At 42.1% G+C, this 72,089-nt stretch overlaps 1 protein-coding gene across 1 annotated transcript; it reads left to right on the plus strand.

Moving 5' to 3' along the window:
- Nucleotides 1-14,120: 14,120 nt before the first annotated feature.
- On the plus strand, nt 14,121-44,528 carry LOC311140836 (NLR family CARD domain-containing protein 3-like; the record flags this gene model as incomplete). The annotated part of the gene is made up of 7 exons (XM_084176094.1): nt 14,121-14,157; nt 25,527-25,625; nt 41,093-41,209; nt 41,465-41,549; nt 41,679-41,907; nt 42,324-44,115; nt 44,381-44,528. Coding segments are annotated over exons 2-7 (2,454 nt in total), but the record flags the coding sequence as incomplete, so codon positions are not given.
- Nucleotides 44,529-72,089: the final 27,561 nt, after the last annotated feature.

Below are 72,089 nucleotides of genomic sequence, written 5' to 3' on the forward strand. Positions count from 1 at the left end.
CACACACACTCACAGACACACACATCCCCCCCCCCCCCCCCCCCCCCCACACACACACACTCACTGTGCAGTAATTAGAATATATAGACCAGCTTTAAGTGATACAGTCTATTGTCTGATCTCCCCTCCTCTGCCTCTCTCCATTACTTTCTCTGTCTTCTGTTGCTGTCTCTCTTGTCTCCCCTCTTCTGTTGCTGTCTCTCTTGTCTCCCCTCTTCTGTTGCTGTCTCTGTTGTCTGCCCTCTTCTGTTGCTGTCTCTCTTGTCTCCCCCCTTCTGTTGCTGTCTCTCTTGTCTCCCCTCTTCTGTTGCTGTCTCTCTTGTCTGCCCTCTTCTGTTGCTATCTCTCTTGTCTCCCCCTTCTGTTGCTGTCTCTCTTGTCTCCCCTCTTCTGTTGCTGTCTCTCTTGTCTGCCCTCTTCTGTTGCTGTCTCTCTTGTCTCCCCTCTTCTGTTGCTGTCTCTCTTGTCTGCCCTCTTCTGTTGCTGTCTCTCTTGTCTCTCCCCTTCTGTTGCTGTCTCTCTTGTCTCCCCCCTTCTGTTGCTGTCTCTCTTGTCTCCCCCCTTCTGTTGCTGTCTCTCTTGTCTCCCCTCTTCTGTTGCTGTCTCTCTTGTCTCCCCTCTTCTGTTGCTGTCTCTCTTGTCTCCCCTCTTCTGTTGCTGTCTCTCTTGTCTGCCCTCTTCTGTTGCTGTCTCTCTTGTCTCCCCTCTTCTGTTGCTGTCTCTCTTGTCTCCCCTCTTCTGTTGCTGTCTCTCTTGTCTCCCCTCTTCTGTTGCTGTCTCTCTTGTCTCCCCTCTTCTGTTGCTGTCTCTCTTGTCTGCCCTCTTCTGTTGCTGTCTCGCTTGTCTCCCCTCTTCTGTTGCTGTCTCTCTTGTCTCCCCTCTTCTGTTGTTGTCTCTCTTGTCTCCCCGCTTCTGTTGCTGTCTCTCTTGTCTGCCCTCTTCTGTTGCTGTCTCTCTTGTCTCCCCTCTTCTGTTGCTGTCTCTCTTGTCTGCCCTCTTCTGTTACTGTCTCTCTTGTCTCCCCTCTTTTGTTGCTGTCTCTCTTGTCTCCCCTCTTCTGTTGCTGTCTCTCTTATCTCCCCTCTTCTGTTGCTGTCTCTCATGTCTGCCCTCTTCTGTTACTGTATCTCTTGTCTCCCCTCTTCTGTTGCTGTCTCTCTTGTCTGCCCTCTTCTGTTGCTGTCTCGCTTGTCTCCCCTCTTCTGTTGCTGTCTCTCTTGTCTCCCCTCTTCTGTTGTTGTCTCTCTTGTCTCCCCGCTTCTGTTGCTGTCTCTCTTGTCTGCCCTCTTCTGTTGCTGTCTCTCTTGTCTCCCCTCTTCTGTTGCTGTCTCTCTTGTCTCCCCTCTTCTGTTGCTGTCTCTTTGTCTCCCCTCTTCTGTTGCTGTCTCTCTTGTCTGCCCTCTTCTGTTGCTGTCTCTTTGTCTCCCCTCTTCTGTTGCTGTCTCTCTTGTCTCCCCCCTTCTGTTGCTGTCTCTCTTGTCTGCCCTCTTCTGTTGCTGTCTCTCTTGTCTCCCCTCTTCTGTTGCTGTCTCTGTTGTCTGCCCTCTTCTGTTGCTGTCTCTCTTGTCTCCCCTCTTCTGTTGCTGTCTCTCTTTTCTCCCCTCTTCTGTTGCTGTCTCTTTTGTCTGCCCTCTTCTGTTGCTGTCTCTCTTGTCTCCCCTCTTCTGTTGCTGTCTCTCTTGTCTCCCCTCTTCTGTTGCTGTCGCTCTTGTCTCCCCTCTTCTGTTGCTGTCTCTCTTGTCTCCCCCCTTCTGTTGCTGTCTCTCTTGTCTCCCCTCTTCTGTTGCTGTCTCTCTTGTCTCCCTCTTCTGTTGCTGTCGCTCTTGTCTCCCCTCTTCTGTTGCTGTCGCTCTTGTCTCCCCTCTTCTGTTGCTGTCTCTCTTGTTGACCCTCTTCTGTTGCTGTCTCTCTTGTCTGCCGTCTTCTGTTGTTGTCTCTCTTGTCTCCCCTCTTCTGTTGCTGTCTCTCTTGTCTGCCCTCTTCTGTTGCTGTCTCACTTGTCTCCCCTCTTCTGTTGCTGTCTCTCTTGTCTCCCCTCTTCTGTTGTTGTCTCTCTTGTTGACCCTCTTCTGTTGCTGTCTCTCTTGTCTGCCGTCTTCTGTTGTTGTCTCTCTTGTCTCCCCGCTTCTGTTGCTGTCTCTCTTGTCTGCCCTCTTCTGTTGCTGTCTCTCTTGTCTCCCCTCTTCTGTTGCTGTCTCTCTTGTCTCCTCTCTTCTGTTGCTGTCTCTCTTGTCTCCCCTCTTCTGTTGCTGTCTCTCTTGTCTGCCCTCTTCTGTTGCTGTCTCTCTTGTCTCCCCTCTTCTGTTGCTGTCTCTCTTGTCTCCCCTCTTCTGTTGCTGTCTCTCTTGTCTGCCCTCTTCTGTTGCTGTCTCTCTTGTCTCCCCTCTTCTGTTGCTGTCTCTCTTGTCTGCCCTCTTCTGTTGCTGTCTCTCTTGTCTCCCCCCTTCTGTTGCTGTCTCTCTTGTCTGCCCTCTTCTGTTGCTGTCTCTCTTGTCTTCCCTCTTCTGTTGTTGTCTCTCTTGTCTCCCCTCTTCTGTTGCTGTCTCTCTTGTCTCCAGTCACAACCACAAGTCTCACTAAACTCAGTTTTGGACAAGACTGAATATATGACCAAAATTATCCAATATTTTTCCACGGAATTGTGCCATGTTTATTCTGGTGATAACTGGATCACTGGCTGTCTCATGGAGTGTGTGAGGGTGAGTGTCATGGTCGGGATGGCCTGAACTCAGAGCCTGATAGAATTCAAGGAAAACCGTAGTAACTGCAGTAGAACATGGTGGAACAAAGCCAGATGGCAGTAACCTCACTTACTGCTGTTTCCTTGGTTTTTACTGGGATTTTGTAGTTGCATCAAATTTGACCCTCCATTTTCTCTGAAACGGAAGATATTTGAACCAGGACACTTTGTCACAAGATATAACAGATACTATGAAGCCTGATTTAGGTCTGAACTCATCTTTGACCAAATGTGTAGCAGCAGTTTGCAATTGTACGGCAGAATAGCTGTGCACATAATCCTAATACCTCTTCATGGACTACATTTGAACACTTAAACATTTTCTTCTTTTAGGGCGGGACCTGGTATGGTGTGGTCACATTGCCTAGTGGTTAGAATGTTGGGCCAGTAACTTAAAGGTCGCTGGTTCAAATACCCGAGCCGTCAATGTGAAAATCTGTTGATGTGCCCTTAAGCAAGGCACTTAACACTACCTTGCTTCATGGGTGCTGTACTACTATGGATGACCCTGTAAAACTGCACCTATCTGGTGTATCTGACAATAAAAACATATATATTTTTTTGCAATTCCAACAGTTAATTTAACAATGCTGGTCATAACTCTTGTTGACGTTGATCCAAGGACACCTTCACTTGCATTACCCTCTTACTGCAGAAAAATATTCTCATGAAATCATGTGACTCATAGTTAGAGAGAACGATTCCTGTAAACGCACACTGCTACAAGCAGGAAACAAGGTATGGACAAACCAGAAATGTGACATTTCTGTTTGATAGAAACCCTGAATGATGAATGTGTGATCTATCTTGTCATCTTTTTGGCCAACCACATTGGAACATTCATCTTTAAGGACATGAAGAATGGAGTCATTGTTTTCAGGAAGGTGTCTCCATGGCGATAGGAGGGACAGGAGGCAGACTAAGGGCAAGGGCAGCCACCTGAACTACTGCCCTACAAAGGAAAAGAGCAGTCTACGCAAACAGTGAATCTGAGAAAAATGGCTTTAAAGATGGGTTTTTTATCCATGCATATCAACCATGACCACTGATCTGACCTATGACCCCTTAAATGCTGATACTGCACTCTGCCTTTTTATGACCTTAAACAGCTGTATGGGTCATGCAGAAGCAAAGTGTAGTATGTAAATATCTAAATGTGTTTATCCAGCTTTCTTGTTGTTTTTCTGTTTGATGGAAACAGTTTGAGTGTTGTAACTATATTCCAACTGTATTTAATGGTGTTATGTAGTCGTGTTTTCATGTTTTCAATGTTGTATTGGAGTAGGCCTAACCCTCACCAATATTTCTGGTGATGGACAGAGACACCAGACAAGACACAGAGACAGCAACAGAAGAATAGGATATGATGGAGAGAGACACCAGACAAGACACAGAGACAGCAACAGAAGAATATGATATGATGGAGAGAGACACCAGACAAGACACAGAGACAGCAACAGAAGAATAGGATATGATGGAGAGAGACACCAGACAAGACACAGAGACAGCAACAGAAGAATAGGATATGATGGAGAGAGACACCAGACAAGACACAGAGACAGCAACAGAAGAATAGGATATGATGGAGAGAGACACCAGACATGACACAGGGACAGCAATAGAAGAACAGGATATGATGGAGAGAGACAGAACAGGCCATAACAGAAGAAAATAGACACAGGAGACAGTAACAAACTAGAACCTGAGACAGCAACAGACAAGACACAGATAGCAACAGACAAGACACAGACAACAGACAAGACACAGACAGCAACAGACAAGACATAGACAACAGACAAGACACAGATTGAAACAGACAAGACACAGACAGCAACAGACAAGACACAGACAACAACAGACAAGACACAGACAACATACAAGACACAGACAGCAACAGACAAGACATGACAACAACAGACAAGACACAGACAGCAACATACAATTTACAGACAGCAACAGACAAGACACAGAGAGCAACAGACAAGACATTGACAACAACAGACAAGACACAGAGAAAGTGACACAGAAAAGGGGAGTCAAGAGAGACAGCAACAGAAGAGGGCAGACAAGAGAGACAGTAACAGAAGAGGGGAGACAAGAGAGACAGCAACAGAAGGGGGGAGACAAGAGAGACAGTAACAGAAGAGGGGAGACAAGAGAGACAGCAACAGAAGAGGGGAGACAAGAGAGACAGCAACAGAAGAGGGGAGACAAGAGAGACAGCAACAGAAGAGGGGAGACAAGAGAGACAGCAACAGAAGGGGGGAGACAAGAGAGACAGCAACAGAAGAGGGCAGACAAGAGAGACAGCAACAGAAGAGGGGAGACAAGAGAGACAGCAACAGAAGAGGGTCAACAAGAGAGACAGCAATAGAAGGGGGGAGACAAGAGAGACAGCAACAGAAGAGGGTCAACAAGAGAGACAGCAACAGAAGAGAGGAGACAAGAGAGACAGCAACAGAAGAGGGGAGACAAGAGAGACAGCAACAAAAGAGGGTCAACAAGAGAAACAGCAACAGAAGGGGGGAGACAAGAGAGACAGCAACAGAAGAGTGGAGACAAGAGAGACAGCAACAGAAGGGGGGAGACAAGAGAGACAGCAACAGAAGAGGGTCAACAAGAGAAACAGCAACAGAAGGGGGGAGACAAGAGAGACATCAACAGAAGAGGGCAGACAAGAGAAACAGCAACAGAAGGGGGGAGACAAGAGAGACAGCAACAGAAGAGGGCAGACAAGAGAGATAGCAACAGAAGGGGGGAGACAAGAGAGACAGCAACAGAAGAGGGCAGACAAGAGAGACAGCAACAGAAGAGGGGAGACAAGAGAGACAGCAACAGAAGAGGGCAGACAAGAGAGACAGCAACAGAAGAGGGTCAACAAGAGAGACAGCAATAGAAGGGGGGAGACAAGAGAGACAGCAACAGAAGAGGGTCAACAAGAGAGACAGCAATAGAAGGGGGCAGACAAGAGAGACAGTAACAGAAGGGGGGAGACAAGAGAGACAACAACAGAAGAGGGCAGACAAGAGAGACAGCAACAGAATAGGGCAGACAAGAGAGACAGCAACAGAAGAGGGGAGACAAGAGAGACAGCAACAGAAGAGGGTCAACAAGAGAAACAGCAACGGAAGGGGGGAGACAAGAGAGACAGCAACAGAAGAGTGGAGACAAGAGAAACAGCAACGGAAGGGGGGAGACAAGAGAGACAGCAACAGAAGAGGGGAGACAAGAGAGACAGCAACAGAAGAGGGCAGACAAGAGAAACAGCAACAGAAGGGGGGAGACAAGAGAGACAGCAACAGAAGAGGGCAGACAAGAGAGACAGCAACAGAAGAGGGGAGACAAGAGAGACAGCAACAGAAGAGGGGAGACAAGAGAGACAGTAACAGAAGAGGGGAGACAAGAGAGACAGCAACAGAAGGGGGGAGACAAGAGAGACAGCAACAGAAGGGGGGAGACAAGAGAGACAGCAACAGAAGGGGGGAGACAAGAGAGACAGCAACAGAAGACAGAGAAAGTAATGGAGAGAGGCAGAGGAGGGGAGAGCAGACAGTAGACTGTATCACTTAAAGCTGCTCTATAGATTCTAATTACTGCACAGTGAGTGTGTGTGTGTGTGTGTGTGGGGGGGGGGGGGGGGGGGGTGTGTGTGTCTGTGAGTGTGTCTGTGTGTGAGAGAGAGAGAGTAAATAATGGTAAAACAGCATTATAATGATAGTCATACAATGCCAAGTATTTCTTAAGTATAAGCATTCTCCATGATGAACTAACCTTAGGCCTACTATAATACAACATTGAAAACATGAAAACACGACTACATAACACCATTAAATACAGTTGGAAGGTAGTAACAACTATCAAACCGTTTCCATCAAACAGATAAACAACAAGAAAGTTGGATCAACATATTTAGATTTCCTGATGCTGCACTTTGCCGTTGCATTACCCATATACTTGTTTAAGGTCATACAAAGGCAGAGTTCAGTATCAGCATTTTAGGGGTCATAGGTCAGATCAGTGGTTATGGTTGATATGCACGGACATTTGCATAGACTGCTCTTTGCCTTTGTAGGGCAGTAGTTCAGGAGGCATAGTAGTACAGCACCCATGAAGCAAGTTAGTGTTAAGTGCCTTGCTTTAGGGCACATCAACAGATTTACACATTGAAGGCTCGGGTATTCGATCCAGCGACCTTTCAATTACTGGCCCAACGTTCTTACCACTAGGCAATGTGACCACACCATACCAGGTCCCGCCCTAAAAGAAGACAATGTTTAAGTGTTCAAATGTAGTCCATGAAGAGGTATTAGGATTATGTGCACAGCTATTCTAAGTAACTAAGTAAGTAAGAACAGCGCCGGAAGAAGATGGCTGCCGTTTTACAGCCCTCTAACCAATTGTACTATTATGTGTGTTTTTCCGCGTTATTTGTAATTTATTTTGTACATAATGTTTATGCCATCGTCTCTTATAACCAAAGAGAGCTTCTGGATATCAGGACAGCGATTACTCACCTCGCGTTGGACGAACACTTTTTCTTCAACGAGGCGTTCGCGAAGGATATTCTACAGACTCCAGACAAGGCCCAGATCCCCGTCATTCGCGTGAGGAAGAGACGGAGATACCGTGGACGTAGGTCGGGGTGCCTTGTAAAGATCCGACTGCGAACGAGTAAACTGCCTCTCCCATCAATCCTATTAGCCAACGTTCAAGCTTTGGATAATAAAATGGACGATTTAAGATTACGGTTATCCTACCAACGGGACATTAAAAACTGTAATATCTTATGTTTCACGGAGTCGTGGCTGAATGACAACAATGACAACATTCAGCTAGCAGGCTATACGCTACATCGGCAGGACAGAACGGCAGACTCGGGTAAGACGAGGGGTGGCGGTCTCTGTATTTTTGTAAACAACAGCTGGTGCACAAAATCAAATACTAAGGAAGTCTCAAGGTTTTGCTCGCCTGAGGTAGAGTATCTTATGATAAGCTGTAGACCACACTATTTACCAAGAGAGTTTTCATCTATACTTTTCATAGCTGTCTATTTACCACCACAAACCAATGCTGGCATTAAGATTGCACTGAATGAGTTGTACAAGGCCATTAATCAACAGGAAAACGCTCATCCAGATGCAGCGCTCCTAGTAGCAGGGGACTTTAATGCAGGGAAACTTAAATCCGTTCTACCTCATTTCTACCAGCATGTTAAATGTGCAACCAGAGGGGAAAAAACTCTAGACCACCTTTACTCCACACACAGAGACGCATACAAAGCTCTCCCTCGCCCTCCATTTGGCAAATCTGACCATAACTCTATCCTCCTGATTCCTGCTTATAAGCAAAAACTGAAGCAGGAAGCACCAGTGACTCGGCTAATAAAAAAGTGGTCAGATGACGCAGATGCTAAGCTACAGGACTGTTTTGCTAGCACAGACTGGAACATGTTCAGGGATTCTTCAGACAGCATTGAGGAGTACACCACATCAGTCACTGGCTTCATCAATAAGTGCATCGATGATGTCGTCCCCACAGTGACCGTACGTACATACCCCAACCAGAAGCCATGGATTACAGGAAACATCCGCACTGAGCTAAAGGGTAGAGCTGCCGCTTTCAAGGAACGGGACTCTAACCCGGACGCTTATAAGAAATCCCGCTATGACCTCCGACGAACCATCAAACAGGCAAAGAGTCAATACAGGTCTAAGATTGAATCATACTACACTGGCTCTGACGCTCGTCGGATGTGGCAGGGCTTGAAAACTATTACAGACTACAAAGGGAAGCACAGCCGCGAGCTGCCCAGTGACACAAGCCTACCAGACGAGCTAAACCACTTCTATGCTCGCTTCGAGGCAAGCAACACTGAAGCATGCATGAGAGCACCAGCTGTTCCGGACGACTATGTGATCACGCTCTCCGTAGCCGATGTGAGTAAGACTTTTAAGCAGGTCAACATTCACAAGGCCGCAGGGCCAGACGGATTACCAGGACGTGTACTCCGAGCATGTGCTGACCAACTGGCAAGTGTCTTCACTGACATTTTCAACATGTCCCTGACTGAGTCTGTAATACCAACATGTTTCAAGCAGACCACCATAGTCCCCGTGCCCAAGAACTCTAAGATAACCTGCCTAAATGACTACCGACCCGTGGCACTGACGTCTGTAGCCATGAAGTGCTTTGAAAGACTGGTCATGGCTCACATCAACAGCATAATCCCAGAAACCCTAGACCCACTCCAATTTGCATACCGCCCCAACAGATCCACAGATGATGCAATCTCTATCGCACTCCACACTGCCCTTTCCCACCTGGACAAGAGGAACACCTACGTGAGAATGCTATTCATTGACTACAGCTCAGCATTCAACACCATAGTGCCCTCAAAGCTCATCACTAAGCTAAGGATCCTGGGACTAAACACCTCCCTCTGCAACTGGATCCTGGACTTCCTGACGGGCCGCCCCCAGGTGGTAAGGGTAGGTAACAACACATCTGCCACACTGATCCTCAACACGGGGGCCCCTCAGGGGTGCGTGCTCAGTCCCCTCCTGTACTCTCTGTTCACCCATGACTGCATGGCCAGGCACGACTCCAACACCATCATTAAGTTTGCCGACGACACAACAGTGGTAGGCCTGATCACCGACAACGATGAGACAGCCTATAGGGAGGAGGTCAGAGATCTGGCCGTGTGGTGCCAGGACAACAACCTCTCCCTCAACGTGACCAAGACAAAGGAGATGATTGTGGACTACAGGAAAAAAAAGAGGACTGAGCACGCCCCCATTCTCATCGACGGGGCTGTAGTGGAACAGGTTGAGAGCTTCAAGTTCCTTGGTGTCCACATCACCAACGAACTATCATGGTCCAAACACACCAAGACAGTCGTGAAGAGGGCACGACAAAGCCTATTCCCCCTCAGGAGACTAAAAAGATTTGGCATGGGTCCTCAGATCCTCAAAAAATTCTACAGCTGCACCATCGAGAGCATCCTGACTGGTTGCATCACCGCCTGGTATGGCAACTGCTTGGCCTCTGACCGCAAGGCACTACAGAGGGTAGTGCGTACGGCCCAGTACATCACTGGGGCAAAGCTCCCTGCCATCCAGGACCTCTATACCAGGCGGTGTCAGAGGAAGGCCCTCAAAATTGTCAAAGACTCCAGTCACCCTAGTCATAGACTGTTCTCTCTGCTACCGCACGGCAAGCGGTACCGGAGTGCCAAGTCTAGGTCCAAAAGACTTCTCAACAGCTTCTACCCCCAAGCCATAAGACTCCTGAACAGCTAATCATGGCTACCCGGACTATTTGCACTGCCCCCCCACCCCATCCTTTTTACGCTGCTGCTACTCTGTTAAGTATTTATGCGTAGTCACTTTAACTCTACCCACATGTACATATTGCCTCAACTGCCTCAACTGGCCGGTGCCCCCGCACATTGACTATGCAACGGTACCCCCCTGTATATATAGCCTCCCTACTGTCACTTTATTCTATTGTATATATAGCCTCCCTACTGTCACTTTATTTTTTACTTCTGCTCTTTTTTTCTCAACACTTTTTTGTTGTTGTTTTATTCTTACTTTTTTGTTTAAAATAAATGCACTGTTGGTTAAGGGCTGTAAGTAAGCATTTCACTGTAATGTCTGCACCTGTTGTATTCGGCGCATGTGACCAATACAATTTGATTTGATTTGATTTGATTTGATTTGATTCTGCCGTACAATTGCAAACTGCTGCTACACATTTGGTCAAAGATGAGTTCAGACCTAAATCAGGCTTCATAGTATCTGTTATATCTTGTGACAAAGTGTCCTGGTTCAATTATCTTCAGTTTCAGAGAAAACGGAGGGTCTAATTTGCTGTAACTACAAAATCCCAGTAAAAACCAAGGAAACAGCAGTAAGTGAGGTTACTGCCATCTGGCTTTGTTCCACCATGTTCTACTGCAGTTACTACGGTTTTCCTTGGTATTCTATCAGGCTCTGAGTTCAGGCCATCCCGACCATGACACTCACCCTCACACACTCAAAATTCAGCAGGAAAATGTTGGATAATTTTTGTCATAAAGTCAGTCTTGTCCAAAACTGAGTTTAGTGAGACTTGTGGTTGTGACTGCATCACAACGTAAATGAAGGTTGCCCACATGCCCACACCAAGTAATAATCCATTCAGAATGCAACTGCACGCAACCCAATCGTAATGCCTGTGGTAAATGTGGGTTGACTTTGGATATCCCTATGGGGCTAGTTAGGGACCATCAGTAAATTACACCATGTACATGGGACAACATGTTACAATTCCAATAGCTCCAAATTTGGATTGCAAAACTAAACAGAGACACCAGACAAGACACAGAGACGGCAACAGAAGAATAGGATATGATGGAGAGAGACACCAGACAAGACACAGAGACAGCAACAGAAGAATAGGATATGATGGAGAGAGACACCAGACAAGACACAGAGACAGCAACAGAAGAATAGGATATGATGGAGAGAGACACCAGACAAGACACAGAGACAGCAACAGAAGAACAGGATATGATGGAGAGAAACATCAGACAAGACACAAAGACAACAACAGAAGAATAGGATATGATGGAGAGAGACACCAGACAAGACACAGAGACAGCAACAGAAGAATAGGAAATGATGGAGAGAGACACCAGACAAGACACAGAGACAACAACAGAAGAATAGGATATGATGGAGAGAGACACCAGACAAGACACAGAGACAACAACAGAAGAATAGGATATGATGGAGAGAGACACCAGACAAGAAACAGAGACAGCAACAGAAGAATAGGATATGATGGAGAGAGACACCAGACAAGACACAGAGACAACAACAGAAGAATAGGATATGATGGAGAGAGACACCAGACAAGACACAGAGACAACAACAGAAGAATAGGATATGATGGAGAGAGACACCAGACAAGACACAGAGACAACAACAGAAGAATAGGATATGATGGAGAGAGACACCAGACAAGACACAGAGACAACAACAGAAGAACAGGATATGATGGAGAGAGACACAAGACAAGACACAGAGACATTAACAGAAGAATAGGATATGATGGAGAGAGACACCAGACAAGACACAGAGACAGCAACAGAAGAATAGGATATGATGGAGAGAGACACCAGACAAGATGAAAGACATCAATAGACGACACAGAGAAAGTGATGGATAGAGACAGAGGAGGGGAGAACACACAGTAGACTATCACTAAAAGCTGATATCGGGATTCTAATTACTGCACTGTGTGTGTGTGTGAGAGAGAGAGAGAGAGAGAGAGAGAGAGAGAGAGAGAGAGAGAGAGAGAGAGAGAGAGAGAGAGAGAGAGAGAGAGAGAGAGAGAGAGAGAGAGATAGAGTGTTTAGGTACTGTGGGATTATTTAATCAGTTTGGCTCATTGGACAGGTCAGAGTCTATGTTTGAAGTTCTTGAGTGGTTTTTGGCAATACACTGGTGATGTATTCATGGATTTAGCTGTTGAAATTCCTTCCCGGACCCTCCTACTGGCTGTGGGCTAAGCCACCGATGTCTTCATATCCTAGGGTAGAGAGGAGCTGCTACCCCTGGGGAGAGAGGAGCTGCTACCCCTGGGGAGAGAGGAGCTGCTACCCCTGGGGAGAGAGGAGCTGATACCCCTGGGGAGAGAGGAGCTGTTACCCCTGGGGAGAGAGGAGCTGCTACCCCTGGGGAGAGAGGAGCTGATACCCCTGGGGAGAGAGGAGCTGCTACCCCTGGGGAGAGAGGAGCTGATACCCCTGGGGAGAGAGGAGCTGCTACCCCTGGGGAGAGAGGAGCTGTTACCCCTGGGGAGAGAGGAGCTGATACCCCTGGGGAGAGAGGAGCTGTTACCCCTGGGGAGAGAGGAGCTGCAACCCCTGGGGAGAGAGGAGCTGCTACCCCTGGGGAGAGAGAGGAGCTGATACCCCTGGAGAGAGAGGAGCTGTTACCCCTGGGGAGAGAGGAGCTGTTACCCCTGGGGAGAGAGGAGCTGCTACCCCTGAGGAGAGAGGAGCTGCTACCCCTGGGGAGAGAGAGGAGCTGTTACCCCTGGGGAGAGAGGAGTTGTTACCCCTGGGGAGAGAGGAGCTGTTACCCCTGGGGAGAGAGGAGCTGCTACTCCTGGGGAGAGAGGAGCTGCTACCCCTGGGGAGAGAGGAGCTGTTACCCCTGGGGAGAGAGGAGCTGTTACCCCTGGGGAGAGAGGAGCTGCTACCCCTGGGGAGAGAGGAGCTGTTACCCCTGGGGAGAGAGGAGCTGTTACCCCTGGGGAGAGAGGAGCTGTTACCCCTGGGGAGAGAGGAACTGCTATCCCTGGGGAGAGAGGAGCTGCTACCCCTGGGGAGAGAGGAGCTGTTACCCCTGGGGAGAGAGGAGCTGTTACCCCTGGGGAGAGAGGAGCTGTTACCCCTGGGGAGAGAGGAGCTGCTGCCCCTGGGGAGAGAGGAGATGTTACCCCTGGGGAGAGAGGAGCTGTTACCCCTGGGGAGAGAGGAGCTGTTACCCCTGGGGAGAGAGGAGCTGTTACCCCTGGGGAGAGAGGAGCTGCTGCCCCTGGGGAGAGAGGTGCTGCTACGAAGAGAGACTGTGACCCTGCTCGGGTAGAGCTTATCGATTGGTGATTGTTGGGGCACGTTTGGCAGGAGCTTCAGTAATGAAGATTGCTGAACTTGCTGATGTTTCACAATATGCCATGGCCGTCTCAGTCACCAGGTCTCAACCCAATTGAAGACAACCATCAACAAAACACTAAATTATGGAATTTCTTGTGGAAGAATGATGTCATATCCCTCCAATAGAGTTCAAGAGACTTTTCTTTTCTTTTTTCAACCTTGACAATGAACACTTTAATGAACCACAAACACTTGATGTTTAGGGATGGCACAAACATAGGGAGACAGTTTGTGTTCCTTCTCACATATGCACCTAGGAAGATGCAGTGTTTCTCAACCTGTCATTTTACATAATGTTGCAAGACACATACCATCAAATGAATCCATAGACTTTTGTCCATATTTACAGAAGGCTGTCATTTCACAAATTGTTCCTATATTGAAAGGACATAGGGAAAATAAAGTCAAACATTTCAATAGAAAATAATAAAAACAATCACAGCATTACTCAGTCTTAATGTATTTTAACCATATTAACCAGTTTAATCAAATTGTTTTAATTTGGAACACTAAATCAGAACTACATTTGGAGTTCCAGACACTTGTAGAATGTATGCCAAGGCACATTGTAAGAGCTATAAAGAGACAGGGAGTGGGAGAGAGAACAGGTAGAACCTGATATGGAAATGAGCAGAACAAACTAAAGGAACTTTCCACCACCGAATGATCATTCCAGACTCTACTTCTATTGAGAGACATATAAAAGGTAAGACGACGATTGTTATGTGTATTAATATAGTTGATGATATTGTTATGTGTATTAATATAGTTGATGATATTGTTATGTGTATTAATATAGTTGATGATATTGTTATGTGTATTCATATAGTTGATGATATTGTTATGTGTATTAATATAGTTGATGATATTGTTCTGTGTATTCATATAGTTGATGATATTGTTATGTGTATTAATATAGTTGATGATATTGTTATGTGTATTCATAAAGTTGATGATATTGTTATGTGTATTAATATAGTTGATGATATTGTTATGTGTATTAATATAGTTGATGATATTGTTATGTGTATTCATATAGTTGATGATATTGTTATGTGTATTAATATAGTTGATGATATTGTTATGTGTATTAATATAGTTGATGATATTGTTATGTGTATTCATATAGTTGATGATATTGTTATGTGTATTCATATAGTTGATGATATTGTTATGTATATTAATATAGTTGATGATATTGTTATGTGTATTAATATAGTTGATGATATTGTTATGTGTATTAATATAGTTGATGATATTGTTATAGTGTTATAATAGTTGATGATATGCTTTGTGGACAGTGTTATAATAGGCCTACTCTCCTTAAAATGTTTTGGATATAAATTAGATGCGTGGGGTGAATTCGTTCTGTTTCCATCTGTGTGCCCCAGGGTGATCGCTCCTACACTATCTAGAATCTAAAAGGGTTCTTTGGCTGTCCCCATAGGAGAACCCTTTGTAGAACCCTTTTTGGTCCTAGGTAGAACCCTTTTGGGTTCCATGAAGAATCCTTTCCACAGAGGGTTCTACATGGAAGCCAGAAGGGTTCTACCTGGAACCCAAAAGCGTTCTCCTATGGGGACAGCCAGAGGACCCTTTTGGAACTATTTTTTCTAAGAGTGTACTGTATCATAGGTCTATAGACTTGTCTTCTCAAAACAGGCTTAAAACACAACAAGCAACAACATTTTCTCTTTCTAATCTACTGTTAACTATTTTCACTCAGGAAGGTATGTTGTGTGAAAGAGAGACAAATAAATACTGTGGAAAGACTAACAACAACTTACACTTCCTCAAAACTGGTTGTGTGTGTTCATTAGTGCCCACCGTAGCAAAACGTTTGGCAACAGAAACCGTTTAGGTCACGTTGTACAGCGTTTTGGAGTAAACTGTTTATGCAACATTTTAAAACTGTTGGCTGCGGTGTAAACTAATGAATACGACCCAGGTTGTAGCCTACAACTCGGCTGTTGATGGCTGCCTCATGCTGAAACTTGAACTTAGCCTGAGGGGTGGACTATGATGCAAGCTAGATATACTGTTTTTTCAAAGCTTATCTACATTTCAGTTAGCTTCACATTCCAGATCAGACTTCACCCTTAAGAATACACAGAGTGCTAGTCATCACGAAGGTGCTCTCTCAGCAGAACAGTAGATATCTCAATGACTTGACATGTTCTGGTTGTGAATTCAGGCTACAAGATGAGAATCCTGCAAGGAATGATTGTAAAGTGTGTAGAGAAATTAAATGTATGGTGTAATTTTAGTACAGTGAATGTATGTAAAACACTCAGACCTAACAGTCTACTTCTACTGAGACAGGTACGTGTCAGTTTAATCATACAAAATGGAGCTAACTGAATGTTGGCAAGTCAAATTCAATATCTTTATATATTATAGTTCTACATTTAACATTTCATATGATAACTGTAATTGTATCATAGTTCCACTATAGTGTAGTGATCCTCGCTAAATGAGCCACGTCACAATTCCAACCAAGTAACCCAATTGGCGCCAGTGGTGCGATGCATAGGTTGTTTGCCTTTTACACATGCAACCTGGGTTCGCTTCCCTGCCCCACTGTTTGCTACATTGGTGTCAGAAGTGGTATGGTGTCTGTTAGGCCATCAGAATTGATGGTCCGGACGTGTGAGGGGTCTGAGTAGTCGAAGCACGGGACTTTTGTAGGGGACAGTGTGAGTCAGGTTACAATTCCCATCGCAGCAATAGGGTTAACCCCACTGCTGCTATGCGTAGGGTGTTGCAAAAAACCTTTCTGTACGGATCACTGATCCCCCTCAGATCAATCATGTCCATTTTAGCCCTTCAGTCTACATTCTCAGATACGTTTAGAAAAGAACAGATTGAAAGAAATAGTCTACTTTTAATAAATACACATTAGCCTGAGAGAGTGGAAGGGGTGAGAGGAATGTGGCCTTGTGTTGCTGCACTGTCTATAACTACCTAAACAAACAGTAACAGGGAGATGAGGTGAAAGATATCAGTCACGACTACATGTTGTTACAGGCTTTGGTATTTCCATTTATATTTTGAGGTTGGACGTTAGCATGTTGGCCGCACCTCTTGGCGCCACCTCAATAGACAGTAAGCTTATGCCTGTGCTGGCTTGTCATCTCTTTAGTCAGAACGGTTCCATCTGTTATGTGATATTGAAGAGCAGCTGGCCCAGTGTTCTGGTTGGCCTTAGAGATGTTAGAAGACTGGTACCTCTTTGTAGCTCTGCTTCTTTAAGTTGATGAACAAAGTCTTTCTGTCTTGTATCTCCCAGGGTTTGGTCTGGTTTGGTTTGGTTTGGTCTGGTTTGGTCTGGTTTGGTCTGGTCTGGTTTGGTCTGGTTTGGTCTGGTTTGGTTTGGTTTGGTTTGCTCCACTTGTTTTTCTACTCCATATTGTAAGTTGGAGGGTTTTTATTTCAGATGTCCTCGTCTGGAGCCACTTCAATGGGCACTCATGGTGGGAGTCTTTTAGGTACCACTTTCTTGTTGCTAGTCAACATTCATTGGACACTAGGGATTGGACGATTAAAACCGGAGGTCTGATACGCCGTTGCAGTTTTCAAAGCACTACTGATTCGACACAACGTATCAATGCTTGTATCAAAGTAACAATACTACGTGATGATGACTGTCGAAGCTTCGGATATCACACTACCATCTGACAGCTGTCAAAAGAGCTCTGACCTCTGCTGGAAGCTTTGTGTTTTTATCTATACTGAACAAAAATACACTGCTCAAAAAAATTAAGGGAACACTTAAACAACACAATGTAACTCCAAGTCAATCACACTTCTGTGAAATCAAACTGTCCACTTAGGAAGCAACACTGATTGACAATAAATTGCACATGCTGTTGTGCAAATGGAATATACAACAGGTGGAAATTATAGGCAATTAGCAAGACAACCCAATAAAGAAGTGGTTCTGCAGGTGGTGACCACAGACTACTTCTCAGTTCCTATGCTTCCTGGCTGATGTTTTGGTCATTTTTTAATGCTGGCGGTGCTTTCACTCTAGTGGTAGCACAACCCACACAAGTGGCTCAGGTAGTGCAGCTCATCCAGGATGGCACATCAATGCGAGCTGTGGCAAAAAGGTTTGCTGTGTCTGTCAGCGTAGTGTCCAGAGCATGGAGGCGCTACCAGGAGACAGGCCAGTACATCAGGAGACGTGGAGGAGGCCGTAGGAGGGCAACAACCCAGCAGCAGGACTGCTTCCTCCGCCTTTGTGCAAGGAGGAGCAGGAGGAGCACTGCCAGAGCCCTGCAAAATGACCTCCAGCAGGCCACAAATGTGCATGTGTCTGCTCAAACGGTCAGAAACAGACTCCATGAGGGTGGTATGAGGGCCCGACGTCCACAGGTGGGGGTTGTGCTTCAGCCCAACACCGTGCAGGACGTTTGGCATTTGCCAGAGAACACCAAGATTGGCAAATTCGCCACTGGCGCCCTGTGCTCTTCACAGATGAAAGCAGGTTCAAACTGAGCACATGTGACAGACGTGACAGAGTCTGGAGACGCTGTGGAGAACGTTCTGCTGCCTGCAACATCCTCCAGCATGACCGGTTTGGCGGTGGGTCAGTCATGGTGTGGGGTGGCATTTCTTTGGGGGGCCGCACAGCCCTCCATGTGCTCGCCAGAGGTAGCCTGACTGCCATTAGGTACCGAGATGAGATCCTCAGACCCCTTGTGAGACCATATGCTGGTGCGGTTGGCCCTGGGTTCCTCCTAATGCAAGACAATGCTAGACCTCATGTGGCTGGAGTGTGTCAGCAGTTCCTGCAAGAGGAAGGCATTGATGCTATGGACTGGCCCGCCCGTTCCCCAGACCTGAATCCAATTGAGCACATCTGGGACATCATGTCTCGCTCCATCCACCAACGCCTCGTTGCACCACAGACTGTCCAGGAGTTGGCGGATGCTTTAGTCAAGTCTGGGAGGAGATCCCTCAGGAGACCATCCGCCACCTCATCAGGAGCATGCCCAGGCATTGTAGGGAGGTCATACAGGCACGTGGAGGCCACACACACTACTGAGCCTCATTTTGACTTGTTTTAAGGACATTACATCAAAGTTGGATCAGCCTGTAGTGTGGTTTTCCACTTTTTAATTTTGAGGGTGACTCCAAATCCAGACCTCCATGGGTTGATAAATTTGATTTCGATTGATATTTTTTGTGTGATTTTGTTGTCAGCACATTCAACTATGTAAAGAAAAAAGTATTTAATAAGATTATTTCATTCATTCAGATCTAGGATGTGTTATTTTAGTGTTCCCTTTATTTTTTTGAGCAGTGTATAAACGCAACATGTAAAGTGTTGGTCCCATGTTTCATGAGCTGAAATAAAATATCCCAGAAATGTTCCATATGCACAAAAAGCATATTTCTCTCCGATTTTGTGCACAAATTTGTTAACATCCCTGTTAGTGAGCATTTATCCGTTGCCAAGATAATCCATCCACCTGACAGGGGTGGAATATCAAGAAGCTGATTAAACAGCATGATCATTACACATGTGCACCTTGTGCTGGAGACAATAAAAGGCCACTCGAAAATGTGCAGTTTTGTCACAAAACACAATGCCACAGATGTCTCAGGTTTTGAGGGAGCGTGCCATTGGCATGCTGACTGCAGGAATGTCCACCAGAGCTGTTGCCAGAGAATTACATTGGTGTCAGAAGTGGAATGGCGGCTGTGAGGCCATCAGACTGGCCTGGAGGTGTGAGTAGTCGACTTCCTGGTCGGAGGGGGCAGTGTGAGCCATATTCCAATTCCCACCATGTGGGTTAACCCTATTGGTGCGATGCGTAGGTTGTTTGCCTTTTACAAGTGCAACCTGGGTTCACTTCCCTGCCCCGCTGTTTGCTACATTGGTGTCAGAAGTAGTATGGTGTCTGTGAGGCCATCAGATTGCACGGCCCGGATGTGTGAGGGGTCTGAGTAGTCGAAGCACGGGACTTGCTTTTATAGGGGGCAGTGTGAGACAGGTTACAATTCCCATCGCAGCAATAGGGTTAACCTAGTTTTGGCCAGCGACCTGGGTTCACTGCCCTGCCCCGCTGTTTGATACAATATTAATATCACAGGCTACCCGACGTCCGTTGAACAAAGAGACACAACAATATGAGTGAAAGGATTTTAGGATAATATCAGTTAGTGTTTATTTAGAGTTGTCTTCTGGGTTCAGCCTTCTAGCTTCCTTTATCAATTGGGTGAAATATAACAAATGACATGGTCTCAGAGTTTGGAGATAATCAGTCCCAGTTTAATTCGCCCATATTGTCAATTTTTATTTCCCCAGAGCAGCAAGGGAATCTAGAGACTCAACCTTTGCAGAATCAGAATCACCTTTATTCGCCAAGTACATTTGCATGTACATATGTAGGATCTTAATTTGAGCCAGTTTGCTACAGCAGGAAAATATTACTGCAGCAACAGGAAATGTGAATTATTATGTGAATTATAATTAATGGACATTTTTGTAGCGGTTGATCCATTTTTATTAAGAGAAACTCAAGTCTGGCATTTCTAAGTGGAAATTACAAACTTCAGAAGCCTTTTAAAACCTCAAATATACTACAAGTTATTCTGCAGTGGAGGGTGATCAAATTAAGATCCTACATCCGTACACATAATTTTACATGGTGATAGTGACAGACAACATTTAGAGACAGAATACAGACAGAAGAGTTTACACAAATGTCTGTACAACATTATACACAACTAGGAAGAGTGAGCATAGAGCTATAAGATAATGAACATTGGATATACAGATATACAGTACAGTGGGTATACAGTTGATATACAGATATACAGTACAGTGGGAATACAGTTGATATACAGATATACAGTACAGTGGGAATACAGTTGATATACAGATATACAGTACAGTGGGTATACAGTTGGTATACGGTGGATGTCCTCATGTACAGTACCAGTATAAATATATCTAAGAGAGATTAACAGAGTGCTAATGTAGTATAGTTCAGTTATTTAGTGTACAGTTCAGAGATGGCTTGATGTGGTGTGCAGCATAGAGTGTATAGTCCTTTAGTCTCTATGGGCCAGATGGTAGTGTACAGTTCAGAGATGGCTTGATGTGGTGAGCAGCATAGAGTGTATAGTCCTTTAGTCTCTATGGGCCAGATGGTAGTGTACAGTTCAGAGATGGCTTGATGTGGTGAGCAGCATAGAGTGTATAGTCCTTTAGTCTCTATGGACCAGATGATAGTGTACAGTTCAGAGATGGCTTGATGTGGTGTGCAGCATAGAGTGCATAGTCCTTTATTCTCACTGGGCCAGATGGTAGTGTACAGTTCAGAGATGGCTTGATGTGGTGTGAAGCATAGAGTGTATAGTCCTTTATTCTCACTGGGCCAGATGGTAGTGTACAGTTCAGAGATGGCTTGATGTGGTGTGAAGCATAGAGTGTATAGTCCTTTAGTCTCTATGGGCCAGATGGTAGTGTACAGTTCAGAGATGGCTTGATGTGGTGAGCAGCATAGAGTGTATAGTCCTTTAGTCTCTATGGGCCAGATGGTAGTGTACAGTTCAGATATGGCTTGATGTGGTGTGCAGCGTAGAGTGTATAGTCCTTTAGTCTCTATGGACCAGATGGTAGTGTACAGTTCAGAGATGGCTTGATGTGGTGTGCAGCATAGAGTGTATAGTCCTTTAGTCTCTATGGGCCAGATGGTAGTGTACAGTTCAGAGATGGCTTGATGTGGTGTGCAGCATAGAGTGTATAGTCCTTTAGTCTCTATGGGCCAGATGGTAGTGTACAGTTCAGAGATGGCTTGATGTGGTGTGCAGCGTAGAGTGTATAGTCCTTTAGTCTCTATGGGCCAGATGGCCAGTTGGTGAGGGCTACAGCATGGGGAAAGAAACTGTTCAGATGGGTCTATAACATCCAATCACATAGGTTTACAGCAGCTGACAGTTGCAACGTTATTGCTAATAATGCAAACTGCCTTGGTTTAGAGAAAGACAAGCTCTGTACAGATGTAGGATCTTAATTTAATCAGCCTGTTGCAGGATAACTAAAACTTTAGTGTATTTGAGTGTATTTAAGCTTTAAAAAAGGTTTCAATTCCACTTTTGTATTAAAATAATTGTTCATTAATTATAATCCACATAATAATTCAAATGTCCTGTTGCTGCAGGATTATTTTCCTGCTGTAGCAAACTGGCTAAAGTTAAGATCCTACATCTGTAGCAATACACCTCTCTTTGATGTACATGGCTATATCAGGATTGACTTTTGACCATTTGACATCTTTTATTTACTGTTGTTTAGGCTGGTTGAATGAGTGGCCTATAAAAGCTACTTCATCTGCAAGAGAACAGGCGGCTGCACCAGCGACTGTAAGAAGTTATGTGATTTCCTCATATGAACGTGAAAGTAAGTGTGTAGCCTACGCAGTTACACAATGGCTGTTGAAACTGTGGCACATATTTCTCGGTAACATTAGAAGTCGGATGAATGTGTTGATATGTAGGAAAGACGGGCAGACTGTCATAGGTCTAGGCTAAACTACAAACTATTATAAGGTCGACGTCAGACATTCAATAGTCCGAGTAGGTTTGAGCTGTGATCACTTATCATGTTGACAAACCTGATGTTCTCCGTTTGAAATGGTGTGTAAAATACCATGCCTAGGCTACAAGCTCTGTCCTGCTACTGTTAGGTCTATAACATTATGGGAACTGATCTGAACAGGTTTAGGCTGGTCATCTAGGATATGTAGGCTATAGCTGAGGTATAGACCTCCATCTGTATCAGGACTAGGCTCCTGCTACTGTTACTGTTATAACGTTATGGGAACTGATCTGAACAGGTTTAGGCTGGTCATCTAGGCTATAGCTGAGGTCGATGGTGATTTTAGCATGTCAATCTTGGTGGGGCAAAACATAAATAAAGGGGGATGCATGCCAGCAAAGCCACTCCACAACACAACACTAAACAATACATTCATTGCACTATAACGGTGACAAACGGTGCCCACAAACTGTTAGGGCCTACATAAAGCAGAGTCCCAACAGCAGAGTCCCGACAGCAGAGTCCCAACAGCAGAGTCCCAACAGCAGAGTCCCGACAGCAGAGTCCCAACAGCAGAGTCCCAACAGCAGAGTCCCAACAGCAGAGTCCCAACAGCAGAGTCCCGACAGCAGAGTCCCAACAGCAGAGTCCCAACAGCAGAGTCCCATCAGCAGAGTCCCGACAGCAGAGTCCCAACAGCAGAGTCCCGACAGCAGAGTCCCGACAGCAGAGTCCCATCAGCAGAGTCCCAACAGCAGAGTCCCAACAGCAGAGTCCCGACAGCAGAGTCCCATCAGCTGTCCTATCATTTATCTTCATTATTTATCTTCATATGAAAATGATTAAAAAGCATTTGCCTGTAGATTGTCGACTTGATTCATGATGATGACTGCTGGCTAAGATTTTGAAAGTATGATGTTGACATGATCAGTCCAATCAAAGCTACTGTAGATATAATGTGATTTGACGTCATTTTATCTGTGGCCAATGACCTTCTCGGATGGGCACTTCTAATGTTACTCTATGGCAGCACCGAAGGGGCTTGAATTTTCTAGCTCTACCCTTAGACTTGGCGGTGACGTAGTGTCCCCATGAGTGACAGAACACTGAGCCAATCACGAAGCAACGCTCTGTATTTTCTTCTGGCTTGCCCCACCACCACAGAAAGCACTGAGCTAGGCTGAAACACCTGCATGTTGGAGCTGCCTTACTCAAGAAAACAAAAAAGAGACCATGTTTGTATGCGGCTTTATTAACTCAATGATATATATATATTTTTGCATTTTTTGCCAGCTGATATGTGACACGTATTAATGCCAAAATAACATGCAAAACAGGAAAGGCCACCTACCCTTAATGACGGGTCGCTGGTTGAGAGAATGCCAAGAGTGAGAGAGAATGCTATTCATTGACTACAGTTCAGCATTCAACACCATAGTGCCCTCTAAGCTCATCACTAAGCTAAGGATCCTGGGACTAAACACCTCCCTCTGCAACTGGATCCTGGACTTCCTGACGGGCCGCCCCCAGGTGGTAAGGGTAGGTAACAACACATCTGCCACACTGATCCTCAACACGGGGGCCCCTCAGGGGTGCGTGCTCAGTCCCCTCCTGTACTCTCTGTTCACCCATGACTGCATGGCCAGGCATGACTCCAACACCATCATTAAGTTTGCCGACGACACAACAGTGGTAGGCCTGATCACCGACAACGATGAGACAGCCTATAGGGAGGAGGTCAGAGATCTGGCCGTGTGGTGCCAGGACAACAACCTCTCCCTCAACGTGACCAAGACAAAGGAGATGATTGTGGACTACAGGAAAAAAAAGAGGACTGAGCACGCCCCCATTCTCATCGACGGGGCTGTAGTGGAACAGGTTGAGAGCTTCAAGTTCCTTGGTGTCCACATCACCAACGAACTATCATGGTCCAAACACACCAAGACAGTCGTGAAGAGGGCACGACAAAGCCTATTCCCCCTCAGGAGACTAAAAAGATTTGGCATGGGTCCTCAGATCCTCAAAAAATTCTACAGCTGCACCATCGAGAGCATCCTGACTGGTTGCATCACCGCCTGGTATGGCAACTGCTTGGCCTCTGACCGCAAGGCACTACAGAGGGTAGTGCGTACGGCCCAGTACATCACTGGGGCAAAGCTCCCTGCCATCCAGGACCTCTATACCAGGCGGTGTCAGAGGAAGGCCCTCAAAATTGTCAAAGACTCCAGTCACCCTAGTCATAGACTGTTCTCTCTGCTACCGCACGGCAAGCGGTACCGGAGTGCCAAGTCTAGGTCCAAAAGACTTCTCAACAGCTTCTACCCCCAAGCCATAAGACTCCTGAACAGCTATTCATGGCTACCCGGACTATTTGCACTGCCCCCCCACCCCATCCTTTTTACGCTGCTGCTACTCTGTTAAGTATTTATGCATAGTCACTTTAACTCTACCCACATGTACATATTACCTCAACTACCTCAACTAGCCGGTGCCCCCGCACATTGACTATGCAACGGTACCCCCCTGTATATATAGCCTCCCTACTGTCACTTTATTTTATTGTATATATAGCCTCCCTACTGTCACTTTATTTTACTTCTGCTCTTTTTTTCTCAACACTTTTTTGTTGTTGTTTTATTCTTACTTTTTTGTTTAAAATAAATGCACTGTTGGTTAAGGGCTGTAAGTAAGCATTTCACTGTAATGTCTGCACCTGTTGTATTCGGCGCATGTGACCAATAAAATTTGATTTGATTTGATTTGAAGAGTGTGCAAAGCTTTCATCAAGGCAAAGGGTGGCTATTTGAAGAATCTCAAAAATAAAATATATTTTGATTTGTTTAACACTTTTTTGGTTACTACATGATTCCATATGTGTTATTTCATAGTTTTGATGTCTTCACTATTATTCTACAATGTAGAAAATAGTAAAAAATAAAGACAAACCCTTGAATGAGTATGTGTTCTAAAACTTTTGACCGGTAGTGTATATATTTTTTTTACATTGTTAGCAAACTGATATGTGACATGTATTAATGCCACAATAACATGCAAAACAGGAAAGGCCACCTGCCCTGAATGACGGGTCGCCACTGGCTGAGGTATAGACCTTGATCTGCTTTACACAACATCAAAAAAACTGTTTTACATTATAACCTAGCCTACTTTAAATAATATAAAATCTCTTAATTGTTTCAAGAAACCTTTCTGTATAGATCACTGATCCCCCCCCGATCAATCAAGCCTGTTTTAGCCCTTCTGTCTACATTCTCAGATACGTTTAGAAAAGAACAGATTCAAAAATAATAAATGGCCGACTTTTAATGAATACAAATAAGTGTGTGACATGGCCATGGTGAAGGGATGTCACAACTACATATTCATGTGATTGCATTAAATCACCTGACTGTTTCGATATGTCTGTTAGTAAATGTTTTGTAAGAGATAATTAATAAATGATAACAATTCACATTCAAGAATTACTGTGTTAACTACAACCAACATGTTGGATCTCTGTTTAGGGGTCAGTGGTCCAAAATGAGTCTCTCTGGGGAGAGAGAGGAGGGGGGCCCTGCCTCTAAAATGAGTCTCTCTGGGGAACATGACACCAAAGCTAAGAGGTGAGATGACAATTTTGTTTAAGAATTATTAAGAGTTTATTTCCTAAATGCTATTTCCACAATTTTTCACGTGTTTTTTAATCAGAAATGGTTGCTTATGGGTACCTTCAATATTACTGTTCTCAGATGTTTAATTAATAGATTTTAGATGTGTATTATTTTTAATTGCAAAACACTATATATCCATTGTTTAGCTGAAATTGATTATTCGTATCCTGTATATTTGACTGTATTATCTGGTTGTCTCACCTAGCTATCTTAAGATGAATGCACTTACTGTAAATCGCTAAATGACTAAAATGTAAAATGTAAAATGTACATGTTGCACAGGAACCACTGACTCGCTGCATGTTTATATTATCAAGACACCTGCTGGTACCTCTTAACTGGTTAGGACAGTTCATGAGGTGTCCTAAATATCTGCCAACTAGGTGGGACACTTATGAATAAAGAGGCTTCATGCATAGCTTTAATTTATACCCATAAGAGTAGGACTAAAATGGCTTTATTCTCAGCACTTATACGACACATTTTCTACTCTGAGACGCTTTTTGGATATGGGCCCAGATCTCAAAATATTGTAACGACCCAGTATTAAATGAGTCTATCTGGGGAGAGAGAGGACCAATTTTACTACTCTGAGAAGCATATTGACCAGTTACGCGCAGAGTGGACTGAGGTGATGTTGGGGAACAACGACGGAGTTTGTTAGTGTTGAGACACCGAAGTTTATTGTTCAATTTGCTTTTTTTGCGTAATGGTCAGTGACAGTATGAGTGTAGCCAGATCCTTTTCACTCGCTATCCTTGTTTCATATTGTGGTTCACCGGATTCGTCATCATCCTCGAGGGACAGACGAACGACCTGCTAGCTATCCAAGCTAGTCGGTACAGCTAGCTAAACTAGCTACTCTTTACCAGCAGCATCCTAGTTATCCTAGCTACCACTACATCATCACCGGCTGCCTGCATTTCTTGTGGACCGATGGAGCTCCCTGGTTGTTTCTTCCACCTGTTAAATACCGTGGAGGGCTTCTCCCTCTCTCGTTGACGGATGCTGGCTACCTACCATCCCTCTGTCCGGTTCTCCTCTCTTCACTAGATGGACGGTAACTTTAGTGTTTAACCCCTCTGTGTCCAAGGACTGAACTTTTGAATATTATTTTCGGGGCGCCTCAAGTGACCTTTTTTACAACATTTATTAATTGCGTAATTCAAATCTGGTATTGGAATAAGAATCAAGAGATCTTCAATCCAAGCTTAATTTATTATATGCAAAATGTATGTATGATAAGTATGAAGGTTCGTATATACGGGTCCGCTGAAATACCACGCAGGGCATTCAGTTAACTAATCCATTGTTCTAAATTCGTCTTAAAATACTCTGACAGAAATCCTCCACTTCTTCTGTTGGCCAACCAGAGCAAAGGACTGAGTGTGGTCCAGACTCCATTTCAGCCAATCCGTTCCATTTGTTACCAGGCATAGTTGCTATGATAATAACCTGCGGAGTCAGCACCGAGAATACACAATATCCACTGTAGCCAGGTTCAAGGACAGTTTCACAGAATACAAAGAGGCAGTGAGGTCTAGTACTTTGAGACACAAGTTCTTATCTCCCCCTACTCCCTAAAACAGCTCCTCACATTAATCACAGCTTGTTAGGTGAAACAATTTTATATCAGTACAGTACAAAGCCTTCATGCTTAATCATTAATGCATTCCTTCTAAGCTATTCATCACATACAAATCCAATTATGAGAAAAATAAAACCCAACAATTCCCTCTTTTGACACCCTCTAGGGTGTCACTCATTAAAATACAATACAAACAAAAATAAACACTTTTATTAATAGACAATTTGATAATAAAAGTCCTTTAGTCCTTCCATCGACACCCAACTTGCAAACTGTTACCAGTCATCAAAGAAGTTCAAACCATCACATAAGGAAAGACAAACATTCACATGGCTAACTTGATTAATAAAGCATAAAACACAGGATTAATAGAACACAAAACACAAGATTATTAAAACTCTAGGGTGTGATTAAAGATTTTTAAAGGGAAATTTTTGAATTCCCTCTTTTGACACCATTTATGGTGTCACTCTAAACAGAGTATAATCACCCTTAAGAATAACATGATATGGAAATTAAATCACAACATTTAATGTTAATAAAAAATAAAAAATTATAATTTTAACCCTCTATTCCTCCCCTACACCTAACATGTACTGAGTTGGCTACCAGCCACCCAGGAATCCTTTACCTTCACATCAGGAAGAATAAACAATCACAGTGGTTAGTAAAAACATAAGGTAATAAATGAGCAAGAACTGAAAATAAATGCGTGTATGTATTTTACTAGGCAAACCATGGATCATCCAGCTTGGTCTCAGAGTCAGTAGCAGAGTCACCCGCATCATCCTGGGCCGGTAACAACAGCATCATACCTGACGCCTGCACCGCTCCTACCACTGACCTCCTGAGACAGGGGACGATGCAAGCAGCACAACACATTAACAGCAAAAACACAATTACTAGGGTCAGAAATCCAGTAACCACCATAGAAGAGTACTCACCAAACCAGTCACTCAGCCAGGAAATAAGACAACATCCACAAAGAACAAGTATACCCATAGAAGCTATAACTTCACCCAGAATAGTCACAACAATAGTTTTCCATTTACCAAATATGTTATCAAACCAACCGTTTATGGAGCTATCAATACCAGAGTTCTCAACCAGTTCGTTCGCCAGCGTGGTGATGGTCACTCAAGCGCTTTGGTCACGGGCCCGTCCGGTGCTATATTGTTGGAGATGAAAGTACAGCACATATATCCAAACAGAACACAAACCCCGTCCCGCTCAGCCAAAAGCATATCTAAAGCTGTTCTATTCTGCCATGTCATTAAGCTAGTTACCGCTGTCTGCTCAGCTAATCCCTTTATTGCATCACGAGTGTGGTTTATAAATACTTTGCTGGTTATATTAAATATAATTTATCCAATCTACATTTTTATTAATTGTTGACCACCAGAAAATACTTGATTCAAACCCAGCTGCGATCTGATTGTGGATCCCATCAATATATATATATATCCTTTCATCAAAGGCTCCCGGGAGGAGGTCCTACTTTCTATGTGACAACTCACCAGTCTCTGACACGTTTGATTGTTTGCGTATGTAGGTGAGTTCACAATCAGTTATCACCACACATCCATCAGATGTCAGCACGGGCCTGGTTTTGGCTCCTATAATCCTCTTGCTGCAACAAAGAGGAGAGATTAGACTCGAAAAACAATTTAGAATCCCCTGTGACTTCAAATTGAGGCAACCCAGGTCGGGACGACCCCGTTATCGGGCTTGCATGGAGGATAAACCTGACAGAGAGTCAAAGCCTGTCAAGGGGAACGGAGTAGTTGTCAACCCTGGTTTGGCTGTCCCACAGGCAAAACAGTCCTCTTTAGACATAGTTTTTTGCCGTATACTGAATCCATTCCAACCACAGGTTAAGATTTCTATACCCCGTTCCCACCTGTAGTACTTCCTCCAGGTCTATAGTTTTGCACTATCTTTACCACAGCCCCGGTCTCACTACCTCCCTCAGAGAGGTTTACTCTAGAATTTCCCCTTTCCCTACGTCTAGCTGTCTCCTATGCCTTTTCAACTTGTGTTAGGTTAACTACTACTTCTGGCTGAAACAGGAGGGTCCGTGTGTGTTAGGAATATGGCCCCCACAATCAGACAGCTACCTTCCGTCGGGAGACCTGTGAATCCCCACCCTTGCCCTGAGAACATGTCAGATGCCAGAGGCCAACCCATTGCTTCACCTTCTACCGAACTCACACAGGGATGATCAGACAGGGTAAGGGAATCTTCGTTAAGGAGCCAACCCCCGGACCCTTGTGGTTATCGGATCTTTCTCCTAACTCTGTGTTTGTTCGTCAGGTGTAGCTGGTTTTGCCTTTTTACAGTGTGTGACATGCACCCAGATGGATCTCTCAGCTGTTCTGCTGGCAAAGGCAGTACTTGGTAGGGCCCTTCCCGCCAGGCCTGCTTCAGTCTCCTGGTTAGATAGAGTGGGTCACCTTCTCCTTTAGTTCACCTGTGGGGCACAAAACCTCTGACATACAGGTGTGGTTAATAAACTATCATACATGTTTTTTTTAAAAAGTATTTTGTCCTCTCCTTTGTATATATTTAATATTTAATCCAACCATCCCCCTTTTGACACATGATTTGGCCATGTGTCAATATTACCACCTATCTAAACAATCACTTTAGTTAATATTGTTAATTCATTATCCAATTGCCATTCCTCCACTCTCTCTTCTGTTATTTTATGGTTCAAATCAAATATATTATTACCAAATTATAATCTTCTTCACAATTTTCACTGTACTATAAATTACCCTCAACTTAGTAAAATAAACTATCTTAAAGTCCTCCTCTCATGCCTTTAGAATTTACTAGTGTGGATGATTAAAATAACACCAGAATGTTAAAACAGAGTTCAGAGGCCATTGAAGTCATTTAACGAACTGTTTAATCCCATAGTATACTAAACATTACCATTATTCTAAATATTTCATAAATGTTAGCTATCCCAAGTGTTCATTAAATCCTCATGACATTCATTCTCATAAGAAATCATATATACCCCAAACTCAGCCAAAAAAGCTAAAAAACTCCATAAAATTCACTGTGTGCTCCTCTAAGACCTATCACCCTTGACCTGCTGAAACCCCCCAAAATTGAAACAACAAGGCTTTATAAACATCATACTAGGTGTGTTGTTTTTTATTTGAAAACCCAATTTGAAAAACAACCACAAATAGCCAGGCCTTAATTTGGTAGCTCACTTTTATGACCTAAATACGGCCTAACTTCACTACTGCTCCCCTAGCCCTTGGCAACATTCCAACGAGATGAGCTAATCTCTTTCTCCTGGTTATCCCCAGTCTTAACTAGGGGTGTAACGATTCGTTTTAACAACGATTCGATTCGTATCACGATTCGTGGTTGTCGATACGATTCAAGGACGATATTGGTTCATTTAGAACGATACGATCCGAAACGATTCAGTGACTTGAAATCGATTCAGTAACCTTTTAGCCAAAAATTCAACCAGTGTGACTGAAATAAATACCTGGTAACCAGTTGCATTTTAATGGCTGGCAATAGTCTTGATATTTTTAACAGTGTTTCATGCCTCCATGCAGACCATCTGGTATTATGAAACTTACCCATACCTACGTTGACAGCAGCCCCGTCTGTGTCATCCAAGCCTGTGTCCTGGAAAAGTCTCGACTGGACATTTATTCTCGGCTAGCTTTTAGCAATGGCTTGCGCCACATTCGTGTGCTCCTTGCTCTTTTCATGTTTGTCAAATAAAGGATGGTTGAAATTCTTTGAGCCTTTATAAAATGCACCTGTTTTGTCTGCTAGATGTGGATTTGAGCGGCAAATCTTGCACCACATTTCAGTGCCCTCATCGTTAGCTTCAAGCCACTTTTCCGAAAAAAGTATTTTCTTCGGCTCTGGCTCCAGTTGGCGTTTCTTTGTAGGTGGCGAAACGCCAAAGAATCTGCTTAATGTCTGTTGCTTTTTGGACATCCCTGACAGTAGTTGACAAGCAACATGTCATGTGTAAGGTTAGATGAGAAGATCGGTCAAGTACGCAAAGGCGCGTAGTAACACAAGTGTCATTACGCATTCCTGATTTTTGTCGCGCTTGCGTATCTGCGTACCAGTTATGTGCACCCCTGCATATAAAGTCTGACGTGCTTAAATCCAATGGGTTATTTCCTAGTATCGATAAAATCGATTTATTACATTTTAAATCGATGTTAGATCGATATATGTTGTCCAAAATGCCAACTCGCCGAGCACAGATCGATGTAGTTGGATCGTATGAATATAAATCGATACATCGATTTAGTAGATGGATCGTTACACCCCTAGTCTTAACCCATCAATAATTGTTTGTATCAATCTAATTCCTCATTACTAATCTATAAAACCACTAAAAATTCCTCGAGTACACAATGATTATTTAATTGATTACCCTAACTCTGCTACATGTGATCTCATCTCAAATGATCCATTATCAATTATCTGTTCAACCCCCTAGGAAAATCTTTCTCCCCTTCTATTGTTCCTGTCCCCCCTGTAAATGTCATATTTGAGTTTTTAGCCAATACAATCACGGTTACATCAAATGTTCCCTCAGCTAATGGTATTTTCTTCCTAATATAACTTCCCTAAATGAGATTAAATCCCCTGCCTTCCTCTACTATCCTTATATCATTACTGGATCAATGATAATAACTGTAATAACTATCAATAATAATTGTAATAACTATTTCACATTAAATTGTGTATTTTTTCTGATAATGTTATAATTGTAGCCTATTCCATCACTTTTAGTTTAAAATATAAGTTTATGTAACAAATCCATAACCCACCACAGGCTGGCGCTATTCCCCCATCACAACAGCCAATGTCACTTGCATCCACTTAACCAAAATACATTATCGTTCTAAAATGTACCAAAAAAAATATTTCCCAGCTAAACCATTTCAGTTCGCTATTCAATTTATTTAACTGTTCTCTCTGATTATGCCCTAATTAATAAAACAAATACTTGCTATCGTTGTTTAGCATACATTTAATTATGTTCCTACCATCTGAACTGTACTGTCTCTCACCCTCCCCTTGCTCCTTCGGAGAGAGCGCATGGTAACCTTATAACATATTTACATAGACTTTTCTAGAATACTTCTATTTAAGCTATCTAATTCAACCTTTCAGGTATATAGCCCCACTGCGTAAGCTTTATCTACTGTCCCTACCTGTGTTCGAACCAGGGACATCGCCAGTCACTCCACACAATCTACGATTCTCACAAAGTAAATACTTTCACGTCGCACATCCAGCCACGTCATCACCCCCGTCTAGCCAGCCCTTCCGTCTCAAACACACTAGTAGCAAAAATAAAACACTCTCTAACAGCGTTCTGCATTTACCTCTATCATCAGGTTTAAGAACTAACGTAACATTAACTATTCTCTATTGCGGTAGTAACGTCTTGTTTGGTTCAGTTTATTTATTACGGAGTGTCTATAATACTATAATAATACATAATCGAAATCCCCTCATGCATACAGATTTCACCTTATGCCATTGAAATGCCAGATAAACCATAATAGTTCAATGGAGCCCCCTATTGGCTCTCCCCTACCTATACATTACTTCTACAACCACTTTAGTTATGGTCCGATTACAAATGAAACCTTATCACATGATCAAACAACGCCACAACCTTAAACTCATATGGGGCGGCAGGCAGCTTAGTGATCAGTAGCGCCGCGCCAACAACCGAGAGGTCGCCGGTTCCAATCCCCGAGCCGACCAGGCGAAAAATCTGCCGATGTGCCCTCGAGCAAGGCACTCAACCCCAATCGCTCCTGTAAGTCGCTCTGGATAAGAGCGTCTGCCAAATGACTCAAATGTAATGTAAAAGAACAACACCTCATAAGGAGTGCCCAGCAGGAGTCCAATTCCTATCAGAAAACATACATACAAACATTCAGACACTCCCAATCTCTCCCAGGGGGAAAAAGTTCTTCTTCACCCTGAGTGAGATTGTTGTTCCCATAAGGGTTTCTTCATTGTGTTGTCAGGATTGGTTCTCGCTGCTCAAATCAGCCCTGACTTCTGTCAGTGATCTAGAAGGAGTGGGGGCTGGTGTGCAATGAGTTAGATGGTGTCAGTGTGCGCCTAATTTACCTCTGACCTGGACTGAGTGTGAAGTAACCTCCTTCACTTCGTACGATCCAGTCCACCTGGGTTCCAGCCACTTTCTCTTGTGGACTTTAACCCTCACCCAGCCTCCCACGTTTACCTTCAGTGTCAGCGTACTTCCCGACAGCTCCCCCTCTTGGGCCTTCTGCGCCTGAGAAGAGAGTGCTGCAGAAAATTCCGTCAATTTCTTCACATAATCAGTCATTTCTATCTGTTGTACATCAAGGGCGGGCATATGACCTCCCTCCCTTGGTGGACCTGGCATTACTCTCCCTGTCATTCGTTGTTCTATGTATTCATTGAATTTGGGTATGTTTATGTTTGGTCCTGCCATCTTGCTTTCTCTATCTTGGATGTATTATCGGTATCAAATACAGACTTATCTCATGTATGACACCCTCGCATATAAAGAGGCTAATTTATATAATTTGTAATGCAATTATTATCATAAGAATCAGAATTCCAGTCACATATACCAATGCAGTAATCTCTACACACAGCACACACCACGCTTTAGTTATCTCACGCTTGTTCTAGAATCATGCACAACTTCAATATCAGTCTCCCCAGTCCCCGGTTCCTGAAACCCTAGGTCAAATTCACTCAATTCCACAGATTGGTGTTCGGTCTCATAAGTCTCACTATAACTTCCCATCATCCATTACACGTTATAATACATAAAAACACAGACACGTTAAAATATAAACACAGCAAAACAAAACTGCCAATTAGAATACAATACCTTAAAAAATTTAGGTTACCAGAGCGTCCTAAAACATAGTCTCAGTTCAACTGCCACCCTTCACACAACCTTATACTTATGTGAAGTCACAGAAGCAACTGGATCCCTATCAAAGGATTTTCTTTAGACAACTCAATCACTAGGAAAGACTTAATCTCAGCTTAATTGTACCTTTCACACAACCATTTATATGGAACGTTTTAAGTGTGAAATCACAGAGATAACTGGCATCCCCGGGAATTTAATACCTCTGGTCAATTTTCGGTGATTCTCCCCCACCTAATTAGTTAAAGTTGGTGCATGTTTATATTTAAACGATAAACCGAATTATTTCAGTCTAATTGTTTAACCAGTATTTTGCAGGGTCAAACATCAAACGTTAAATCAAATAATAAACCGAATTTCTTCAACACAACTATTCAAAACCAGTATTATGCTATGTCAAACATAAATAACAGGTTGTACGGTTTTAAGCAACCACAAACCCAACAGTTATCCCCAAATGTATACAGTTTGGACAGGCACAGACGTCTTTGATTCCCAATTAGTTTTCTATCAAGGTATACAGGTTTATTATTCACACTCTCATACATACGACAACACCCGCACTGTCTAACTTTTAAAGTACCAACAATAGGTACGTTGCCACGCCCTTACCCCTTTCGTTTAACCTACTCTATTTCTTATGTTCCCATTTACACCCTATTGGTGCAAAGACAATAAGTTTATACTCTCTCCTAATTTGCAGTATCTCACTTATGTTCCCATTTGCACCCTATTGGTGCAAAGACAATAAGTTAATACTCTCTCCTAATTTGCAGTATCTCACTTATGTTCCCATTTGCACCCTATTGGTGCAAAGACAATAAGTTAATACTCTCTACTAATTTGCAGTATCTCACTTATGTTCCCATTTGCACCCTATTGGTGCAAAGACAATAAGTTAATACTCTCTCCTAATTTGCAGTATCTCACTTATGTTCCCATTTGCACCCTATTGGTGCAAAGACAATAAGTTAATACTCTCTACTAATTTGCAGTATCTACCCATGTTCCCAGTTGTCCCGGACAACGACAAATGGCGATTTATACTGTCTTCTAAGTTTTTAGGAGTGCTGTCCTATGATCCCAACTATATTCAAACTATGTTCCCAATTATATCCATCCCAGACCGATACAATGACAATAGATTTTTATAGAATATAGTGACAAATAGCGTACACACTCGAGTGCTGTCCTATGATCCTAACTATATCCAGACTATGTTCCCAATTATATCCAGCCCAGACTGATACAATGACAATAGATTCATTAGTCTATGTTCCCAATTATATTCAGCCTAGACTGATACAATGACAATAGCTTTTTATGGAATATAGTGACAAATAGCGTACACACTTTTATCCAATAATTCCCTATATCCCCAGCCCACCCCTGGTGGTACCTAGTCTGGGGATTTCAGTATTTTCCCAGAACCGCTCTTCTGTGGAACAATACTCAATATACCATGGCTTTTAACCCTCACATTTATCAAACATTTGCATAGTATATTATGAAATCGAAATAGTATACTGTAATCGTTATTTATAGTACAATAGGGTTCACTTACATCAAACAGGTGCTTCACAAAATTAATTTGGATAAAGCCAATGTGCAAAACTTCAGTTATATTACAATAGGTGTTTTGCTTACCTTTTTAAAAGCCCGGGCAATTTGTGAAACACAGTTCGATGACAGTGATGTCCAATAGGCTGGGTGAATTCCAGCGAAGTTCCGCCACCAGATCACAGTCGGAGGTCACCAATTGTTATAAATTGCGTAATTCAAATCTGGTATTGGAATAAGAATCAAGAGATCTTCAATCCAAGCTTAATTTATTATATGCAAAATGTATGTATGATAAGTATGAAGGTTCGTATATACGGGTCCGCTGAAATACCACGCAGGGCATTCAGTTAACTAATCCATTGTTCTAAATTCGTCTTAAAATACTCTGACAGAAATCCTCCACTTCTTCTGTTGGCCAACCAGAGCAAAGGACTGAGTGTGGTCCAGACTCCATTTCAGCCAATCCGTTCCATTTGTTACCAGGCATAGTTGCTATGATAATAACCTGCGGAGTCAGCACCGAGAATACACAATATCCACTGTAGCCAGGTTCAAGGACAGTTTCACAGAATACAAAGAGGCAGTGAGGTCTAGTACTTTGAGACACAAGTTCTTATCTCCCCCTACTCCCTAAAACAGCTCCTCACATTAATCACAGCTTGTTAGGTGAAACAATTTTATATCAGTACAGTACAAACCCTTCATGCTTAATCATTAATGCATTCCTTCTAAGCTATTCATCACATACAAATCCAATTATGAGAAAAATAAAACCCAACAGCTTCTCCCTCTCTCGTTGACGGATGCTGGCTACCTACCATCCATCTGTCCGTATCTCCTCTCTTCACTAGATGGACGGTAACTTTAGTGTTTAACCCCTCTGTGTCAAAGGACTGAACTTTTGAATATTATTTTCGGGGCGCCTCAAGTGACCTTTTTTACAACATTTATTTCTGATAAAAACTAGTTAATTGCATCCGCAATGGAGCCCAGTTTCATAACATTACCTTCTGTCCCTGGTTATGAAGTAATCGCGAAAAAACAGGCCTTATGTTTGGTCATTTTTCACCCTACCAGCTCCTATTAGTTCTATTGAGCTCCGTGGCACCGACTCGCCTTCAGAACGTTCTATTCCCAGCCCATTGTTCTGTGTCACAATGCCAGCTTCACTATTGTTATCAATGAGACCTGCCTGCGTTAACCCTGTAGGTTTATCTCAGGTAACTTATTATTAACAAGGTTACGGCTACTTGGTGAGCGTAAACCCTGTAGGTTTACCTCAGGTAACTTATTATTAACAAGGTTACGGCTACTTGGTGAGCATTAACCCTGTAGGTTTACCTCAGGTAACTTATTATTAACAAGGTTACAGCTACTTGGTGAGCGTTAACCCTGTAGGTTTACCTCAGGTAACTTATTATTAACAAGGTTACGGCTACTTGGTGAGCGTTAACCCTGTAGGTTTACCTCAGGTAACTTATTATTACCAAGGTTACGGCTACTTGGTGAGCGTAAACCCTGTAGGTTTACCTCAGGTAACTTATTATTAACAAGGTTACGGCTACTTGGTGAGTGTTAACCCTGTAGGTTTACCTCAGGTAACTTATTATTACCAAGGTTACGGCTACTTGGTGAGCGTAAACCCTGTAGGTTTACCTCAGGTAACTTATTATTAACAAGGTTACGGCTACTTGGTGAGCGTTAACCCTGTAGGTTTACCTCAGGTAACTTATTATTAACAAGGTTACGGCTACTTGGTGAGCGTTAACCCTGTAGGTTTACCTCAGGTAACTTATTATTAACAAGGTTACGGCTACTTGGTGAGCGTTAACCCTGTAGGTTTACCTCAGGTAACTTATTATTACCAAGGTTACGGCTACTTGGTGAGCGTTAACCCTGTAGGTTTACCTCAGGTAACTGATTATTAACAAGGTTACGGCTACTTGGTGAGCGCGTACTCTGTTCACCTGAGTACATGTTGTGGTCACCAATAGTGAGGTGAGATATAGTTTAAGAGGCGATGGCTGGCGGATAGCCATCAAACATTAAACATTTTCTGGTCATGGTTAAACATATTTGTTTTAAGAGAAAAGTGTACAATCTAAACAAAACGCATGTCCCTATCGTCTTTTTCAAGATGTGGCCGATTTAAACAGCCAGAATACATTTTTAAATTAAGAAATAACCATTTTTTGGACGACTTGTTGTTTCTAAATGGCTGCTGGGTAATTTGATATACATCGAAATCTTTGTTCGTAGGCATCAAATTGAGCGAATGATGCGCAGGTTCACTGAGTTGCAAACCAAATGGGTATAATGGGGTGATTGTTGTCTAATCGGGTGGTCTAGCTAATGGATTTGTAGATCTGACGCAGTTGCTATCTCAGATTATGAGCCTAGCAAGTGTCATGAAGTGTCAGGTCTCCCGAGTGGTGCAGTGGTCTAGAGATCCTGGTTCGAATCCAGGCTCTGTCGTAGCTGGCCGCGACAGGGAAACCCATGGGGTCGGCAGGGATGTAGCTCAGTTGGTAGAGCATGGCGTTTGCAACGCCAGGGTTGTGTGTTTGCTTCCCACTGGGGGCCAGTATGAAAAAATAAATAAATAATGTATGCACTCACTAACTGTAAGTCGCTCTGGGTAAGAGCGTCTGCTAAATGACTAAAATGTAAATGTGTTGAATGAGTTATGTAGTACCCACATACGGCCACAAGGAGGAGCAAGAGTGCCATAAACCCATGCTGTTTTTTGTCATAAAAACCCTAAACCTAACAATCAATCAAATGTATTTATAAAGCCCTTTTTACACCAGCAGATGTCACAAAGTGCTATACAGAAACTCTTACCCTACTTATAACCTATTTTAGCCGTAACCCCTAATTCTAGGGTAGGGTAGCCTAGAACACTTTTAGAAACTATTTTAGTAATAATATTATCTTAGTAAATACAATTATAGTATTAAATAGCGTTTTGATTATTTTGTTGTTATTTTATTATTTGTATACAGTGATCCCTCGCCACTTCGCGGTTCACTTATCGCGGATTCGCTATTTCGCGGATTTTCATAATGCATTTTTTTTTTTTTTTTGGTGCATTGTGCTCTGCATTCTGATTCGCTAAAAACTCACTCCCGCTTCTTGTATCAAAACATGCTACGAATTGTGCTATCATTTTGTCGTCTCGTGCAGTTATGTGTACGTACATAAAACAGCTTGGCAAATTTACATTAAGTTGGCCAAATTATCTTGTAATTTCGAACATCTTCTAAACCCATAATGTCGACGAAACGGCCTACACGTGAGTCACTGTATTTGTATACATGTAATAGTTGCTAATTGTAAAAAAAAAAAAGTTTTCTATTTCGCGGATTTCACTTATCGCGGGTCATTTTCGGAACGTAACCCCCGCGATAAACGAGGGATTACTGTAATTGCAAAACAGAACACTTGATAAATAAGACACATTTGTTTTATTTTTCAAATGTGGTTTGAATTGGGTGACCTAGTAACCTCTGTGTGAAAGTCCAGCAATTGGCATGGGGCAGGTTTGAGACTGATCTAATACACTTTATTTCTCAGCTGCCTCACCAACGTCTGTAAGTGAATTAATAACTTTTAATTGCTAAATATTTCCAACAGATTGCAGCATAAGACCACGAAGCATCAGTTATAGGCTACAAGCAGCAATATGATTGACATAAAATAGCATGCAACCAAATACTATATGTCCCATGTCTAAAATGGTCACTCATTACTTTAGTTAGCTATATATCTCGTATTAGGCCTGTGATGCTTTTGGAAGAGCAATTAAATAGTGACTATAGCAGGTGTTGAACCGCTGGTATAAAATCACTAGTCAGATGCTCCAACCTCAACCCTAGTATTATGAAATATCTAATATTGCGATTAAACAACCTCGGAATAGAGAAGACAAGAGTGCGTCTTCCAGCCCACCAATAAATTACATCATGCAACCCTCCCGGTTAGCAAATGTACCTCAAAATGCCCCTCGCTTGTGCTAGAAGGCAGAGTGCTCGCTCCTGGTTGATGAATCTGACAATAAATGTACTAGGAAAATACGTTTTTCTCAACCAGAGGTGACTAAATTAATGTTCAGGCTTATTGATAATCGTTATAGTAATGAAGTATAATTTCAAAACATGAGCATAAAAACAGCTAATAATAAACATGAATCATCATTATATTATTTCACAGTAATCTGTTAAATGCTTTTTCAGTCGTTCCTCTTGCGTTAGCAGTGTGGAAAGGGACAGTAAAAAGCGTGTGCAGGAGTTTTCCTGTGAGGGGGAGTGGTGGTGTATCCAGGGAGAAAACTAAACTAACCTTCTGAAATATCATTCATGGTCTTATGCTGCCATCTATTGGAATTATTTAGCAACTGCAGTAGTACTGAATAAAGTATATCCTTACTAAAGTAGTAATTACTCAGAATTTCAAAATATGACATTTTCTAGTTCATTTTACCACTTACAACCATAACGTAACAATTTATAGCATAACAAACAATGAAACTGGCATAAACCAAAAACACCATACATTTAGTTAACTATATATATATATTTTTTAAACTATTTATTTAGATGGGTGACATTATCTGCCAAAGTAACACCACTGTAGATAAAGAAGAGCTCTCCAGTAGCTGAACCAAAACTTTCAAAGGCCATTTTCTCAAAATTGAGGTTACAAGTTTATCATCTTTCAAAGCAGAATTACTTTCCCATTGTTCCTCAACTGTAGTGTATGATATACCTTTTTATAGCTGAGTCTCTACTTTTATCCAATGTAAAAAACACAATTTCAAATGTTGCTACATAAAATCGAGCCGGTTGGTCACATTTGACTGTGTAAAACCTAGCAGTACTACGTATTTCTCTGAGAGTGAGGCAGATATATAGTATTACTGTGTAAAACCTAGCAGTACTACTTATTTCTCTGAGAGTGAGGCAGATATATATTATTACTGTGTAAAACCTAGCAGTACTACTTATTTCTCTGAGAGTGAGGCAGATATATAGCATTTTGCAAAAAAACATGATTATTTGTCTCTCTGAAATGAAACCATCAAGTGATAGATTTTAAACAAATACATGTCTGTCATTTATCAACCCCATGCCATGATTAGATAGTGAAAAGACACCAAAATCTTTCATAATTTCTTTAAACAATAAAAGCTAATTTACCAACATTTCTGAAAATGGATATATAGCGTTTTGGAATGAAACTCTTCTTATGTTTCCCCGTCTGAGCTCAGAGTCGATGAGAGATGTAATGTTTGTCTCTGTTGTGTTGAAGCCCAATCAAGCAGGAGAGACCAGCCTCCCCTGTACCCAGCTGTGTGTCCATGAAGAGTGACCGGTCTATGCATCTTCCTATATTCTTCAGAGAGGGAGACTTTTCTACTGAACAAAGGTAAGAAGAACTCATGTGTCATGGTCAGTGAGTTTAACAACACTGTCTCTAGTCATTTCTCCTCTCCCATTTTACCATTTATTTTTGTTGTTTTCATAATCCATAGGCTAATCCTTTTTTCCATTTTCATAGTCCTGAAACAATATTAAACAAACACAACATTCCCTCCCTGTGTGTGTGTGTGTGTGTGTGTGTGTGTGTGTGTGTGTGTGCACTCCCTGGATGAGGAGATGTAATCTGATGTTTTGTCCACAGAAACCAACAGGAGAGATCAGAGTCAGAGATTCTCAGTGGTCAGTCTTCCCAGAGTCATCAAACAGACCTGGCCTCCATATTCAGTGTATGTGGTCCTGTTATGTACATTTGTTTTTGTTTACCTCAAGTAAAGTTGTTCTGTCAATCATTCATTAATGTGTTAATGAGAAATAATTTATTCTCTTGCTTAACTTATTTACTTGATTTATTTCAGTTGCTTGAAGAGAATATTATGACATTTGTAAAGAACGAGCTGAAGATGTTCAAGAGGATTCTTAGTCCAGAACTCCCAGAAGGCTTTGAGAGTCAGAAGCAGGATAAGGAAGTGGTGGATGCTGAAGATGAGAAGCAGGAGAGCAGTGCCAGAGAGGGGGCTCTGAAGATCACACTGCACATCCTGAGGAAAATGAACCAGAAGGAGCTTGCTGACACACTGGAGAAAAGTAAGAGCTGTCTGCCTCATGTTGAATGCTGTTTTAGAACATTTAATAGCTGTAGCTAAAGTACAGCTAAAGTAGCTGTGTAACTAAATGATATTGTAGCAGCCTTAACACAACACCTAGTGACCTCATCAAGTAGGAGCAGGGATGTGTTGTGTTGATTAATTTAGACAGAGAGAAGAGGAGAGACAGAGGAGAGAGAGAGAGAGAGAGAGAACATTATTAATGCCATCAATAATACCAATAATGATATAAATCAGTCACACCAGTGTGTAATGCATTATGAAACCATTTACACATTTATACAGTCAGTTAAGCGAATAAATTATTATAATTTAAAATTTTATAACAGTCCTACAATACTGTAGGCATTAAAACAGACGTAATATTAATATCCTCTGTGTTATTTCTTCATTCAGATGAGCTTGCTGTGATTTGCCAACGTGAACTCAAATCTAATCTAAAGAAGAAGTTTCAATGTGTATTTGAGGGGATCGCTAAACAAGGAAACCCAACACTTCTCAATAAGATCTACACAGAGCTCTACATCACAGAGGGTGGAACAGGAGAGGTCAATAATGAACATGAGCTGAGACAGATTGAGACAACAACCAGGAAACAAGCAAGACCAGAGACTGCAATCAAATGTAACGACATCTTCAAACCCTTAACTGGACAAGACAAACTTATCAGAACTGTGCTTACAAAGGGAGTTGCTGGCATTGGAAAAACAGTCTCTGTGCAGAAGTTCATTCTGGACTGGGCTGAAGGAAAAGCAAATCAGGATGTCCAATTTGTATTTTCATTCCCTTTTCGGGAGCTGAATTTGATGAAAATGGAAAAACACACTTTCATTGAACTTCTCAATCACTTCTCAAAGGAAACCAAAGAATCAAGAATCTCCAACTACGACAAGTACAAAGTTCTGTTAATCTTTGATGGTCTGGATGAGTGCCGACTGCCCCTAGACTTCCAGAAGAACAAGATCTGCTGTGACGTCACAAAGTCAACCTCAGTGGATGTTCTGCTGACAAATCTCATCAAGGGAAATCTGCTTCCCTCTGCTCTCCTCTGGGTAACTACCCGTCCTGCAGCAGCCAATAAGATCCCTTCAGTGTGTGTTGACCAGGTGACAGAGGTACGAGGGTTCAATGACCCACAGAAGGAGGAGTACTTCAGGAAGAGATTCAGTGATGAGGACCTGGCCAGCAGAATCATCTCACACATAAAGACATCAAGGAGCCTCCACATCATGTGCCACATTCCAGTCTTCTGTTGGATTTCTGCAACAGTCCTTGAACACATGCTGAAACATAAGAGAGAAGAGATGCCCAAGACTCTGACTGAGATGTACTCACGCCTTGTGGAGTTTCATACCAAACAGAAGAATGAAAAGTATCTTGGGAAAGAAGAGACAGGTCCACACTGGAATAAAGAGAGCATTCTGTCACTGGGAAAACTGGCTTTTCAACAGCTTGTGAATGGCAATCTGATTTTCTATGTAGAAGACCTGAAAGAGGCTGGCATTGATGTCAATGAAGCCTCAGTGTACTCAGGATTGTGCACACAGATCTTTAAAGAGGAATGTGGGCCGTACCAGGACAAGGTGTACTGCTTCGTGCATCTGAGCATTCAGGAGTTTCTGGCTGCTGTATATGTGTTCCTCTCATTCATCAACAACAATGAGAATCTAATGGCCAAACCTCAATCAACGTCAAGTAACTTTTTTGTGAGGATCAGACACAAGCGTAAAGTTACTTTCTACAAGAGTGCTGTGGATAAAGCCTTACAAAGTGAGACAGGAAACCTGGACCTGTTCCTCCGATTCCTTCTGGGCCTCTCACTGGAGTCCAATCAGAAGCACTTACGAGGTCTACTGACAAAGACAAGAAGCAGCTCACAGAGCCATGAAGAAACAGTCAAGTACATCAAGGAGAAGATCAGGGAGAATCCCTCTCCAGAGAGGTGCATCAATCTGTTCCACTGTCTGAATGAACTGAATGACCATTCTCTAGTGGAGGAGATCCAAAGCTACCTGAGATCAGGAAGTCTCTCAGGAGCCAAACTGTCACCTGCAAAGTGGTCAGCTCTGGTCTTTGTGTTGCTGACTTCAGAAAAGGAGCTGGATGTGTTTGACCTGAAGAAATACTCCAGATCAGAGGAAGGTCTTCTGAGGCTGCTGCCAGTGGTCAAAGCCTCCAGAGCTGCTCTGTGAGTACATACAATTACATTTAAGTACTAATCATCAAGAAAAAATATTAAGTTTAGGGAAATATATGTATTATTGAAAAACATATTGAATCAATGCATTGATGTTCACATTAGTATAACAATATGACCATACAATTCTAGGAGACAGAAGATGAATCGATATGTTGTTTAAGAGAATAAACCAAATGCATCTGCCATTGTCCTTCTACACTACTGGTGTTAAATTAACAGTGTGTTAGTGAAATCATGATGATGTCTTTGTCAGGCTGTCAGGCTGTGGAGTCACAGAGGAAGGCTGTGCTTCTCTGGTCTCAGCTCTGAAGTCAAACCCCTCACACCTGAGAGAGCTGGACCTGAGTAACAATGACCTGAAGGATTCAGGAGTGAAGCTACTCTCTGCTGGACTGGGGGATCCACACTGTAAATTGGAGACTCTGAGGTCAGTATTCCTGTAGTTGGTCAACAAGTGATAACTGTTCACCAGATCCACATGTGTTTACCAGGCACACATAGTCCACACCATATGTGTTTGGACAGTGAAGCTTACAGTTTTACATTTGGTGCTATGCTCCAGCAATTTGGATTTGAGATATAATGTTTCATATTAGGTGACATTACAGAATGTCACCTTTTATTTGAAGGTAATGGTGAGAGGTTAGCATGTTTTGTTGTAGCCTCTGTAACTTTCTCACTCATTATTATTCATGATTCATTCATGATTTTTCTTAATCATGGCATCATCAGGATTACTTTAGTAGTGTTTAGAAACATGTTATCTACTCACAGAAATAAAATTACTCAACACCAAAGAATAGCAGTGTGATTTTAATATGATTTGACTCTTTGCAGGCTGTCAGGCTGTCTAGTCACAGAGGAAGGCTGTTCTTCTCTTGTCTCAGCTCTGAAGTCAAACCCCTCACACCTGAGAGAGCTGGATCTGAGTAACAATGACCTGAAGGATTCAGGAGTGAAGCTGCTCTCTGCTGGACTGGGGAATCCCCACTGTAAACTGGAGACTCTGAGGTCAGTATTCCTGTATCACTCAATGAACACACACACTCTGGACACACACTGGACACACACACACACACAGGACACCCACACTATACACACACACACACTGGACACACACACACTAGACACACACACAAACACACACACTGGACACACACTCATTGGACAACACACACACACACACACACACTGGACACACACACAAACACACACTGGACACACACACATACACACACACACTGGAGACACACACACATGCAATGATTAATTTAGTAGTGTTTAGAAACATGTTATCTACTGTTAATAATTATACATTCATTCATTTATATACAGTACCAGTCAAACGTTTGGACACACATACTCTTTCAAGGGTTTTTCTTTATTTTTACTATTTTTTACATTGTAGAATAACAGTGAAGACATCAAAACTTTGAAATAACACATATGGAATCATGTAGAACCAAAGAAGTGTTAAACAAATTAAAATATATTTTAGATTTGAAATTCTTCAACTAGCCACCCTTTGCCTTGATGACAGCTTTGCACACTCTTGGCATTCTCTCAACCAGCTTCACCTGGAATGCTTTTCCAACGGTCTTGAAGGAGTTCCCACATATGCTGAGCACTTGTTGGCTGCTTTTCCTTCACTCTGCGTTCCAACTCATCCCAAACCATCTCAATTGGGTTGAGGTTGGGTGATTGTGGAGGCCAGGTCATCTGATGCAGCACTCCATCACTCTCCTTGGTCAGATAGCCCTTACACAGCCTGGAGGTGTGTTGGGTCATTGTCCTGTTGAAAAACAAATGATAGTCCCACTAAGCGCAAACCAGATGGGATGGCGTATCGCTGCAGAATGCTGTGGTAGCAATGCTGGTTAAGTGTGCCTTGAATTCTAAATAATTCACAGACAGTGTCACCAGCAAAGCACCCCCACACCATAACACCTCCTCCTTCATGCTTTACGGTGGGAACTACACATGCAGAGATCATCCGTTCACCTACTCTGCGTCTCACAAAGACACGGCGGTTGGAACCAAAAATCTCAAATTTGGACCCATCAGACCAAAGGACAGATTTCCACCGGTCTAATGTCCATTGCTCATGTTTCTTGGCCAAAGCAAGTCTCTTTCTTCTACAATGTAAAAATTAGTTTTAAATGTAAAAAATACATTTGAATGAGTAGGTGTGTTCAAACTTTTGACTGGTAGAGTATACAGTTGAAGTCGGAAGTTAACATACACTTAGGTTGGAGTCATTAAAACTTGTTTTTCAACCACTCCACAAATTTCTTGTTAACAAACTATAGTGTTGGCAAGTCGGTTAGGACATCTACTTTGTGCATGACACAAGTAATTTTTCCAACAATTGTTTACAGACAGATTATTTCACTTATAATTCACTTCATCACAATTCCAGTGGGTCAGAAGTTTACATACACTAAGTTGACTGTGCCTTTAAACAGCTTGGAAAATTCCAGAAAATGATGTCATGGCTTTAGAAGCTTCTGATAGGCTAATTGACATCATTTGAGTCAATTGGAGGTGTACCTGTGGATGTATTTCAAGGCCTACCTTCAACCTCAGTGCCTCTTTGCTTGACATCATGGGGAAATCAAAATAAATCAGCAAAGACCTCAGAAATAGAATTGTAGACCTCCACAAGTCTGGTTCATCCTTGGGAGCAATTTCCAAACGCCTGAAGGTACCACGTTCATCTGTACAAACAATAGTACGCAAGTATTAACACCATGGGACCACGCTGCCGTCATACTGCTCAGGAAGGAGATGTGTTCTGTCCCCTAGAGATTAACGTACTTTGGTGCGAAAAGTGCAAATCAATCCCAGAACAACAGCAAAGGACCTTGTGAAGATGCTGGAGGAAACAGGTACAAAAGTATCTATTTCCACAGTAAAACAAGTCCTATATTTACATTTTAGCAGACGCTCTTATCCAGAGCGACTTACAGTTAGTGAGTGCATACATTTTTCATACTGGCCTCCCGTGGGAATCGAACCCACAACCCTGGCGTTGCAAGCGCCATGCTCTACCAACTGAGGTACAGGAGGCCTATATAAACAGGTATAAATGTATCTATATCCACAGTAAAACGAGTCCTATATCGACATAACCTGAAAGGCTGCTCAGCAAGGAAGAAGCCACTGCTCCAAAACCTCCTTAAAAAAGCCAAACTACGGTTTGCAACTGCACATTGGGACAAAGATCGTACTTTTTTGAGAAATGTCCTCTGGTCTGATGAAACAAAAATATAACTGTTTGGCCATAATGACCATCGTTATGTTTGGAGGAAAAAGGGGGATGCTTGCAAGCCGAAGAACACCATCCCAACCATGAAGCACGGGGGTGGCAGCATCATGCTGTGGGGGTGCTTTGCTGCAGGAGGGCCTGGTGCACTTCACAAAATAGATTGCATCATGAGGAAGGAAAATATTATGTGGATATATTGAAGCAACATCTCAAGACATTAGTCAGGAAGTTAAAGCTTGGTCACAAATGGGTCTTCCAAATGGACAATGACCCCAAGCATACTTCCAAAGTTGTGGCAAAAAGGCTTAAGGACAACAAAGTCAAGGTATTGGAGTGGCCATCACAAAGCCCTGACCTCAATCCTATAGAAAATGTGTGGGCAGTACTGAAAAAGCGTGTGCGAACAAGGAGGCTTACAAACCTGACTCAGTTACACCAGCTCTGTCAGGAGGAATGGGCCAAAATTCACCCAAATTATTGTGGGAAGCTTGTGGATGGCTACTCGAAACGTTTGACCCAAGTTAAACAATTTAAAGGCAATGCTACCAAATACTAATTGAGTGTATATAAACTTCTGACCCACTGGGAATGTGATGAAGGAAAATAAAAGCTGAAATAAATCATTCTCTCTACTATTATTCTGACATTTCACATTCTTAAAATAAAGTGGTGATCCTAACTGACCTAAGACAGGGAATCTTTACTACGATTAAATGTCAGGAATGATGAAAAACTGAGTTTGAATGTATTTGGTTAAGGTGTATGTAAACTTCCGACTTCAACTGTATATACATATATGAAAAGATATTCCAGGTTTCAGGACTCTGATGTATCTGAAAATGTTGAACAAACATATAGCAGTGTGATTTTAATAGGATTTTATTCTCGCAGGCTGTCAGGCTGTCTAGTCACAGACGGAGGCTGTGCTTCTCTGGTCTCAGCTCTGAAGTCAAACCCCTCACACCTGAGAGAGCTGGATCTGAGTAACAATGACCTGAAGGATTCAGGAGTGAAGCTGCTCTCTGCTGGACTGGGGGATCCCCACTGTAAACTGGAGACTCTGAGGTCAGTATTCCTGTAGTTGGTCAACAAGTGATAACTGTTCACCAGATCCACATGTGTTTACCAGACACACATAGTCCAAACCATATGTGTTTGGACAGTGAAGCTTACAGTTTTACATTTGGTGCTATGCTCCATCATTTTGGATTTGAGATAGAATGTTTCATATTAGGTGACAGCATATAATGTCACCTTTTATTTGAGGATATTTTCATACATATCTGTGTTACTGTTTAGAAATGAAAACACTTGATGTATCTAGTTCTTCCATTTGAAAAAGTCATAATAATTTGGACATATTCACTTATATTGTATTAAAGTAGTCATAAGTTTAGTATTTGGTCCCATATTCCTTACCTGCAGTGATTACATCAAGCTTGTGATTCTATAAACGTGTTGAATGCATTTGCAGTTTGTCTTGGTTGTGTTTTAGATGATGTTTTTCCCAATAGAAACTGAATGGTGAATAATGTCCTGTCATTTTGGAGTCACTTCACTTGTATTGTCAGTAAGAATAGAAGATGTTTCTGAACACTTCTATATTCATGTGGATGCTACCATGATTATGAATAATCACGTATGAATCGTGAATAATGATGAATGAGAAAGTTACAGAGGAACAAGGATCATACCCCCTCTGTTATTGGTAATGGTGAGAGGTTAGCATGTTTTGTTGTAGCCTCTGTAACTTTCTCACTCATTATTATTCATGATTCATTCATAATTGTTCTTAATCATGTCATCATCAGGATTAATTTAGTAGTGTTTAGAAACATGTTATCTACTCACTTAGATTGAAGATCAATCTAGTCATCATCCACCATTCAGTTACTATTGGACAAAACATAACCCAAAACACAACCAAAACAAACTGCAAATGCAACCAACGAGTTTGGGACCAAATACTAAACTTTTGACTACTTTAATACACTATGAGTGAATTGGTCAGAATACTTATGAATTCTTCAAATAAGGGGACTAGATACATAAAGTGCTTTCATTTCTAAACGTTGAAACAGATATGTATAAAAATACCCTCAAATAAAAGGTGACATTATATACTGTCACCTCATATGAAACATTTGATCTGAAATCCAAAATGATGGAGTATAGAGCCACATTTAAAATGTTAGCTTCACTGTCAAAATAGATATGGTGTGGACTGTATACTCAATACAATCTAAATCTGATACCTCACTGTCTGTCTTTTGACTGATACTGCTTTTTAAACTGCTCTGGTCAGTCTACTCAAATATTTGTACTATACATTTTTCTATCTACAAGCAATACTTTGATAATTTGTCATTTCTAATAATGATACATTCATTTATGAATAGATATGGAAGGTTTCAGGACACTGATATATCTTAATAAGTAGAAAAAATATACTGCCACTATTTTCACCACCAAAGAATAGCAGTGTGGTTTTAATATGATTTGACTCTTTGCAGGCTGTCAGGCTGTCTAGTCACAGAGGAAGGCTTTGCTTCTCTGGTCTCAGCTCTGAAGTCAAACCCCTCACACCTGAGAGAGCTGGATCTGAGTAACAATGACCTGAAGGATTCAGGAGTGAAGCTGCTCTCTGCTGGACTGGGGAATCCCCACTGTAAACTGGAGACTCTGAGGTCAGTATTCCTGTAGTTGGTCAACAAGTGATAACTGTTCACCAGATCCACATGTGTTTACCAGGCACACATAGTCCACACCATATGTGTTTGGACAGTGAAGCTTACAGTTTTAAATTTGGTGCTATGCTCCATCATTTTGGATTTGAGATAGAATGTTTCATATTAGGTGACAGTATATAATGTCACCTTTTATTTGATGATATTTTCATACATATCTGTGTTACTGTTTAAAAATGAAATCACTTTATGTATCTAGTTCTCCCATTTGAAAAAGTCGTAATAATTTGGACATATTCACTTATATTGTATTAAAGTAGTCATAAGTTTAGTATTTGGTCCCATATTCCTTACCTGCAGTGATTACATCAAGCCTGTGATTCTACAAACTTGTTGAATGCATTTGCAGTTTGTCTTGGTTGTGTTTTGGATGATGTTTTTCCCAATAGAAACTGAATGGTGAATAATGTCCTGTCATTTTGGAGTCACTTCACTTGTATTGTCAGTAAGAATAGAAAATGTTTCTGAACACTTCTACATTCATGTGGATGCTACCATGATTATGAATAATCATGAATGAATCGTGAATGATGATGAATGAGAAAGTTACAAAGGAACAAGGATCATACCCCCTCTGTTATTGGTAATGTTGAGAGGTTAGCATGTTTTGTTGTAGCCTCTGTAACTTTCTCATTCATTATTATTCATGATTCATTCATGATCTTTCTTAATCAACGCATTATCAGGATTAATTTAGTAGTGTTTAGAAACATGTTATCTACTCACTTAGACAGAAAATTACTCCAGTCATTATCCACCATTCAGTTACTATTGGACAAAACATAACCCAAAACACAACCAAAACAAACTGCAAATGCAACCAACGAGTTTGGGACCAAATACTCAACTTTTGACTACTTTAATACACTATAAGTGAATTGGTCAGAATACTTATGACTTCTTCAAATATGGGTACTAGATACATAATGTACTTTCATTTCTAAACGGTGAAACAGATTTGTATGAACATACCCTCAAATAAAAGGTGACATTATATACTGTCACCTCATATGAAACATTTGAACTCAAATCCAAACTGCTGGAGTACAGAGACACATGTAAAATGTTATCTTCACTGTCAAAATAGATATGGTGTATAATTTATACCCATAAGTGTAAAATGTCTTAATTCTCAGCACTTATCCGACCAATTTTCTACTCTGAGACACTTTGTGGATATGGGCCCAGATCTCAAAATATTGTTATAAAAAAACGTAGAATGTTTGTTTTACATAATTTAATAAATGAATATTACTAACGTAAGCCACTGTAAAGACTTGGTTTAGTTTATTGTGTGGCACTGCTCATGTCCGCGTTCTGGAACTGTCCGCGTCCCCGTACAGAACTGTCCGCGTCCACGTACGGTTTGGCGCCAAGCATATCGTCCAGTTACACGCAGAGTGGGCTGAGGTGATCTTGGGGAACAACGACGGAGTTCGTTACAGTGTTGAGACACCAAAGTTTATTGTTCAATTTGCTTTTGGTCAGTGACAGTATGAGTGTAGCCAGATCCTTTTCACTCGCTATCTTTGTTTCATTTTGTGGTTCACCGGATTCGTCATCATCCTCGAGACGAGGAACAGAAGAATGACCTGCTAGCTAGTCAAGCTAGTCGGTACAGCTAGCTAAGCTAGCTACTCTACCAGCAGCATCCTAGTTATCCTAGCTACCACTACATCATCACCGGCTGCCTGCATTTCTTGTGGACCGATGGAGCTCCCTGGTTGTTTCTTCCACCTGTTAAATACCGTGGAGGGCTTCTCCCTCTCTCGTTGACGGATGCTGGCTTCCCTCTGTCCGGTTCTCCTCTCTTCACTAGATGGACGGTAACTTTAGTGTTTAACCCCTCTGTGTCCAAGGACCAAACTTTTGAATAAAAAAATTTTTACGCTTTTTTTCTGAGAAAAACTAGTTCATTGCATTCGCCATGGAGGCCAGTTTCATAATATTACCTTACGTCCCTGGTTATGAAGTAATCACGAAAAAACAGGCCTTATGTTTGGTCATTTTTCACCCTACCAGCTCCTATTAGTTCTATTGAGCTCCGTGGCACCGACTCGCCTTCAGAACGTTCTATTCCCAGCCCATTGTTCTGCGTCACAATGCCAGCTTCACTATTGTTATCAATGAGACCTGCCTGCGTTAACCCTGTAGGTTTACCTCAGGTAACTTATTATTAACAAGGTTAAGGCTACTTAGTGAGCGTTAACCCTGTAGGTTTACCTCAGGTAACTTATTATTAACAAGGTTACAGCTACTTGGTGAGCGTTAACCCTGTAGGTTTACCTCAGGTAACTTATTATTACCAAGGTTACTGCTACTTGGTGAGCGTTAACCCTGTAGGTTTACCTCAGGTAACTTATTATTACCAAGGTTACTGCTACTTGGTGAGCATTAACCCTGTAGGTTTACCTCAGGTAACTTATTATTACCAAGGTTACAGCTACTTGGTGAGCGTTAACCCTGTAGGTTTACCTCAGGTAACTTATTATTAACAAGGTTACTGCTACTTGGTGAGCGTTAACCCTGTAGGTTTACCTCAGGTAACTTATTATTAACAAGGTTACGGCTACTTGGTGAGCGTTAACCCTGTAGGTTTACCTCAGGTAACTTATTATTACCAAGGTTACGGCTACTTGGTGAGCGTTAACCCTGTAGGTTTACCTCAGGTAACTTATTATTAACAAGGTTACGGCTACTTGGTGAGCGTTAACCCTGTAGGTTTACCTCAGGTAACTTATTATTAACAAGGTTACGGCTACTTGGTGAGCGTTAACCCTGTAGGTTTACCTCAGGTAACTTATTATTAACAAGGTTACGGCTACTTGGTGAGCGCGCTCACTGTTCACCTGAGTACATGTTGTGGTCACCTATAGTGAGGTGAGACACAGTTTAAGAGGCGATGGCTGGCGGATAGCCATCAAACATTAAACATTTTTTGGTCATGGTTAACCATATTTGTTTTAAGAAAGAAGTGTACAATCTAAACAAAACGCATGTCCCTGTCCTCTTTTTCAAGATGTGGCCGATTTTAAACAGCCAGAAGACATTTCTTAATTAAGAAATAACAATTTATTTGACGACTTGTTGTTTCTAAATGGCTGCTGGGTAATTTGAAATGCATCTAAATATTCGTTCATAGGCATCAAATTGAGCGAATGCTGCGCAGGTTCACTGAGTTGCAAACCAAATGGATATAATGGGGTGATTGTTGTCTAATCGGGTGGTCTAGCTAATGGATTTGTAGATCTGACGCAGTTGCTACCTCAGATTATGAGCCTAGCAAGTGTCATGAATGAGTTATGTAGTACCCACGGATGGCCACAGGGAGGCGCAAGAGAGCTATAAACCATACTGTTTTTTTGCCATAAGAACCATAAACCTAACATTCATTCAAATGTATTTATAATGCACTCTCTGTTCACCTCGTTGTGGTCATTATTGTCGGCAAGGAATATGGGACCAAATACTAAACATTTGACTACTTTAAAACACAATAAGTGAATTGGTCAGAATACTTATGACTTCTTCAAATAGGGGGACTAGATACATAAAGTGCATTTATTTTTCTAAATGGTGAAACAGATATGTATGAAAATACCCTCAAATAAAAGGTGACATTATATACTGTCACCTCATATGAAACATTTGATCTGAAATCCAAAATGCTGGAGTATAGAGCCACATTTCAAATTTCACACCATATCTGTCAAAATAGATATGGTGTGGACTGTATACTCAATACAATCTAAATCTGATACCTCGCTGTCTGTCTTGGACTGATACTGCTTTTTAAACTGCTCTGGTCAGTCTACTCAAATATTTGTACTATACATGTTTCTGTCTACACACAATATTATGATAATTTCTAATGATTATACATTCATTTATGAATAGATATGGCAGGTTTCAGGACTCTGATGTATCTGAATATGTTGAAAAAATATACTGCCACTATTTTCACCACCAACGAATAGCAGTGTGGTTTTAATATGATTTGACTCTTTGCAGGCTGTCACGCTGTCTAGTCACAGAGGAAGGCTGTGCTTCTCTGGTCTCAGCTCTGAAGTCAAACCCCTCACACCTGAGAGAGCTGGACCTGAGCTACAATCACCCAGGAGACTCAGGAGTCAGACTGCTCTCTGCTGGACTGGAGGATCCACACTGCAGACTGGAGAAACTCAAGTATGTAGAGGGTTTATGTCAACGTTCATATCAGACATGTTGGAGTTATCAGGCTAGTTAAGACAAACATTCTGACCACCACTTGGACTAAGTTATATAAAGACTGTGTGTGTGTGTGTGTGTGTGTGTGTGTGTGTGTGTGTGTGTGTGTGTGTGTGTGTGTGTATGTGTGTGTTTGTGTTCTGTGTGTGCACGTGTATCAGTACACACACAGAACACACACACACACAAATGCACACACACACTGGACACACACACACACTGGACCCACACACTGGACACACACACACACACACATACACACTGGACACACACACACACTGGACACACCAACACACACTTGACTCACACACGCTGGACACACACACAGGACACACACACACACACACACACATGCACTGGAAACACTTACACACTGGACACACACACACACTGGACACACACACAAACTGGACACACACTCACACACACTAGGATTCATTTAGTAGTGTTTAGAAACATGTTATCTACTCACTTAGACAGAAGATGAATCTAGTCATCATCCACCATTCAGTTACTATCGGGCAAAACATAACCCAAAACAAACTGCAAATGCAACCAACGAGTTTGGGACCAAACACTGAACTTTTGACTACTTTAATACACTATAAGTGAATTTGTCAGAATACTTATGAATTCTTCAAATAGGGGGACTAGATACATAAAGTGCTTTCATTTCCAAACGGTGAAACAGATATGTATGAAAATACCCTCAAATAAAAGGTGACATTATATACTGTCACCTCATATGAAACATTTGATCTGAAATCCAAAATGCTGGAGTATAGAGCCACATTTAAAATGTTAGCTTCACTGTCAAACTAGATATGGTGTGGACTGTATACTCAATACAATCTAAATCTGATACCTCACTGTCCGTCTTTTGACTGATACTGCTTTTTAAACTGCTATGGTCAGTCTACTCAAATATTTGTACTATACATGTTTCTGTCTACAAGCAACATTATGATAATTTGTCATATCTAATAATGATACATTCATTCATTTATGAATAGATATGTTAAGTTTCAGGACACTGATATATCTGAAAATGTTGAAAAAATATACTGCCACTATTTTCACCACCAACGAATAGCAGTGTGGTTTTAATATGATTTGACTCTTTGCAGGCTGTCACGCTGTCTAGTCACAGAGGAAGGCTGTGCTTCTCTGGTCTCAGCTCTGAAGTCAAACCCCTCACACCTGAGAGAGCTGGACCTGAGCTACAATCACCCAGGAGACTCAGGATTCAGACTGCTCTCTGCTGTACTGGGGGATCCACACTGTAAACTGGAGACTCTGAGGTCAGTATTCCTGTAGTTGGTCAACAAGTGATAACTGTTCACCAGATCCACATGTGTTTACCAGGCACACATAGTCCACACCATATGTGTTTGGACAGTGAAGCTTACAGTTTTAAATTTGGTGCTATGCTCCAGCATTTTGGATTTGAGATAGAATGTTTCATATTAGGCAACAGTATATAATGTCACCTTTTATTTGATGATATTTTCATACATATCTGTGTTACTGTTTAGAAATGAAATCACTTTTTGTATCTAGTTCTTCCATTTGAAAAAGTCATAATAATTTGGACATATTCACTTATATTGTATTAAAGTAGTCATAAGTTTAGTATTTGGTCCCATATTCCTTACCCACAGTGATTACATCAAGCTTCTTATTCTATAAACTTGTTGAATGCTGTCACGGTTTCGGCCGAGGCTGCTCCTCCTCCTTGTTCGGGCAGGCTTCGGCGGTCGTCGTCCCCGGAGTGCTAGCTACCACTGTTCGATGTTTCATGTTTGTTTGGTTTTGTCTGTTTGTACACCTGTCCCTTGTTAGTGTTTGATTTGGTTTCCTATTTAGTTATCGTGTGTTGGGTCAGGTGTTATGTGTGATTGGTTATTGTCTAGCTGTTGCTCTCGTTATTACTCTCTCGTGTTTTGTTGTTTTCGAGAGTCCGCACTGTGTGCGCATTTGTCCTTTTACGCACGTTGTATTTTGTGCGTAATTTGTATTTTGCCTCCCGGTTGGGTTGGCTGTTCGCCTGTTTGGTGCTGACTTCTTTTACTAAAGTCTGTTCACGAACGCCCGTGTTTCCTGCGCTTGATTTCCACACCGCATCTACACTCAGCTACTGACAAATGCATTTGCAGTTTGTCTTGGTTGTGTTTTGGATTATGTTTTTCCCAATAGAAACTGAATGGTGAATAATGTCCTGTCATTTTGGAGTCACTTCACTTGTATTTTCAGTAAGAATAGAAAATGTTTCTGAACACTTCTACATTCATGTGGATGCTACCATGATTATGAATAATCATGAATGAATCGTGAATAATGATGAATGAGAAAGTTACAGAGGAACAAGGATCATACCCCCTCTGTTATTAGTAATGGTGAGAGGTTAGCATGTTTTGTTGTAGCCTCTGTAACTTTCTCACTCATTATTATTCATGATTCATTCATGATTTTTCTTCATCAAGGCATCATCAGGATTAATTTAGTATTGTTTAGAAACATGTTATCTACTCACTTAGACAGAAAATTACTCCAGTCATCATCCACCATTCAGTTACTATCGGGCAAAACATAACCCAAAACACAACCAAAACAAACTGCAAATGCAAACAAACAAGTTTGGGACCAAATACTCAACTTTTGACTACTTTAATACACTATAAGTGAATTGGTCAGAATACTTATGACTTTTTCAAATAGGGGGACTAGATACATAAAGTGCTTTCATTTCTAAATGGTGAAACAGATATGTATGAAAATACCCCCCAAAAAAAAGGCGACATTAAATACTGTCAGCTCATATGAAACATTTGATCTCAAATCCAAAATGTTGGAGTATAGAGCCACATTTAAAATGTTAGCTTCACTGTCAAACTAGATATGGTGTGGACTGTATACTCAATACAATCTAAATCTGATACCTCACTGTCTGTCTTTTGACTGATACTGCTTTTTAAACTGCTCTGGTCAGTCTACTCAAATATTCGTACTATACATTTTTCTCTCTACACACAATATTATGATTTTTTCTAATAATGATATATATATGGCAGGTTTCAGGACACTGATATATCTGAAAATGTTTAAATAATATACTGCCACATTTTTCACCACCAAAGAATAGCAGTGTGATTTTAATATGATTTGACTCTTTGCAGGCTGTCAGGCTGTCTAGTCACAGAGGAAGGCTGTGCTTCTCTGGTCTCAGCTCTGAAGTCAAACCCCTCACACCTAAGAGAGCTGGACCTGAGTAACAATTACCTGAAGGATTCAGGAGTGAAGCTGCTCTCTGCTGGACTGGGGAATCCCCACTGTAAACTGGAGACTCTGAGGTCAGTATTCCTGTATCACTCAATGAACACACACACTCTGGACACACACTGGACACACACACACACACAGGACACCCACACTATACACACACACACACTGGACACACACACACTAGACACACACACAAACACACACACTGGACACACACTCATTGGACAACACACACACACACACACTGGACACACACACAAACACACACTGGACACACACACATACACACACACACTGGAGACACACACTCATGCAATGATTAATTTAGTAGTGTTTAGAAACATGTTATCTACTGTTAATAATTATACATTCATTCATTTATATACAGTACCAGTCAAACGTTTGGACACACATACTCTTTCAAGGGTTTTTCTTTATTTTTACAATTTTTTACATTGTAGAATAACAGTGAAGACATCAAAACTTTGAAATAACACATATGGAATCATGTAGAACCAAAGAAGTGTTAAACAAATTAAAATATGTTTTATATTTGAGATTCTTCAACTAGCCACCCTTTGCCTTGATGACAGCTTTGCACACTCTTGGCATTCTCTCAACCAGCTTCACCTGGAATGCTTTTCCAACGGTCTTGAAGGAGTTCCCACATATGCTGAGCACTTGTTGGCTGCTTTTCCTTCACTCTGCGTTCCAACTCATCCCAAACCATCTCAATTGGGTTGAGGTTGGGTGATTGTGGAGGCCAGGTCATCTGATGCAGCACTCCATCACTCTCCTTGGTCAGATAGCCCTTACACAGCCTGGAGGTGTGTTGGGTCATTGTCCTGTTGAAAAACAAATGATAGTCCCACTAAGCGCAAACCAGATGGGATGGCGTATCGCTGCAGAATGCTGTGGTAGCAATGCTGGTTAAGTGTGCCTTGAATTCTAAATAATTCATAGACAGTGTCACCAGCAAAGCACCCCCACACCATAACACCTCCTCCTCCATGCTTTACGGTGGGAACTACACATGCAGAGATCATCCGTTCACCTACTCTGCGTCTCACAAAGACACGGCGGTTGGAACCAAAAATCTCAAATTTGGACCCATCAGACCAAAGGACAGATTTCCACCGGTCTAATGTCCATTGCTCATGTTTCTTGGCCAAAGCAAGTCTCTTTCTTCTACAATGTAAAAATTAGTTTTAAATGTAAAAAATACATTTGAATGAGTAGGTGTGTTCAAACTTTTGACTGGTAGAGTATACAGTTGAAGTCGGAAGTTAACATACACTTAGGTTGGAGTCATTAAAACTTGTTTTTCAACCACTCCACAAATTTCTTGTTAACAAACTATAGTGTTGGCAAGTCGGTTAGGACATCTACTTTGTGCATGACACAAGTAATTTTTCCAACAATTGTTTACAGACAGATTATTTCACTTATAATTCACTTCATCACAATTCCAGTGGGTCAGAAGTTTACATACACTAAGTTGACTGTGCCTTTAAACAGCTTGGAAAATTCCAGAAAATGATGTCATGGCTTTAGAAGCTTCTGATAGGCTAATTGACATCATTTGAGTCAATTGGAGGTGTACCTGTGGATGTATTTCAAGGCCTACCTTCAACCTCAGTGCCTCTTTGCTTGACATCATGGGAAAATCAAAATAAATCAGCAAAGACCTCAGAAATAGAATTGTAGACCTCCACAAGTCTGGTTCATCCCTGGGAGCAATTTCCAAACGCCTGAAGGTACCACATTCATCTGTACAAACAATAGTACGCAAGTATTAACACCATGGGACCACGCTGCCGTCATACTGCTCAGGAAGGAGATGTGTTCTGTCCCCTAGAGATTAACGTACTTTGGTGCGAAAAGTGCAAATCAATCCCAGAACAACAGCAAAGGACCTTGTGAAGATGCTGGAGGAAACAGGTACAAAAGTATCTTTTTCCACAGTAAAACAAGTCCTATATTTACATTTTAGCAGACGCTCTTATCCAGAGCGACTTACAGTTAGTGAGTTCATACATTTTTCATACTGGCCCCCCGTGGGAATCGAACCCACAACCCTGGCGTTGCAAGCGCCATGCTCTACCAACTGAGGTACAGGAGGCCTATATAAACAGGTATAAATGTATCTATATCCACAGTAAAACGAGTCCTATATCGACATAACCTGAAAGGCTGCTCAGCAAGGAAGAAGCCACTGCTCCAAAACCTCCATAAAAAAGCCAAACTACGGTTTGCAACTGCACATTGGGACAAAGATCGTACTTTTTTGAGAAATGTCCTCTGGTCTGATGAAACAAAAATATAACTGTTTGGCCATAATGACCATCGTTATGTTTGGAGGAAAAAGGGGGATGCTTGCAAGCCGAAGAACACCATCCCAACCATGAAGCACGGGGGTGGCAGCATCATGCTGTGGGGGTGCTTTGCTGCAGGAGGGCCTGGTGCACTTCACAAAATAGATGGCATCATGAGGAAGGAAAATATTATGTGGATATATTGAAGCAACATCTCAAGACATTAGTCAGGAAGTTAAAGCTTGGTCGCAAATGGGTCTTCCAAATGGAAAATGACCCCAAGCATACTTCCAAAGTTGTGGCAAAAAGGCTTAAGGACAACAAAGTCAAGGTATTGGAGTGGCCATCACAAAGCCCTGACCTCAATCCTATAGAAAATGTGTGGGCAGTACTGAAAAAGCGTGTGCGAGCAAGGAGGCTTACAAACCTGACTCAGTTACACCAGCTCTGTGAGGAGGAATGGCCCAAAATTCACCCAAATTATTGTGGGAAGCTTGTGGATGGCTACCCGAAACGTTTGACCCAAGTTAAACAATTTAAAGGCAATGCTACCAAATATTAATTGAGTGTATATAAACTTCTGACCCACTGGGAATGTGATGAAAGAAATAAAAGCTGAAATAGATCATTCTCTCTACTATTATTCTGACATTTCACATTCTTAAAATAAAGTGGTGATCCTAACTGACCTAAGACAGGGAATCTTTACTATGATTAAATGTCAGGAATGATGAAAAACTGAGTTTGAATGTATTTGGTTAAGGTGTATGTAAACTTCCGACTTCAACTGTATATACATATATGAATAGATATTCCAGGTTTCAGGACTCTGATGTATCTGAAAATGTTGAACAAACATATAGCAGTGTGATTTTAATAGGATTTTATTCTCGCAGGCTGTCAGGCTGTCTAGTCACAGACGGAGGCTGTGCTTCTCTGGTCTCAGCTCTGAAGTCAAACCCCTCACACCTGAGAGAGCTGGACCTGAGCTACAATCACCCAGGAGACTCAGGATTCAGACTGCTCTCTGCTGTACTGGGGGATCCACACTGTAAACTGGAGACTCTGAGGTCAGTATTCCTGTAGTTGGTCAACAAGTGATAACTGTTCACCAGATCCACATGTGTTTACCAGGCACACATAGTCCACACCATATGTGTTTGGACAGTGAAGCTTACAGTTTTACATTTGGTGCTATGCTCCATCATTTTGGATTTGAGATAGAATGTTTCATATTAGGTGACAGCATATAATGTCACCTTTTATTTGAGAGTATTTTCATACATATCTGTGTTACTGTTTAGAAATGAAAACACTTGATGTATCTAGTTCTTCCATTTGAAAAAGTCATAATAATTTGGACATATTCACTTATATTGTATTAAAGTAGTCATAAGTTTAGTATTTGGTCCCATATTCCTTACCTGCAGTGATTACATCAAGCTTGTGATTCTATAAACTTGTTGAATGCATTTGCAGTTTGTCTTGGTTGTGTTTTGGATGATGTTTTTCCCAATAGAAACTGAATGGTGAATAATGTCCTGTCATTTTGGAGTCACTTCACTTGTATTGTCAGTAAGAATAGAAGATGTTTCTGAACACTTCTACATTCATGTGGATGCTACTATGATTATGAATAATCATGAATGAATCGTGAATGATGATGAATGAGAAAGTTACAAAGGAACAAGGATCATACCCCCTCTGTTATTGGTAATGGTGAGAGGTTAGCATGTTTTGTTGTAGCCTCTGTAACTTTCTCATTCATTATTATTCATGATTCATTCATGATCTTTCTTAATCAACGCATTATCAGGATTAATTTAGTAGTGTTTAGAAACATGTTATCTACTCACTTAGACAGAAAATTACTCCAGTCATTATCCACCATTCAGTTACTATCGGGCAAAACATAACCCAAAACACAACCAAAACAAACTGCAAATGCAACCAACGAGTTTGGGAGCAAATACTATATTTTTGACTACTTTAATACACTATAAGTGAATTGGTCAGAATACTTATAACTTCTTCAAATAGGGGGACTAATCACATAAAGTGCTTTCATTTCTAAATGGTGAAACAGATATGTATTAAAATATCCTCAAATAAAAGGTGACATTATATCCTGTCACCTCATATGAAACATTTGATCTCAAATCCAAACTGCTGGAGTACAGAGACACATGTAAAATGTTATCTTCACTGTCAAAATAGATATGGTGTATAATTTATACCTATAAGTGTAAAATGTCTTAATTCTCAGCACTTATCCGACAAATTTTCTACTCTGAGACACTTTGTGGATATGGGCCCAGATCTCAAAATATTGTTATAAAAAAACGTAGAATGTTTGCTTTACATAATTTAATAAATGAATATTACTAATGTAAGCCACTGTAAAGACTGGGTTTAGTTTATTGTGTTGCACTGCTCATGTCCGCGTTCTGGAACTGTCCGCGTCCCCGTACAGAACTGTCCGCGTCCATGTACGGTTTGGCGCCAAGCATATCGTCCAGTTACACGCAGAGTGGGCTGAGGTGATCTTGGGGAACAACGACGGAGTTCGTTACAGTGTTGAGACACCAAAGTTTATTGTTCAATTTGCTTTTGGTCAGTGACAGTATGAGTGTAGCCAGATCCTTTTCACTCGCTATCTTTGTTTCATTTTGTGGTTCACCGGATTCGTCATCATCCTCGAGACGAGGAACAGAAGAATGACCTGCTAGCTAGTCAAGCTAGTCGGTACAGCTACCTAAGCTAGCTACTCTACCAGCAGCATCCTAGTTATCCTAGCTACCACTACATCATCACCGGCTGCCTGCATTTCTTGTGGACCGATGGAGCTCCCTGGTTGTTTCTTCCACCTGTTAAATACCGTGGAGGGCTTCTCCCTCTCTCGTTGACGGATGCTGGCTTCCCTCTGTCCGGTTCTCCTCTCTTCACTAGATGGACGGTAACTTTAGTGTTTAACCCCTCTGTGTCCAAGGACCAAACTTTTGAATATAATTTTTTTAACGCTTTTTTTCTGAGAAAAACTAGTTCATTGCATTCGCCATGGAGGCCAGTTTCATAATATTACCTTACGTCCCTGGTTATGAAGTAATCACGAAAAAACAGGCCTTATGTTTGGTCATTTTTCACCCTACCAGCTCCTATTAGTTCTATTGAGCTCCGTGGCACCGACTCGCCTTCAGAACGTTCTATTCCCAGCCCATTGTTCTGCGTCACAATGCCAGCTTCACTATTGTTATCAATGAGACCTGCCTGCGTTTACCCTGTAGGTTTACCTCAGGTAACTTATTATTACCAAGGTTACTGCTAGTTGGTGAGCGTTAACCCTGTAGGTTTACCTCAGGTAACTTATTATTACCAAGGTTACAGCTAGTTGGTGAGCGTTAACCCTGTAGGTTTACCTCAGGTAACTTATTATTAACAAGGTTACGGCTACTTGGTGAGCGTTAACCCTGTAGGTTTACCTCAGGTAACTTATTATTAACAAGGTTATGGATACTTGGTGAGCATTAACCCTGTAGGTTTACCTCAGGTAACTTATTATTAACAAGGTTATGGATACTTGGTGAGCATTAACCCTGTAGGTTTACCTCAGGTAACTTATTATTACCAAGGTTACTGCTACTAGGTGAGCGCGCTCACTGTTCACCTGACTACATGTTGTAGTCACCTATAGTGAGGTGAGACACAGTTTAAGAGGCGATGGCTGGCGGATAGCCATCAAACATTAAAAATGTATTGGTCATGGTTAACCATATTTGTTTTAAGAAAAAAGTGTACAATCTAAACAAAACGCATGTCCCTGTCCTCTTTTTCAAGATGTGGCCGATTTTAAACAGCCAGAATACATTTCTTAATTAAGAAATAACAATTTATTTGACGACTTGTTGTTTCTAAATGGCTGCTGGGTAATTTGAAATGCATCTAAATATTCGTTCATAGGCATCAAATTGAGCGAATGCTGCGCAGGTTCACTGAGTTGCAAACCAAAGGGATATAATGGGGTGATTGTTGTCTAATCGGGTGGTCTAGCTAATGGATTTGTAGATCTGACGCAGTTGCTACCTCAGATTATGAGCCTAGCAAGTGTCATGAATGAGTTATGTAGTACCCACAGATGGCCACAGGGAGGCGCAAGAGAGCTATAAACCATACTGTTTTTTTGCCATAAGAACCATAAACCTAACATTCATTCAAATGTATTTATAATGCACTCACTGTTCACCTCGTTGTGGTCATTATTGTCGGCAAGGAATATGGGACCAAATACTAAACATTTGACTACTTTAAAACACAATAAGTGAATTGGTCAGAATACTTATGACTTCTTCAAATAGGGGGACTAGATACATAAAGTGCATTTATTTTTCTAAATGGTGAAACAGATATGTATGAAAATACCCTCAAATAAAAGGTGACGTTATATACTGTCACCTCATATGAAACATTTGTTTTAAAATCCAAAATGCTGGAGTACAGAGCCACATTTCAAATGTTAGCTTAACTGTGAAACTAGATATGGTGTGGACTGTATATCAATCAATCAATCAATTTTATTTTATATAGCCCTTCTTACATCAGCTAATATCTCGAAGTGCTGTACAGAAACCCAGCCTAAAACCCCAAACAGCTAGTAATGCAGGTGTAGAAGCACGGTGGCTAGGAAAAACTCCCTAGAAAGGCAAAACCTAGGAAGAAACCTAGAGAGGAACCAGGCTATGAGGGGTGGCCAGTCCTCTTCTGGCTGTGCCGGGTGGAGATTATAACAGAACCATGCCAAGATGTTCAAAAATGTTCATAAGTGACAAGCATGGTCAAATAATAATCAGGAATAAATCTCAGTTGGCTTTTCATAGCCGATCATTAGAGTTTAAAACAGCAGGTCTGGGACAGGTAGGGGTTCCATAACCGCAGGCAGAACAGTTGAAACTGGAATAGCAGCAAGGCCAGGCGGACTGGGGACAGCAAGGAGTCACCACGGCCGGTAGTCCCGACGTATGGTCCTAGGGCTCAGGTCTCTCTGTTGGCTTTTCATAGCCGATCATTTAGAGTTGAAAACAGCAGGTCTGGGACAGGTAGGGGTTTCGTAGCCGCATCAGAACAGTTGAAACTGGAATAGCAGCAAGGCCAGGCGGACTGGGGACAGCAAGGTGTCATCATGCCCGGTAGTCCTGACGTATGGTCCTAGGGCTCAGGTTCTCAGAGAGAAAGAGAGAACGAGAGAATTAGAGAGAGCATACTTAAATTCACACAGGACACTGGATAAGACAGGAGAAGTACTCCAGGTATAACCAACTAACCCCAGCCCCCCGACACATAAACTACTGCAGCATAAATACTGGAGGCTGAGACAGGAGCGGTCCGGAGACACTGTGGCCCCATCCGAAGAAACCCCCGGACAGGGCCAAACAGGAAGGATATAACCCCACCCACTCCGCCAAAGCACAGCCCCCGCATCACTAGAGGGATATCCCCAACCACCAACTTACAATCCTGAGACAAGGCCGAGTATAGCCCACAGAGGTCTCCACCACAGCACAAACCAAGGGGGGGGGCGCCAACCCAGACAGGAAGATCACGTCAGTAACTCAACCCACTCAAGTGACGCACCCCTCCCAGGGACGGCATGAAAGAGCACCAGCAAGCCAGTGACTCAGCCCCTGCAACAGGGTTAGAGGCAGAGAACCCCAGTGGAGAGGGGAACCGGCCTGGCAGAGACAGCAAGGGCTGTTCGTTGCTCCAGCCTTTCCGTTCACCTTCACACTCCTGGGCCAGACTACACTCAATCATATGACCTACTGAAGAGATAAGTCTTCAGTAAAGACTTAAAGGTTGAGACCGAGTCTGCGTCTCTCACATGGGTAGGCAGACTGTTCCATAAAAATGGAGATCTATAGGAGAAAGCCCTGCCTCCCGCTGTTTGCTTAGAAATTCTAGGGACAATTAGGAGGCCTGCGTCTTGTGACCGTAGCGTACGTATTGGTATGTACGGCAGGACCAACTCGGAAAGATAGGTAGGAGCAAGCCCATGTAACGCTTTATAGGTTAACAGTAAAACCTTGAAATCAGCCCTTGCCTTAACAGGAAGCCAGTGTAGGGAAGCTAGCACTGGAGTAATATGATCAAATTTCTTGGTTCTAGTCAGGATTCTAGCAGCCGTATTTAGCACTAACTGAAGTTTATTTAGTGCTTTATCCGGGTAGCCGGAAAATAGAGCATTGCAGTAGTCTAACCTAGAAGTAACAAATGCATGGATTAATTTTTCTGCATCATTTTTGGACAGAAAATTTCTGATTTTTGCAATGTTACGTAGATGGAAAAAAGCTGTCCTTGAAACAGTCTTGATATGTTCGTCAAAAGAGAGATCAGGGTCAAGAGTAACGCCTAGGTCCTTCACAGTTTTATTTGAGACGACTTTACAACCATCAAGATGAATTGTCAGATTTAACAGAAGATCTCTTTGTTTCTTGGGACCTAGAACAAGCATCTCTGTTTTGTCCGAGTTTAAAAGTAAAAAGTTTTCAGCCATCCACTTCCTTATGTCTGAAACACAGGCTTCTAGCGAGGGCAATTTTGGGGCTTCACCATGCTTCATTGAAATGTACAGCTGTGTGTCATCCGCATAGCAGTGAAAGTTAACATTATGTTTTCGAATAACATCCCCAAGAGGTAAAATATATAGTGAAAACAATAGTGGTCCTAAAACGGAACCTTGAGGAACACCGAAATGTACAGTTGATTTGTCGGAGGACAGACCATTCACAGAGACAAACTGATATCTTTCCGACAGGTAGGATCTAAACCAGGCCAGAACTTGTCCGTGTAGACCAATTTGGGTTTCCAGTCTCTCCAAAAGAATGTGGTGATCGATGGTGTCAAAGGCAGCACTAAGGTCTAGTAGCACGAGGACAGATGCAGAGCCTCGGTCTGACGCCATTAAAAGGTCATTTACCACCTTCACAAGTGCAGTCTCAGTGCTATGATGGGGTCTAAAACCAGACTGAAGCATTTCGTATACATTGTTTGTCTTCAGAAAGGCAGTGAGTTGCTGCGCAACAGCTTTTTCTAAAATTTTTGAGAGGAATGGAAGATTCGATATAGGCCGATAGTTTTTTATATTTTCCGGGTCAAGGTTTGGCTTTTTCAAGAGAGGCTTTATCACTGCCACTTTTAGTGAGTTTGGTACACATCCGGTGGATAGAGAGCTGTTTATTATGTTCAACATAGGAGGGCCAAGCACAGGAAGCAGCTCCTTCAGCAGTTTAGTAGGAATAGGATCCAGTATGCAGCTTGAAGGTTTAGAGGCCATGATTATTTTCATCATTGTGTCAAGAGATATAGTACTAAAACACTTAAGTGTCTCTCCCGATCCCAGGCCCTCGCAGAGCTGTGCAGATCCAGGACAGCTAAGCCCTGGAGGAATACGCAGATTCAAAGAGGAGTCCGTAATTTGCTTTCTAATGGTCATGATCTTTTCCTCAAAGAAGTTCATGAATTTATCACTGCTGAAGTGAAAACCATCCTCTCTTGGGGAATGCTGCTTTTTAGTTAGCTTTGCAACAGTATCAAAAAGAAATTTTGGATTGTTCTTATTTTCCTCGATTAATTTGGAAAAGTAGGATGATCGAGCAGCAGTGAGGGCTCTTCGGTACTGCACGGTACTGTCTTTCCAAGCTAGTCGGAAGACTTCCAGTTTGGTGTGGCGCCATTTCCGTTCCAATTTCCTGGAAGCTTGCTTCAAAGCTCGGGTATTTTCTGTATACCAGGGAGCTAGTTTCTTATGACAAATGTTTTTCGTTTTTAGGGGTGCAACTGCATCTAGGGTATTGCGCAAGGTTAAATTGAGTTCCTCAGTTAAGTGGTTAACTGATTTTTGTCCTCTGACGTCCTTGGGTAGGCAGAAGGAGTCTGGAAGGGCATCAATGAATTTTTGTGTTGTCTGAGAATTTATAGCACGACGTTTGATGGTCCTTGGTTGGGGTCTGAGCAGATTATTTGTTGCGATTGCAAACGTAATAAAATGGTGGTCCGATAGTCCAGGATTTTGTGGAAAAACATTAAGATCTACAACATTTATTCCATGGGACAAAACTAGGTCCAGAGTATGACTGTGGCAGTGAGTAGGTCCAGAGACATGTTGGACAAAACCCACTGAGTCGATAATGGCTCCGAAAGACTTTTGGAGTGGGTCTGTGGACTTCTCCATGTGAATATTAAAATCACCAAAAATTAGAATATGATCTGCTATGACTACAAGGTCTGATAGGAATTCAGGAAACTCAGAGAGGAACGCTGTATATGGCCCAGGAGGCCTGTAAACAGTAGCTATAAAAAGTGATTGAGTAGGCTGCATAGATTTCATGACTAGAAGCTCAAAAGATGAAAACGCCATTTTTTTTTTTGTAAATTGAAATTTGCTATCGTAAATGTTAGCAACACCTCCGCCTTTGCGGGATGCACGGGGAATATGGTCACTAGTGTAACCAGGAGGTGAGGCCTCATTTAACACAGCAAATTCATCAGGCTTAAGCCATGTTTCAGTCAGGCCAATCACATCAAGATTATGATCAGTGATTAGTTCATTGACTATGACTGCCTTTGAAGTGAGGGATCTAACATTAAGTAACCCTATTTTGAGATGTGAGGTATCACGATCTCTTTCAATAATGGCAGGAATGGAGGAGGTCTTTATCCTAATAAGATTGCTAGGGTGAACACCGCCATGTTTAGTTTTGCCCAACCTAGGTCGAGGCACAGACACAGTCTCAATGGGTATGGCTGAGCTGACTACACTGACTATGCTATTGGCAGACTCCACTAAGCTGGCAGGTTGGCTAACAGCCTGCTGCCTGGCCTGCACCCTATTTCACTGTGGGGCTAGAGGAGTTAGAGCCCTATCTATGTTGGTAGATAAGAGGAGAGCACCCCTCCGGCTAGGATGGAGTCCGTCACTCCTCAGCAGGTCAGGCTTGGTCCTGTTTGTGGGTGAGTCCCAGAAAGAGGGCCAATTATCCACAAATGTTATCTTTTGGGAGGGGCAGAAAACAGTTTTCAACCAGCGATTGAGTGCTGAGACTCTGCTGTAGAGCTCGTCACTTCCCCTAACTGGGAGGGGGCCAGAGACAATTACTCGATGCCGACACATCTTTCTAGCTGATTTACACGCTGAAGCTATGTTGCACTTGGTGACCTCTGACTGTTTCATCCTAACATCGTTGGTGCCGACGTGGATAACAATATCTCTATACTCTCTACACTCGCCAGTTTTAGCTTTAGCCAGCACCATCTTTAGATTAGCCTTAACGTCGGTAGCCCTGCCCCCTGGTAAACAGTGTATGATCGCTGGGTGATTCGTTTTAAGTCTAATACTGCGGGTAATGGAGTCGCCAATGACTAGGGTTTTCAATTTGTCAGAGCTAATGGTGGGAGCCTTCGGAGTCTCAGACCCCGTAACGGGAGGAGTAGAGACTAGAGAAGACTCAGACTCAGACTCCGACTCGCTACATAATGGGGAAAACCGGTTGAAGGTTTCTGTCGGCTGAATGAGCGACACCGGTTGAGCATTCCAACAGTATTTCCCTCCAGAAGCCATGAGAAAGTTGTCCGGCTGCGGGGACTGTGCGGGGGGATTTATACTAACGTTACTGTCTGTACTTACTGGTGGCACAGACGCTGTTTCTTCCTTTCCTACACTGATATTACCCTTGCCTAACGATTGCGTCTGAAGCTGGGCTTGTAGCACAGCTATTCTCGCCGTAAGGCGAGAATTCTCCTGTATATTATGAGTACAGCGACTGCAATTAGAAGACATCATGTTAATGTTACTACTTAGCTTCGGCTGTTGAAGATGTTGATGAACCATGTCCAGATAAAGCGTCCGGAGTGAAAAAGTTGAATAAGGGAAAAAAGTTGCGATGGAAAAAAGGAAAATAAGGTAAAGTTGGCAGCTAAAACGCATAGGAAAATGACTCTTCTGTCTCGGGATAAACGTCCGGGGTGAAAAAGTTTAACGAAAAAAGATGAGTGAGGACAAAACTAAAAAGTTGGTAAATTTGTTGAACACAGAGATTGATTAAACGTTTATTAAAAGTAAAACGTGAATAGTTTGGCAGGTAGCCAAGTAGCAACAAACAGCAGAGCAGCACGGAGACAATGCGGAAGCGAGACGGAAGTACTCAATACAATCTAAATCTGATACCTCACTGTCTGTCTTTTGACTGATACTGCTTTTTAAACTGCTCTGGTCAGTCTACTCAAATATTTGTACTATACATTTTTCTGTCTACAAGCAACATTATGATAATTTCTAATAATGATACATTCATTTATGAATAGATATGGCAGGTTTCAGGACTCTGATGTATCTGAATATGTTGAAAAAATATACTGCCACTATTTTCACCACCAACGAATAGCAGTGTGGTTTTAATATGATTTGACTCTTTGCAGGCTGTCAGGCTGTCTAGTCACAGAGGAAGGCTGTGCTTCTCTGGTCTCGGCTCTGAAGTCAAACCCCTCACACCTGAGAGAGCTGGATCTGAGCTACAATCACCCAGGAGACTCAGGAGTCAGACTGCTCTCTGCTGGACTGGAGGATCCACACTGCAGACTGGAGAAACTCAAGTATGTAGAGGGTTTATGTCAATGTTCATATCAGACATGTTGGAGTTATCAGGCTAGTTAAGACAAACATTCTGACCACCACTTGGACTAAGTTATATAAAGACTGTGTGTGTGTGTGTGTGTGTGTGTGTGTGTGTGTGTGTGTGTGTGTGTGTGTGTGTGTGTGTGTGTGTGTGTGTGTGTGTGTGTGTGTTTGTGTTCTGTGTGTGCACGTGTATCAGTACACACACAGAACACACACACACACAAATGCACACACACACAGACTGGACACACACACACACTGGACCCACACACTGGACACACACACACACACACATACACACTGGACACACACACACACTGGACACACCAACACACACTTGACTCACACACGCTGGACACACACACAGGACACACACACACACACACACATACACTGGAAACACTTACACACTGGACACACACACACACAAACTGGACACACACACACACACACACACACACTCACACACACTAGGATTCATTTAGTAGTGTTTAGAAACATGTTATCTACTCACTTAGACAGAAGATGAATCTAGTCATCATCCACCATTCAGTTACTATCGGGCAAAACATAACCCAAAACAAACTGCAAATGCAACCAACGAGTTTGGGACCAAATACTGAACTTTTGACTACTTTAATACACTATAAGTGAATTTGTCAGAATACTTATGAATTCTTCAAATAGGGGGACTAGATACATAAAGTGCTTTCATTTCTAAATGTTGAAACAGATTTGTATGAAAATACACTCAAATAAAAGGTGACATTATATACTGTCACCTCATATGAAACATTTGATCTGAAATCCAAAATGCTGGAGTAAAGAGCCACATTTAAAATGTTATCTTTGTCAAAATAGATATGGTGTGGACTGTATACTCAATACAATCTAAATCTGATACCTCACTGTCTGTCTTTTGACTGATACTGCTTTTTAAACTGCTCTGGTCAGTCTACTCAAATATTTGTACTATACATGTTTCTGTCTACAAGCAACATTATGATAATTTGTCATATCTAATAATGATACATTCATTCATTTATGAATAGATATGGCAGGTTTCAGGACACTGATATATCTGAAAATGTTGAAAAAATATACTGCCACTATTTTGACCACCAAAGAATAGCAGTGTGGTTTTAATATGATTTGACTCTTTGCAGGCTGTCAGGCTGTCTAGTCACAGAGGAAGGCTGTGCTTCTCTGGTCTCAGCTCTGAGGTCAAACCCCTCACACCTGAGAGAGCTGGATCTGAGTAACAATGACCTGAAGGATTCAGGAGTGAAGCTGCTCTCTGCTGGACTGGGGAAACCCCACTGTAAACTGGAGACTCTGAGGTCAGTATTCCTGTAGTTGGTCAACAAGTGATAACTGTTCACCAGATCCACATGTGTTTACCAGGCACACATAGTCCACACCATATGTGTTTGGACAGTGAAGCTTACAGTTTTACATTT

The sequence above is a fragment of the Coregonus lavaretus genome, assembly GCF_964263955.1.
Source record: "Coregonus lavaretus genome assembly, chromosome: 2".
NCBI lineage: Eukaryota > Metazoa > Chordata > Actinopteri > Salmoniformes > Salmonidae > Coregonus > Coregonus lavaretus.